This window comes from Carettochelys insculpta, chromosome 32, assembly GCF_033958435.1.
Source record: "Carettochelys insculpta isolate YL-2023 chromosome 32, ASM3395843v1, whole genome shotgun sequence".
NCBI lineage: Eukaryota > Metazoa > Chordata > Testudines > Carettochelyidae > Carettochelys > Carettochelys insculpta.
In genome coordinates, this window is record NC_134168.1 from 5,190,103 (window position 1) to 5,260,700 (window position 70,598).

At 52.3% G+C, this 70,598-nt stretch overlaps 1 protein-coding gene and 1 long non-coding RNA gene across 2 annotated transcripts; both read right to left on the reverse strand.

Annotated features, from left to right (window-relative positions):
• Positions 1-31,594: 31,594 nt before the first annotated feature.
• LOC142004600 (Fc receptor-like protein 5) lies at positions 31,595-39,947 on the reverse strand. Its single transcript, XM_074982219.1, has 6 exons — positions 39,925-39,947; positions 39,139-39,320; positions 38,077-38,382; positions 36,215-36,520; positions 34,300-34,629; positions 31,595-32,450 (listed from the first exon to the last, which is right to left on the reverse strand). Exons 1-6 carry the CDS (start codon positions 39,945-39,947, stop codon positions 32,326-32,328), a joined length of 1,272 nt encoding a protein of 423 aa, XP_074838320.1. The 3' UTR covers positions 31,595-32,325.
• A 475-nt stretch (positions 39,948-40,422) lies between these two features.
• LOC142005112 (uncharacterized) lies at positions 40,423-46,157 on the reverse strand. Its single transcript, XR_012643074.1, has 3 exons — positions 46,132-46,157; positions 43,931-43,969; positions 40,423-40,507 (listed from the first exon to the last, which is right to left on the reverse strand). It is a non-coding gene; the product is annotated as an uncharacterized LOC142005112 (long non-coding RNA).
• Positions 46,158-70,598: the final 24,441 nt, after the last annotated feature.

A 70,598-nucleotide genomic window follows, 5' to 3' on the forward strand; every position in this document is an offset into this window, starting at 1 on the left:
AGGGCCCATCCAGTCCTCGTTCTTGCTGCAGGTGCTTTAAAAGAGGGGCTGCCAGGTGCCCATAGGGATGAAGCATCTTCTGCCCTATGGCCTGGGCTGAGACGCACTGAGGGGCCATCGGCCGGGGGCACATTTTCACCCTCTGGACTGGAGCTGCTGGTGCTTGGGCAGGTTCACAAGAGATGCCTGTGAATGGAGCAGCCTGGTCTAGTGACGGCTGGACATGGGGCCACCCAGTGACCCCACATTCCCTGCATTTCAACCCCCCACACTGTGAGAGAATCGGATGCTCACACAAACAGCCAGAACTCCCCCTCCCTGAGAACAGTGACCATCTCACCGAGCACAGGAGACATCGTTACCTTGAGGGGACACCGGCTTGAGGAGGATCTGGAGAGACACTGGAAGAGAAGAGAGAAGAGGGTGAGAACTCTGGGTGGGGCTGGAGGGGATGGAAGGATTCGGGCGGCTTTCTGGACGGACACACAGACGCTTGGGAACTGAGGGAGGTCACTTACCCAGCAGAGGCAGAAGGTGAGTTACCGCCATGCTTAACTGGTTGCTTTGGACAGGAGGAGAGTTAATGCCACGCTCAGCCGGTGGCTGTGGACTGGGAGCTGGTTTCTCAGCTCAGCCGCTGGCTGCATGTGAGCACAGGGAGAGGAACAGGTCCCTCCGCTTTGACGGAGACAGAGGAAGTCACTGACTCGTGCGTGGTCACCGTTTAGAAGCAACATGCCTGGTGCCCACGGCAGGAGGAGGGGACTGACCATTTCCTCCTCCCCACAGCTGTGCTGCAAGGATCAGACCCTTTGCTGCAACTGTATTGGAAGGTCTATAGCCTCAGATCTTATTTTGCAGCCAGACTGAAAGAGTGACAGCCAGCAGCTGAAAAGCCCCGAGACACAGACTTCCATGACGGCTAAACGGCATTTAAATTTGCAGTCCCAGGCTGCTCCTTACAGCCCCCCGATATCACCAGGGAGAGGAACAGATCTCTGGTACTTCACGAGAACTTAGTGCGACAACTTTTCTTTTGGACAGAAATCCCTTCTCAGTGGTTTGGGTTCTCATTCCTCTGTTCTGTCATTACGGGGCCCACTTTTCTGTGTTGTTCATCTGTCTGATCCCTCTCTGGTTTTAATCATTTCTGTCAGCGGGATAATTAATTCTTCTCCCTGGAGCCCAGGGAAGTCTGTGGGGTCTGATTACTTAGATAAGTCTGTTACACCACATTTGGACTGATTTGGAAAATTTTTGTCCAGGACTTCGGTGAAGGACAACTAGGGAGGGGTTGAGATTCAGTAGATAAACCTTGGACCCATAAATGTCCGAGGGGAACCATCTCTAGCACAACACGAAAGCAGACTGGCAAGGACTTCAAAAAGATCTCAGCGAACTGAGTGACTCGGCACCATAATGTCTAACAAAATTTCATGTAGATAATTGTAAAGTCATGAACATCGGAATAAATAACGGCAAGTATACATTCAATATGATGGGGGTAATTTAGCTGCAACTAATCAGGAAAGACATCTTGGGGTTATCATCAGCAGTTCTCTGAAAACATCCACGCAGTGTGCAGCAGTAGGGAAAAAAGCAAATAGGATGTTAGGTAGTGTTGAAAAAGGGCCTGCCCCTTCCCCTGAGGCCTCCCCGCCTTACCCAGGGGCAATTTTCACGTCTCTTGAGTGAACCAATCTGACACTTTTAGATCTCTGTGAAACTGCCACCAGCCTTGTACTTACTGCGGCTTTGGTTTCCTGTTCCCTCTTCTGAGCACTGAGAGTTTCGATCCTTCCCAGCAGTCAATGATTTCCATGAACTCCGTGACATGGAGCTTTTTTGGATTTACGTTCGCTTCCCTTAAACCACCCATAAATGCCGAGCCGGCCATCTCCCAAACGCTGCAGCCGCCGTACTGTAGCGTGGGGGGGATGTACGTCCCTTACACTGGAGATGACTTCCTGAAGTGGGGGGGGTTTAAAGGAGATCAGAAAGGCTGTTGGAAGTAACGACAGATGACAGAAGAAGGAGCCATGTTCTCAAGTTACAGTGGGGGAGGTCTAGGTTGGAAGTTAGGAAAAACTCTTTCTCCAGGCGGGTGGTGAAGCACTGGAATGTGTTACCTGGAGAGGTGGTGGAATCTCCATGCCTGGGGGATTTCGAGTCCTGGCTTGCCAAAGCCCTGGCTGGGAGGGTTTCGTTGGGGATGGTTCTGCTTTGGGCAGGATGATGGACTTGATGACCTCCTCAAGTCCCTACCAACGCTCGGTCTCCATGACCACAGAGAGGTATCTTACCTCCCAGGGCACAAAGAGGTTCAGGTTCCAGACCCACATGGGTGCAAGCCCCTCTCCTCAGACACCAACAGAGACGTTTACAACCTCATTTGAAATCACCACTCAGTGCAGTGGCTGGACCAGCACCACCATCTCAGGTTCGAAGGGGCTGAGGACGGTTGAGCACTTTCACGATTTCTGAATGTTTTGCTCTCACTCTTAACTCTAAGCGAGGTAGTTGTGAGGGGCTGGAGTCTTATCTGGTGTAAAGCAACCTCTCTGGATATACTGACATTTCAACTCTGGCCCCGTTGAGTGCAGGTGTTCTATCATCCTTTGACTCCTTCTGGTCTGTCCCTTTAACACCAGTGGGGTGATGGCCCATAGACCTTGCTGGAAATCTTGCTCATTCATGCCAAAGATGCTGTACCGAGCTCCCTAGTTCAGCTTTGTCCTTGTTCTTAATTTTAAATTTAAATGTTTGTAAGTTCTCTTATCTTCCCTGGAGATTTTGAGCAGAAAATGCTGCAGACAAAGGAAAAAAGAGAATTCCGATAGAGAACTGAATTGTATTTAGCAGCTCTAGGTGCAGAGGAGAAAAAAAATGTTGAGTGGGAAGCCTTAAATATTTATCATCACTTCAACTATGGGGAAGTAGAAGACATAGTTGTTTCCTGCACAGTAGAACTTGGACTATGATCTTGGTGCAAGATTCCAGCAATGTCAGAGAGAGGGGTTCATTTCCCAGTTCTGGTGAGGGCTGGTCTGTGACCTTAGGCAAGCCGCTGGGTCTCAGCTGATCAGAGTGGCACGGTGTCTCTCTGGAATGGTGCTAGGTTGAATTTGATGACATATATATATCTATCCCCCTGCTTCAAGAAGTAGAGTTACGTTTTGACTACATTTGAAGAAAACAGCATGTCGAAAAGGAATGAGCCCTTTGAGACATGATTCTTTATGTACATGCAAAGAAAAGATGAGACAACAGAGGAACATGTCACAGACTGAAGGAAAGGTTGCCAAACTGTGGCTTTGATGTGCTGATGTTGCCTCCAATTAAAGATTGCATCAGAGACATTGTGGTAAGGGAAACTGTGAAGGGATCATCAACTTAGAAAGAAAATATCTCCAGAGCTGCAGGGCAGCACAAACTGTGCAATCACAAGCAGAGGAGTTGAATTCTCCAGAAATCTTCTTTTGCATGTGTGACGTACAAGGGAATACAGCCAGAAGGGATCAAATCCAAAGGGGAACCACAAGCTCTGGAAGTGGTTGGTCAAAGGCTCTACATGACCCAAGTTGAGCTCAAGGATGACTTGTCTGACTAGAGATGAGCTTGCCTTCCTTTGTTGGACGCCAAAGATGAACTGCCTGCCTGGAGTGGGAGCCCAGCTGCACCAAAGCCCATGAGGGTGGTGGAACTTCTTGCAGAATTGTTAAAACTGGTTTAACTGTCTCACAAGTTGTTTTAGTTAAACCTCCTCCTCCTCCTTGTGGTCTCCATGCATTCTGTAAATCCACTTTATTCTACCTTACTTCGTACCCTGGCCCCTCCTCTTGTTACAAGGTCTGCTCCTTTGTTCACAAAGAACTGGCCAGCTAGCGGTAGCTGGTCTGATGAGATGCATGTCGTATGGAACCAGTAGAGAAAGATGTGGATTATGGATTTGTCCTCAGAAATAGCTGTTTGTGCAGCCCTCCCCAATGCATTGCTCATAAACCTGCTTCCTGTTATCCTTGTGGCTGGCTTCCGGGGAAAGAATTCCTTCGATTAACATGGGAGAGGGGGTACCACCAGGCGTGTGAAGCAGCATCTGGCCCTCAGACTCTTCCCTCTGAGATAGTCGATCATAAATATTGGGGAAAATATTTTGCAAAGTACGGCCGATCCCACCCACAGAAAAGTCCAATACACGCGGGGAAAGATGACCTGGTGGCTGAGTTTCTCACAGAAGCTGGATGAGAGGAATTGGACGGTGCCTTGGACAGTGAGTGGATCATAAATGGTATTGGATCCGGACCCAGGACCTCTGGTTAACTTTAGATTCAAGTGAGATTACTGGGAAACTGAAAGCGAAACTCAAACAGGGCCCAAGAGAAGAAGAGGAAGTGGATTTCCTGGGAGAGAGAGACTGCTGAGCAGAGGTGCAGTGTTAGCTAGCATCAGGGCTGGGGTTAGATTTTGCAAATCCCTTGCCAATGTGAGAGGGGAGCTCAGGTCGGGGGTGTAAGAGTGCGTATGAGCTCAGGATGAAGGGATGGAGCTTGGGGTGCTGCACAGGCTATACTGCCTTTTCCCTCAGTAGCCCCTCAGTACTGCCCTGATTACATCACGTGGGACTCTCATGGTGATTCAAAGGTCCCCAGGTCCCAGGGCCTTTTCAATCATCATTCGTGGTGCAACTGTCCTTCCCCGGTGCATGGTCCTGACTAGCAAGAGGCAAAAAAGCCTCAGAGCAGCCCACCTAAAAAAGGTCAGATACTCCCAACGGATGGTAGGTCTTGTTGTAGTTTTTTCCACAAGACAGTGTGAAATGTGAACCCTTGATCCACTCTACCAGCACAGCCATGGAGTCACTGCCAATCCCGTGAGTGCCTGCTCTTCATGAGTAGGGGACAGAGCTGTCCCAAGTGGGGCAGGGCGTTTGGCCAACCAGAGTGACCCCGGTGTGTGACCCAGGGCCAACTCTCCACTGCAGGACTCCTCCTTCTTGCCCAAAACCCACCCACGCTCTGCCCCACCCTTTTTCCATTCACCCTAGCAATTCTGCAGGGGGGAATTCTGGGTAGCCGGATGTGAGGTCAATACATTCCCTTCAAAGTGCAAGAAAAACAGGGACTCACCTCTCTCGTTGATGGAAACAGAGCTCCTGTTCCCAGGTGAGATGTCTGGAGAGATTCCCACCTCCAGTCCAGACAGGTGCATGCTCCATCTTCTCCCTTCTCAGCTGTGAGCACCAAGCGGGGTCCTGCATTTGGGTGTGCGACCCTGCTGGGGTCCTGCCGTCCTTTGTGAAAAAAGAAGCTGCATCCAGAGATCCTTTTACTCCAAGGGTCTGAACACAAACAGGAGACCCTCTCCTCTAAGGGCTAGAGCTGGGAGGTGGGGTCCAGACAGTGCGTGTGGGGTAGGCAGGTTACCTAGAACACAGGCATGGGGGGGAATGCAGATGGAGAGGCCATGATGGAAGTAGAAGAAGGGAGAAGGGACAACAAAGGAGAACACCATCTAATCTCATTGTACTTTTCTGACCACACCCCCATACACCATGTCATATAACACCTCCCCCACCTCTCTCTCATATTCTGGGATCTTTCCCTAGCTCCTTGGCTAAAAGGGACCATTATTGTCAGAGCCTGAGTTCCTAAAACACTCAGGTCCTTGGGCCTCCTGGAGCTAATTCTTCTGTGACCGACAGCAGGTCTCTGAGAAACACATTCAGGGTTGATTCAGAAATCACCAGCACTGGAGAATCTGCACTGACCCGGGAGGAATCTTCCCAGGACTTATTTCCCCCCACTTCTAAAATGTGGTAAAATTTCCAGGCCAGATTTGTCCCAGTCCAGCCCCAGGCCCTGGCTCATGGCTGATCTTGGCTCAAGTCAAGAGCTGCCTTCATACAAGTCCCACAACCACCTTCTCTTTCTTATGCTAAAGACCTCAGCCTCCTGGCACCTCTCCCTATAAGATGGACCCGCTCTTTGGGGTGGCTCTGCAAATTGCAGTGCAACCCATCTGTGCAACTTCACAACCACATTCCCAGCCTCATCCCCCACCCCAATTAAATGCCTGTGAACCTTCAGTCTGCTGATCCCCACCCCCTCCAAGAACATTGCTGGATGGAGAGGACCCAGACTGGGCCAAGTGGCAATGCACACACAAGAGCAGAGGCCTGCCCCATGGGGCATGAGGGCACCAGTAGCAAAGCTAGTGCAGGAATGATTCTCCATGTGCTGGGGGAAGCAGTTTGCGAAATGCAGTGGGGGCTTTTGTGGCATATAGGTCAGCCGGAAGAAGCCCATTCCCACCAGGGAATTCCGCCCACAGGCTCCATCCAAGACTAAGCTTACCACAAAACATGCCCAGCTGCAAACTGAAGACATTTAAGAGAAATGAAGAAAATCAGGTGGACATCTTGACAGAAGAGGGAAGATTTTTCACCCACCACATTTCCTCTGGTATTTCTTCAGAACCTCCTCTTAATGTGTTGATGATACTTGTAGGGCTGATGATTCCTCTGTGGGAATCTGCTCTGCTTCAGTGGGGAGTGGGGCAAGTTTTTAGTGTCGTGTTTTTTGGTTTAATACAAAACCACCTTCCCTGATACCTCCAAATACCTGTCTCCTGCAGCTCTCTGTCTGGGCACTTCCAGCCCATAGAGAAGCAGGTGCTCGTGTGTGTCTGATTAACAGCCATGAATTAACCACAGCCAGTCCAGGACCGTGCTTGGTGTCTCCCACCATGTTGTGGTACCTTCAGTCTTGGTCACTGTTAGCAAAGGGACCGCAGCACTACCCTGGTTCCAGTTTGTCCAAGAGTATCTGTGCGGAAACATCCCTCCTTATCTTGCTACTTCCAAAGAAATGATGGGAGGCATTTGCTCCTTTGAAGAGACCATCAACAATTAACACCAAGCCCTGGGTTGTTTAACATTAAAATTAAGCAAGTTTATTAATAACGAGCCCTCCACTAAGTGTTGCAAAATGAAACCAAACCAAGACATCGACGATTCCTAGTCAAAGCTGAAATACAGAATGGAAAGGTTGAAGCTTAAGGCAGAATGGAACACTCTGTGTTTGAGAAGATTTTGGTCAGATTATTCTTGCTCCAGTGTGGCCACTTTTCTATCAGTCAGGTTCTTCTTTAGTAGATGGTGGTGGTGGTTTCCATTGTGATCTTTTGGGGATGCTGGTTGAGCATTCGCTTCACATCTCTGTCATACTAGAAAGCATCTCTCTTAAAGGTCATTGATGACACTTCAAGACATAGGAAGGTCTTCTGGGGATGGTGTCCTATATTTTGTTAGCTTAGTTCAGAGTTCTTTTCATCACACTGATGTTTGGTATGTTGTTGTCCAGGGACGACATCTAGAATTAGAGTTTCGTTGGGACCTGTGCTTTGCATATACTTCTGTATGTGGTTTTTGGGCAGTAATTACTAAATTAATTAAACAGTGCTTTAATTAGTATGTTCAGCAAGGTCAAAAAGACACCAACCTAGCAAGGTCAATAGAGATAACACAGAAAGTCCATCCGAGCATCCATATTCATACATCGATGGTCTTGCATCACGCCTTGCAGAACGCCTGACATTAGCTACTCTCTTCCTCATCACCATCGCCTTCCTCCTCCTCGCCAGTTTCCACCATCTTGTCACCTCCCAAGGGCTACGTCTCTCTCTCCTCCAGGCCACAGGCCTCCCTCTCAACTGTTCTAATGATAAGAGTTATTGATTCGCTTTGAACCACTTCCTGCTCTTGGGGTTCCTGCTTCCCCAGAACCTGACACAGAGCAGAGAGAGGACGTCTGGGATTTGGTTCATTAGACCTCCTTAGATTTTCAAATGTTACTTCTGGCTGGAATCCCCCAAACCTCAAAGCAGCATCAACGTCCACCCTAAAGCCCAGAAGAGCCCCAAGAAGTGATGCTGACCCAGGGGGTGACCCTCTGGAGCTGAGTGACTGACCTGCATCTCTCTGCGTCCCTGGAGGAGAGAGACCCTGCTCCTGAGGGAGCAGACTGCACGAGAGAGGAGGATTCGACTTTCACTGCTGTGGAGATGGGTCGGCTTCTTTCTGTTTCTCTCTCACGCCCAGCCACTCTCTTCCAGGATCCACAGGTAAACACTCGGCCTTGCAGCCCACGCCTCACTGACAGTGGAACGGTGTCCATGCAATTGTATTGAGAAAACAACTCTTCTTTCGAGAGGATTTCTGGCTGTCCGTGTAGAACCAGATCCCGACCATGGGAGGTGCCTCACCAATGGAGTACTTTAGGGTCACGGATTCTCCAGGGATGTAGATGAGCTGCTGTGAGGACTCAGTGAGCTGGCATCTGATGTGGAAAGAGGAGGTGGTGGTGGTGATGTTCCTATTTGAAAGGGCAGAGAATAGAGAGAGAGAGGAGCCTGAGTAGATCTAGAGAGCATCACATAACACCTGGGATCTCCCCTATTGAGTCAAGTGGAGTTACAGCCCACTGACCCCAGCTGGGATGTGCACCACTGACCCAAAGGAGACACAGATCATTGCATGGGTCTACCGTAGAGCTGGGCAGTAATCCCGATTAGGGGACACTGCAAGAATTTGATAAGTGCTCAGGGCTGCCCAAATTCATGCTATTAAAAGAGGAGGTGCCATGACTGGGATGGGGGCTAGTTACATGAGTGAGGCTGTTATAAAAGACTGGGGTGCAGGAGGAAGTACGGGATCTGGGAGGGAGTTTGGTTGAATGAGGGGGCTGTGACCTAGGCCAGGCCACTGGAGTACAAGAGGGGTGCAGAGGCCAAGAGGACTATGAACACAGGGCTCTGACACGTGGGTTACATGTACAATATTACAGATGTAGCAAACCAGAACTGGAAGGAACCTCAGGATGTCAGTCGGTCCAGTCCCCTGCCCTCACAGCAAGGCCAAGCAATGTCTAAATCCCCACTGTCCCATACACGGTGTGGGGTCGGAGTGGGTTAGCATGGCTGGTGAGGCAGCTTGGGTGGAGACAGAGCAGCTTGCGGGTTTACATCGCACCTTCTGGGGTACCACACAGCGGTGCTCGCTAGGAAGCTCGGGTGCTGTGTGGCTGGCTTGGCCCTGTCACAGTAGGATGGCCCTTACACAGGACCAGGATGCTGTCCACATTCTCCACCATGCGAGAGCCGTTCCCACAGATGGTAGGATGGGCTAGTGTCAAGGCCCCCCCATTGGCGGAGCCTGGGAGCCTGAGGTGTGGACCTTTAGCCCCCACCTTAAAAGCTGAAGGATAAATTTGGGGCATGGCCCCAAGAATCTAGTTTTGCCCCCCTCAGGAGGATAGGGGTTCCCTGGTGGGGGAGCTCCCCCTTCGGGCCTGGGGGAGGGTTCTGAGATTCCGCCCTTCAGTGGCTGACCCAGTTGCTGCTCTGAGTCTGGCCCTACTTGCCTCAAAGCCAGCTCCGGCCCCTTGGCTGGTCACCTCTGAACTGGGCTGGCTTCCCTCCTTTTATCCTCCTCCAGGCCTGACACTGGGCAGGGTTGGGGCTGATTCAGCAAACAGGCTCTCTTTAACGCCTGCCCTCCCTGGACTTCCTCTCACACTCTTCCGTATGGAAAATCATATTTCACACTTGCTCATGTTTTGCTCTGGCCTTTGTGGGTATTGACACAGGAAATGCTGCAATATCGCTGTACTCCATGGAATATGGACATTATGAATGAGATTCTTGCAGGCAGCAACCTACATGTATTTTGCAAACTCTAAGCACAAAAGACAGTCTTATGAATCTGAAACCGTGTCTACGCTACACCTATCTGTCACCAAAAGGCAACGGTACTCTAGTTTAGGCAGGAGGGAAAAATGTGCACAGTTGGACTGAGGTGGAGACAGACATAAGAGACTAGTTGAGAGTCCCTGGGGGTTAGGTTAAAAGGGATAAAAAGTAGAAGTGATATCATGATAGGCGTCTACTACAGACCCTACATCAAATGGAAGGAGAGGTAGATAAGTTCTTTTTTTTTTTTTTTTTTATAAACAACTAAGAAACAACTCCAAAGCACAGAACTTGGTTTTGTCGTGGGACTTCATCTATCCAGACATCTATATGAAAAAGGATCAAATTATCAAGAAAGTTCCTGGAAGACATTGGAGACGTTTTTGTTTATTAGAAAAGTTGGAGAAAGAGAATGGGGGAAGCGGTTTCATATTTTACTTTCAGAAATAGGGAGGAACCGGTTGAATATTGGAAAGTGGCAGGCAGCTGGAGTGAAAGTGGTCATGAAATGACAGAGTTCATGACTCTCAGGAGTGGTGGAAGTGAAACGGTAAACAAAAGACAATAGAATTGAGGAAGGCCAATCTCAGTAAGCTCAGAGAGTTGGTAGGTTACGTTCCATGGAAAGCAGGATTCGGAGAGAACACAGTTGTCAATTTTACAACTGTCTTTGCACTGGTCACCTGCCTATATAGGGCATGAGCCCCGGGCCGACCTGGTTCCCCTCTGTTCACGTACAGACCTTCAAACAGACCAAGGGAGGACAGCCATAACTCCTCCTGGGGTGGTCTCATGTGTACACCACTGTTGTATTCATGACCAGTGCTTTGGGAGGTTTGACATAATACCCCAGAAATGAATGTGTGGAATGCGTTTTTGCAGCTTTGTGGAAGGTATGGACACCAGGCTGCCAGGGTTTGCACTGAGGAAACACACTCTATGCACAAGATTTGAAGAGCTGAGAAACATCAGCTGTGCCCGACTCCAAATGCGTCTGTATTCCAGTTCGTGGCTGAAACGTCCATGGCACCTGAAGCCATTTGAGAAATGGTGAATGTATCTAAGGGTTTTCTCCTTGATATTTCACCAGAACTTCTCCCTCCAGCGTGAAATTTAAGGCAAGCATCTGCAGCCCAAACACCAACTCATAGGGAAAAGACATGGGACACAGTGGAGGGTCTTCTTCACAGAAGAAGTCAGTTATCCAGGTCTAGAGTAGCAGCAGTTGAAGAGAAGGAAGATGAGGCCATTGACAAGGAAGAAGGAGCCACCAACCACCAGCCGCCGGACCCAGAAGAAGCCGAGAGTTGCAGAGAGATGAGAATCTGAAATGGAACCACAATGTTCATGTCAGTGCTGAGTGTTATGCACAGGAGGTAAACGTGTTGGTGTCTCTAGGACTTGTGACCAACTCTCTTGGATCTCAGGAGCCATCAACCTGAGATATGAAGCCCATCCGCTGCCCTTCTCTCTTCCTCTTCTTGACACTGGCTCCTGAAGCTTCTTTCTGTGTGTCTATCCCTCTCCTCTCTGCGTGTCCTGTAACACCACTGTATCTGACCTGTCCTTTTCTCTCCATCGGTAGAGCAGAGTAGGAGTGTGTCATCTGGGGACACCAGCTGGCAGGAACTGACTCACCTGACCCTGTGGCGTTCTCAGTGAAAGTCGCAGCCTGGCTCTGAGAGGACAGGATCCATCTCCCACTCATGTTCTCCTCGTACCCACAGGTGAAATTCCCTGTGTTTTGGAGACCAGCCTGCGGGATGCTGAGCAGTGGGGGTTTAGGGTTGCAGTACTAGAGGTTGGGGGTTCGGGGATGGGGTGCAGGGATGTGGGGTGTGTGGCATGAGTTTGCGGGTGCAGGGGCTTTGGAGGTGTTCATCTCAGACCCTCGATCCCCAGGAATGATCTTGATGCCATCCCTTGTAGAAGGGAAACCCCCTGTTCACTGGCATCCCTAGGGGCTGTGCAGGTGCTGAGCAGGGGGAGCCTTCTCTCAGTGCTCCTCATAGTACGGGTTCTGCGTGAGGGTGTCCATAAAAGAGAAGGGAGGGCAAACGAAAACAAGCAGGGAAGCCTGGGAAAAGCTCCGAGACTCAGAGAGTAATCTGCTCTTGCAACAAATTTGCTGTGGCGACCGCTCGCTCCAGTGCTGTTGTATATTTTGCCTGTGGGAGTTTGCTCCCCTCTCCTACGAGGGGAAGGATGATCCAGTGGTGATGGGGATGGCCCATGACATGGGCTTTGGAGATTCAACTCCCTGGTGTGCCACAAGTCCCCTGAGGGTCTTCTCCCCTCTTTGCCTCCATTTTACATCTTCGAAATGGAGCTAAATCTGCTAATCATGGAATCAGAGAACACAAGAACCGGAAGGGACCTCAAGCGATCATCATACCCTGTTCTGTGGTCTCATGGCATGACCAAGTACTGTCTAGGTCATCCCTGTTAGATATTCATCTTACTTGTTCTGAAGTATCACCAAGGATGGAGATTCTGCAAGCACATTAGGCAACTTATTGCACTAATTAAGCACCCTGATAGGAAGCTTTTCTTAATGTCCAACCTAAACCTCCTATTCTACAATTCAAGTCCATTGCTTCTTCTCCTATCATCAGAGGTTAAAGAGAATAATTTTTCTAATTAGAGGAACACTCATTATTATTATTATCAACCTCCACATGCTCAGCACCTGTTTGTGTCTGATATCAGCCTCATTATTTCCTTCCATTTTCCCTGTCCAGTGCGGAGTTGCTTAGTTTCTGCAGACTAGCTCTGCACCACTCTACTATATCATCTACCCATTCTCTGTGGGGTCTGCCTCTCGAATTCGAACCATCCATTATGCCGAATACCAGGGTCTTGACTTTTTGCTCATCATTCATTCTGCAGCTATGCCTGAATAGCTGTAATTAGCATTGGATAACTTCTGCAGCAGGATTTCTTTCAGCTGAGGTGCTCATATTCTAGCCCTCTGATTTATCATTGCTAGAAAGGGATGGATGGTGAAGTGATAAGGGGTTTTCATCTCCTCTTTGTTTTCCATCACCATGTCCGTCAGCTCATCCAACCACACTTTTCACCTCATCCAACCAATCTTTCCCAGAAAAGAACCCGGGGCTGGGTCTCTTCCACCCAAACAACAAGGAGATTTGGATAAGAAATTAGGGATATCTCACCTGTAACAGGAACAGTCACAGGCTGGCTGCTGAGGGACAGGAGCCATCTCCCGTTCACTTTCTCCTCGTATTCACAGGTGAATGTCCCGGTGTCATTGAGAGCGGCTTGTGGGATTCTGAGCACAGAAACATTCCTAGAGCTGGTGCTGGGCTCTGCAGTGCTGGTCTCAGACAACAAGTCCCTGGGGATGAATTTGGCTCTATCCTTGTAGAAGTGAAACCTTCGCTCACCGGTGTGTCTGGGGGCCACACAGGTGATGAGCAGAGGGACCCCTTCACTCACCACTCCAGAAGGTGGATCCAGGCTCAGCTCTGGCGGGGGAGGGTGATCTGTGGGGAGCAGGAAAGAGGAGGGGTTATCAGGGAAAGGACAGGGGAGATGTGGAGCCTGGGTCCTGAACCTGACATGACCTGTACTATCTTCGGAATCTGTTTTTTCACCTCAAGGTGCTAAAGGGACCCTCACAGAAATGCGTGAGCCCTGGGGTAGGGGTGGGGCTGGGTTGTGAGGTTAGGGGTGGAAAGGTTCAACAGGATGTTAATGTATCTTTGTCACCGCTCCTTTGCTAATGCTCCTTCCTCTGGCATTTATTGATCCCTGTATAGGTAGGAGGGACACTGGGCATCTGGGCTTCCCACACCAGAGTAGAAGCTGGATGGATCTGCTGGGATTCTACCATCCCCGATGACAGAGAAGCCAGGAGGACATAGCAGAGGCCTAGATCAATGTGCATTTGGGAGCCATCTGGAGCCATCTCTCTGAAGGTGGCCCTATTGGAAATCAGGCAGCCATGTCGCTGAGATGTGCCCTTGGCTGTGTCTGGGCTGATGTCTGTTCAGTCCCCACATTGGGCCTGAACATTGTGACATGAGGCTCATCAGGAGTATAAGGGAGCAAAGAGGGAGCAGAAGAGGAGGGAACAGAAGGAACCAATGTGAATTCACTGACCATATCCCCACCCAGAAGAGGGGACAGGGAATGAGCAGAAGGGATGTGCTGGTGAATGAGCACAGGGCAGCTCAGGTTGTTTCTCTTCCAATTCTCTGGCCTTGGAAATGGAGGAGTTTCAATTAGAAGAACACGGGTTATTTTTGGACCTGGCAATTTGAGTTGTGTGATCTGTGGTCCATTGATTGGCTGGGTTCTCTGCAGAGTTATCCAGGTGCAGGGCCCTGGTTTCTGCATCTCAGCTCTAAAAAGTATCTGGCCCCTTCTGGTGGAGGTGGTGACGTTGGCAAAGTGTGTGTGTGTGTGTGTGTGTGTGTGTGTGTGTGTGTGTGTGTGTGTGTGTGTGTGTGTGTGTGTGTGTGTGTGTGTGCGCCTTTGCCTGAAAAAGGATCTGGGGAAGGGCAAAGCAGAGGCTGCAAACTAGTCTATAGAGCAGAGGGAGGATTTCTGTTGAAGCATCTGTAGGCAGCCAGGCTGGGGGCACAGCTGGGGAGATGGTCCCTGGCTGGAGATCCTGGAGGAAATGGGCCCACTTACACAGGGACCTGAGTCCTCTTTGAAAGTTAGAAGCAGCTGGACAGATTCCCAACAATCTAGGGCTCATGTTCACGAGCTGACAGTGCTGTGAGCTCCCTCCTTGCAGTGGCCACGGCTGGGACCTTTCCCCACAGCCGTGCTCCTTAGCGAGCATCTTTGATGATCGGCTGGGATCCTCTTGCCCACAGTGTCTGACCCCAAGGCCTGAGACTGATGGCAGAGGGAGATTTGAGATTTGCTTTATTGAATTTCTGCACTTTTTCAAATGCTAGTGCCAGAGACAGGGGTTGAAAGGGACCCAGGATGGACCCTGTGCAGAGCTGGGTGAGCAGGTGGTCCATCACCCTGAGGTGTGGGAGAGATACACTGCCCCAGGGCCAGCAGACAGCAGGAGACAGGGGAACTCACCTCTCACTTCTATGGGGACGGTTCGGCTCCTCTCCGATGGGATCTCTCGTTTAGAATCTATCTTCCAGGTCTCACAGATGTAATTTACAGACTGTGATCCACTGACTCCTGACAGTGAAAGTGACTCATTGTAACTGGATGAAGATGAGGAGAGCGGCTCGCGGTGGATTTTCTGTCCATCTCTGAAGAACCAGAATCCAGACACAGTGTTTCCCCCATGTGCTGAGCACGTCAGCCTCACACTTTCTCCAGCAATATAGACAGGATGTTGTGGGGACACAGTGAGGTTTGGAGCTTTGAGGCGAGCTGGAAAAGAGGAGGGTTTGGGGGAGGAGACGGTTCCTACTTCTGAGGCTGCTGACACAGAGGCAGAGCCAGTGAGGGGCAGAGGAGGGAGGGATCCTGCACACAGACCCCAGCCAGCACCAGCTCTGTGATGAGAAATCACATTCCCACCAGGCCAGTCGAACACAGAGCCCCAGAGATCTCCCTGCTGGGACCCCAGTTGCACCAGTGCCCCCTGCCTGGCAGCTGAGGGGGCTGCTCCTGCCCAGGGCCAGCTCAGCTGGCACAGGCTGGGGTGGAGGTGGGGGATTTGGAGGGCTGAGGCTGCATTGTTATGGCGTTGCCCCAGCAGACACCGAGCGGCTTTCCCATGCTAAAGGTGGGAGAAAGAAGGGGAGAAGATGCAGGGCAGCTTCCCTACACTCCCTGGCCCTTGTCTACCTGAGTGACAGTGCTGTGAGCTCCCTCCTTGCAGTGCCCAGGGCTTGTTAGCTCTCCTCACAGCTGTGCCTCTTTAGTGAGCATCTTTCCCGATCTGCTGGGATCCTCTCCCCACAGTGTCTGAGCCCAGGGCCTGACACTGACCCCAGAGGGAGATTGGAGGTTTGCTTGATTAAACTACTACATGTTTTCAGATGTTCCTGCCAGAGACAGGGGTTGAAAGGGACCCAGGGGTGACCCTGTTCAGAGCTGGGTGAGCAGGTGGTCCATCACCCTGAGGTGTGGGAGAGATACACTGCCCCAGGGCCAGCAAACAGCAGGAGACAGGGGAACTCACCTCTCACTTTTATGGAGGTGGGTGGGCTCCTCTCCGATGGGATCTCTCGCCCAGACTCTGTTTGCCAGGACTCACAGGTGTACTTTACAGGCTGTGATCCACTGACTCCTGACAGCGTTAGCGACTCAGTGTAACTGTAGTGAGAGGAGTAGAGCAGCTCACGGTGGATTTCCTGTTTGTCCCTAAAGAACCGGAATCCAGACACAGCGGTTGCCCCAGGAGATGAGCACGTCAGGCTCAAACGTTCCCCAGCAATGTAGACAGGATATTGAGGGGTCACAGAGAGCTCGGGAGCTGGGAGTCGAGCTGGAAAAGAGGAGGGTTTGGGAGAGGAGACGGTTCCTACTTCTGAGGCTGCGGACTCAGAGGCAGAGCCAGTGAAGGGCAGAGGAGGGAGGGATCCTGCACACAGACCCCAGCCAGCACCAGCTCTGTGCTGAGAAACCCCATTCCCACCAGGCCAGTCAAACACAGAGCCCCAGAGATCTCCCTGCTGGGACCCCAGTGGGACCAGTGCCCCTGCCTGGCAGCTGAGGGGGCTGCTCCTGGCCAGGGCCAGCTCAGCTGGCATAGGCTGGGGTGGAGGTGGGGGATTTGCAGGGCTGAGGCTGCATTGTTATGGCGTTGCCCCAGCAGACACAGAGCGGCTTTCCCATGCTAAAGGTGGGAGAAAGAAGGGGAGAAGATGCAGGGCAGCTTCCCTACACTCCCTGGCCCTTGTCCACCTGAGTGACAGTGCTGTGAGCTCCCTCCTTGCAGTGCCCAGGGCTTGTTAGCTCCCCTCACAGCTGTGCCTCTTTCGTGAGCATCTTTCCTGATCTGCTGGGATCCTCTCCCCACAGTGTCTGAGCCCAGGGCCTGACACTGACCCCAGAGGGAGATTGGAGGTTTGCTTGTTTAAACTTCTCCATGTTTTCAGATGTTCCTGCCAGAGACAGGGGTTGAAAGAGACCCGGGGGTGACCCTGTTCAGAGCTGGGTGAGCAGGTGGTCCATCACCCTGAGGTGTGGGAGAGATACACTGCCCCAGGGCCAGCAAACAGCAGGAGACAGGGGAACTCACCTCTCACTTCTATGGAGATGGCTCGGCTCCTCTCCGATGGGATCTGTCGCTGAGGATGTGTCTGCCAGTACTCACAGGTGTACGCTCCAGTGTGTGATACAGTGACTCCTGACAGCGTTAGCAACTCAGTGTAACTGTAGTGAGAGGAGTAGAGCAGCTTGCGGTGGATTTCCTGTTTGTCCCTGAAGAACTGGACTCCAGACACAGCGGTTGCCCCAGGAGATGAGCACGTCAGGCTCACACGTTCCCCAGCAATGTAGACAGGATATTGAGGGGACACAGTGAGCCGGGGAACTGGGAGTCGAGCTGGAAAAGAGGAGGGTTTGGGAGAGGAGATGGTTCCTACTTCTGAGGCTGCTGACACAGAGGCAGAGCCAGTGAAGGGCAGAGGAGGGAGGGATCCTGCACACAGACCCCAGCCAGCACCAGCTCTCTGCTGAGAAACCACATTCCCACCAGGCCAGTCCAACACAAAGCCCCAGAGATCTCCCTGTTGGGACCTCAGTGGGACCAGAGCTCCTGCCTGGCAGCTGAGGGGGCTGCTCCTGTCCAGGGCCAACTCAGCTGGCACAGGCTGGGGGTGGAGGTGGGGGATTTGGAGGGCTGAGGCTGCATTGTTATGGCGTTGCCCCAGCAGACACAGAGCGGCTTTCCCATGCTAAAGGTGGGAGAAAGAAGGGGAGAAGATGCAGGGCAGCTTCCCTACACTCCCTGGCTCTTGTCCACCTGAGTGACAGTGCTGTGAGCTCCCTCCTTGCAGTGCCCAGGGCTTGTTAGCTCCCCTCACAGCTTTGTCTCCTTAGTGAGCATCTTTCCTGATCTGCTGGGATCCTCCCCCCACAGTGTCTGAGCCCAGGGCCTGACACTGACCCCAGAGGGAGATTGGAGGTTTGCTTGTTTAAACTTCTCCATGTTTTCAGATGTTCCTGCCAGAGACAGGGGTTGAAAGGGACCCAGGGGTGACCGTGTCCAGAGCTGGGTGAGCAGGTGGTCCATCACCCTGAGGTGTGGGAGAGATACACTGCCCCAGGGCCAGCGAACACCAGGAGACAGGGGAACTCACCTCTCACTTCTATGGTGACTGCTTGGCTCCTCTCTGATGGGATCTGTCGCCCAGACTCTGTTTGCCAGGACTCACAGGTGTACTTTACAGACTGTGATCCACTGACTGCTGACAGCGTTAGCGACTCAGTGTAACTGTAGTGAGAGGAGGAGAGCGGCTCGTGGTGGATTTCCCGTTCATCCCTGAAGAACCGGAATCCAAACACAGCGGTTGCCCCAGGCGCTGAACACGTCAGGTTTACACTTTCTCCAGCAATGTAGACAGGATATTGAGGGGTCACAGTGAGCTGGGGAGTTGGGAGTCGAGCTGGAAAAGAGGAGGGTTTGGGGGAGGAGACGGTTCCTACTTCTAAGGCTGCTGTCACAGAGGCAGAGCCAGTGAGGGGCAGAGGAGGGAGGGATCCTGCACACAGACCCCAGCCAGACCCAACTCAGTGTACAGGAATCACTTCCTCACTGGGCCTTTCACACACTGAGCAGCAGGGATGTCACTGATCAGAGCCCCAGTGGGACCAGCCTCCCATCCTTGGTACCCAGCCAGGTCAGGCTGCAGGGGCTGGGAGGAGACTGCTTGATTGGCTGAGGATGATGATGAGGAATCTGTGTCCCAACAACTTAACCCTCTTGTGGGCTGAGCACCTGAGGATGACTGGCTGCCGTCGGCTGTAGATGTGCAGGAGAACAAAAGAGATCTACGTGGTGGTGGTGGGGCACCTGGAAGGCCACAGAACTGGGGCCATCAGGAATTGGTCTAGATGAGCAAAGAGCTGAGACACAAACCACCCCATCACCCTGCCCGGTACCACCTCCCTCAGACCGATGGAATGCAACAGCCTCTTTCCTTCATGGAGCGCTTGGGTGGATGGGGACGTCTGGTACATGCTTTCGTTCTTTTTTTTTAAGGCAGTTCTATGGAGGATTCAGAGGTGTAATTTCCTGTTTACTATCCAGAATCCCCAGATAACTGAATCACGTCTTCAGAACTTTTCAGATCAGAAGGGAGTTGCTTGAAAGGTTTTTTTTTTTTCTGTGTCTCCTTGAAGAACCAAACCCAAGACATGGTGGGTGGCCCAGCAGCTGAGCATGTCAGGTTCAGGGATTCTCTAGCACTGTAGAGAGGAGGTGATGGGAACAGGGTGAGCTGAGGAGCTGGGAGGGGATCTGGAAAACACCAGGGGGTTGGAGAAGGAGACGTTTCCCATTTGGGGAGAGCAGGGAAAGTGTGTGGGAAAGGGCAGGGTCAGGAGTTAGGGATCCTGTACACAGCTCCCATCCAGCCCCACTCTGGGGGTCTATTGTGGAAGATATGGAGTAGAGAGATGGGGAGTGATGGGGAGGGCACGCGGGGGAGAAAAGGAGGAGGAGTTGCAGTGTATGTGAGAGTTGTTATGATTGCTCAGAGCTCCGGTATCAGGAGGGAGAAAAGCCAGTTGAGAGTCTTTGGGTCAAGCTTAGAGGTGAAAGCAACAGCGGTGATGTCGTGGTTGGTGTCTCCTCTAGACCGCCAGGGCAGGGAGATGGGGTAGATGAGGAATTCTTTAGACAACTAAGAGAATCTGTCAGATCAGAGACCTGGTTCCCCTGGGAGATGATAATCAGCAGGACCTTTGTTGGGAGACCAATACAGCAGCACTCAGCGAATCCAGGAAGATTTTGGAGACTGTTGGGGATAACTTCCTAGTAGAAGTGCTGAAGAAACCATCCATGAGTCATGCAGAACTTGACCTGCTGCTCAGAAACAGAGAGAAACTGGTAGGAGAAATAGAAGTGGGTGGCAACCTGGGCTGCACAGATCATGAGATAGTCGATTTCAGAATCCGGACACAAGGAAGAGAGGTGAGCAGTAACATTCAGACCCTTGATTTCAGAAGAGCCGACTTCGACTCCCTGAGAGAACTGCTGGGCAGGATCCCCTGGGAAGCTGGTATGAAGGAAGAGGAGTTCAGCAGAACTGGCCGTATTTCAGAGAAGTTGTATGGAAGGCACATGAACAAACCACCCCGATGAGCAGTAAGAAAAACAAATATGGTAGGCAACCAGCTTAGCTTAAAGGGAAACCCTTGGAGAGCTTAAACTCCACAACGATGCGTGCAAGAAGTGGAAGGTCGGGCAGATGACTGCGGAGGAGCATAAATATAGGGCTGGAGAACGCCGGGCAATGATCAGCAAAGTGAAAGCATGATTGGAACTTCAGACACAAGGAACGTGAAGGACAAGAAGGGTTTCTACAGGCAGGTAAACAATAAGAGGGTCCCTTTGAGCCACATGATTCTTTCATTCTGTGGTGCGATGGGTAGTTTGTGCCCCACAGTTCCATGTTACACTGACAGGAAGAGGGATAACTACAGCTGGAGAACTCTGCCCATCAGCAGCCTGAAAGTTTGAGACCCCAGATGCAGCCAGCTATGGAAATGTAACTGAGAGAGGTTGGACAAGGCCCTGAGGTCCATTGTTGGAGGCTTTATTCTCCTGTCACACACTGCTCTAGGAAAGGCAGTAGAGAGGTCCTCTGAGCAGGATCCAGGGCCTGCCAGGGAGGCAACCAATCAAGTGTCATTTTAGCCCTTTGTCCGTTAAAATGAAGCGGTGACAATTAGGAAGTTTCTGTGCTCTCTATTGGACCTGTCAGACTGTGCTCATCTGAACACCCGTCCATGAGCTGCTCCCCCGCCCGTGCTTGGTTAACCACAAATGTTCTGATGAACAATTCAGGCACGAGGGCAAAAGCCCAGGACACAACCTGCCTTTCCCAATGGGAGCAAGAGACATTGGGACTGGGGCTGGGGTGGGAAGGGCACTTCATGTGATTGGGAAGCTCCAGCAGCCTCCTGTGCGTGTCCCAGGGGAACGGGTGAGGGCGTGTTGCTCATGGAACGGTCCTCCATCCCCCTGGGATATCCCCAAATCCTCACCCTCTCCTTTGGGGGGGTGAAGTGAGGTAGAAAAAGGGAGGAGATTTACTGGTGCAAATGATTCAACCCCTCCAAGCAAAACTATTTGCCTGAGGGTGTTCACCCCACACTCTCCAACTGGGGGAGGAGGAGGAGGAAGTGGGGGGAGAACCCCTCAGCCGACCATCAGCCCTGCCCAGCTGTAGCTAGAAGGCCCTAAAAGGAAAGAGAAATGAGGAAGCTCAGGCGGATGTGGGGACGGGAGGGGGGAGGTTTTCCACCCACGGTGCTTCCTCTGGGGTCGCTGCAGAACCTGCTTTTACAGTCTTGCTGAATGAGGCTGGGGCTGTTCCACCAACCCTGAGTCCTTGCTGAGAGCCCAGAGCTGGGGCAGAAACACCCCCCTCCCCACTCAGAGCCCCACCCAAAGGGGCTCTGCCCAAGGGGACTCAGCGCAAAGGGGAGGTGGTTGCTTGCTCTGCAGGGCCCATCCAGTCCTCGTTCTTGCTGCAGGTGCTTTAAAAGAGGGGCTGCCAGGTGCCCATAGGGATGAAGCATCTTCTGCCCTATGGCCTGGGCTGAGACGCACTGAGGGGCCATCGGCCGGGGGCACATTTTCACCTTCTGGACTGGAGCTGCTGCTGCTCGGGCAGGTTCACAAGAGATGCCTGTGAATGGAGCAGCCTGGTCTAGTGACGGCTGGACATGGGGCACCCAGTGACCCCACATTCCCTGCATTTCAACCCCCCACACTGTGAGAGGATGGGGATGCTCACACAAACAGCCAGAACTCCCCCTCCCTGAGAACAGTGACCATCTCACCGAGCACAGGAGACATCGTTACCTTGAGGGGACACCGGCCTGAGGAGGATCTGGAGAGACACTGGAAGAGAAGAGAGAAGAGGGTGAGAACTCTGGGTCGGGCTGGAGGGGATGGAAGGATTCGGGCGGCTTTCTGGACAGACACACAGACGGTTGGGAACTGAGGGAGGTCACTTACCCAGCAGAGGCAGAAGGTGAGTTACCGCCATGCTTAACTGGTTGCTTTGGACAGGAGGAGAGTTAATGCCACGCTCAGCCGCTGGCTGTGGCCTGGGAGCTGGTTTCTCAGCTCAGCCGCTGGCTGCATGTGAGCACAGGGAGAGGAACAGGTCCCTCCGCTTTGACGGAGACAGAGGAAGTCACTGACTCGTGCGTGGTCACCGTTTAGAAGCAACATGCTTGGTGCCCACGGCAGGAGGAGGGGACTGACCATTTCCTCCTCCCCACAGCTGTGCTGCAAGGATAAGACCCTTTTCTGCAACTGTATTGGAAGGTCTATAGCCTCAGATCTTATTCTGCAGCCAGACTGAAAGAGTGACAGCCAGCAGCTGAAAAGCCCCGAGACACAGACTTCCATGACGGCTAAACGGCATTTAAATTTGCAGTCCGAGGCTGCTCCTTACAGCCCCCCGATATCACCAGGGAGAGGAACAGATCTCTGGGTACTTCACGAGAACTTAGTGTGACAACTTTTCTTTTGGACAGAAATCCCTTCTCAGTGGTTTGGTTTCTCATTCCTCTGTTCTGTCATTACGGGGCCCACTTTTCTGTGTTGTTCATCTGTCTGATCCCTCTCTGGTTTTAATCATTTCTGTCTGTGGGATAATTAATTCTTCTCCCTGGAGCCCAGGGAAGTCTGTGGGGTCTGATTAGTTAGATAAGTCTGTTACACTACATTTGGACTGCTTAGGAAAATTTTTGTCCAGGACTTAGGTGAAGGACAACTAGGCACGGCTTGAGATTCAGTATATAACCTTGGACCCAAAAATGTCCGAGGGGAACCATCTCTAGCACAAGACGAAAGCAGACTGGGAAGGACTTCAAAAAGATCTCAGCGAACTGAGTGACTGGGCACCATAATGTCTAATAAAATTTCATGTAGATAATTGTAAAGTCATGAACATCGGAATAAATAACGGCAAGTACACATTTAATATGATGGGGGTAATTTAGCTGCAACTAATCAGGAAAGACATCTTGGGGTTATCATGAGCAGTTCTCTGAAAACATCCACGCAGTGTGCAGCAGTAGGGAAAAAAGCAAATAGGATGTTAGGAAGTGTTGAAAAAGGGCCTGCCCCTTCCCCTGAGGCCTCCCCGCCTTGCCCAGGGGCAATTTTCACGTCTCGAGTGAACCAATCTGACACTTTTAGATCTCTGTGAAACTGCCACCAGCGTTGTACTTACTGCGGCTTTGGTTTCCTGTTCCCTTTTCTGAGCACTGAGAGTTTCGATCCTTCCCAGCAGTCAATGATTTCCATGAACTCCGTGACATGGAGCTTTTTTGGATTTACGTTCGCTTCCCTTAAACCACCCATAAATGTCGAGCCGGCCATCTCCCAAACGCTGCAGCCGCCGTACTGTAGCGTGGGGGGATGTACGTCCCTGACACTGGAGATGACTTCCTGAAGGGGGGGGGTTTAAAGGAGATCAGAAAGGCTGTTGGAAGTAGCGACAGATGACAGAAGAAGGAGCCATGTTCTCAAGTTACAGTGGGGGAGGTCTAGGTTGGAAGTTAGGAAAAACTCTTTCTCCAGGCGGGTGGTGAAGCACTGGAGTGTGTTACCTGGAGAGGTGGTGGAATCTCCATGCCTGGGGGATTTCGAGTCCTGGTTTGCCAAAGCCCTGGCTGGGAGGGTTTCGTTGGGGATGGTTCTGCTTTGGGCAGGATGATGGACTTGATGACCTCCTCAAGTCCCTACCAACGCTCGGTCTCCATGACCACAGAGAGGTATCTTACCTCCCAGGGCAGAAAGAGGTTCAGGTTCCAGACCCACATGGGTGCAAGCCCCTCTCCTCAGACACCAACAGAGACGTTTACAACCTCATTTGAAATCACCACTCAGTGCAGTGGCTGGACCAGCACCACCATCTCAGGTTCGAAGGGGCTGAGGACGGTTGAGCACTTTCACGATTTCTGAATGTTTTGCTCTCACTCTTAACTCTAAGCGAGGTAGTTGTGAGGGGCTGGAGTCTTATCTGGTGTAAAGCAACCTCTCTGGATATACTGACATTTCAACTCTGGCCCCGTTGAGTGCAGGTGTTCTATCATCCTTTGACTCCTTCTGGTCTGTCCCTTTAACACCAGTGGGGTGATGGCCCATAGACCTTGCTGGAAATCTTGCTCATTCATGCCAAAGATGCTGTACCGAGCTCCCTAGTTCAGCTTTGTCCTTGTTCTTAATTTTAAATTTAAATGTTTGTAAGTTCTCTTATCTTCCCTGGAGATTTTGAGCAGAAAATGCTGCAGACAAAGGAAAAAAGAGAATTCCGATAGAGAACTGAATTGTATTTAGCAGCTCTAGGTGCAGAGGAGAAAAAAAATGTTGAGTGGGAAGCCTTAAATATTTATCATCACTTCAACTATGGGGAAGTAGAAGACATAGTTGTTTCCTGCACAGTAGAACTTGGACTATGATCTTGGTGCAAGATTCCAGCAATGTCAGAGAGAGGGGTTCATTTCCCAGTTCTGGTGAGGGCTGGTCTGTGACCTTAGGCAAGCCGCTGGGTCTCAGCTGATCAGAGTGGCACGGTGTCTCTCTGGAATGGTGCTAGGTTGAATTTGATGACATATATATATCTATCCCCCTGCTTCAAGAAGTAGAGTTACGTTTTGACTACATTTGAAGAAAACAGCATGTCGAAAAGGAATGAGCCCTTTGAGACATGATTCTTTATGTACATGCAAAGAAAAGATGAGACAACAGAGGAACATGTCACAGACTGAAGGAAAGGTTGCCAAACTGTGGCTTTGATGTGCTGATGTTGCCTCCAATTAAAGATTGCATCAGAGACATTGTGGTAAGGGAAACTGTGAAGGGATCATCAACTTAGAAAGAAAATATCTCCAGAGCTGCAGGGCAGCACAAACTGTGCAATCACAAGCAGAGGAGTTGAATTCTCCAGAAATCTTCTTTTGCATGTGTGACGTACAAGGGAATACAGCCAGAAGGGATCAAATCCAAAGGGGAACCACAAGCTCTGGAAGTGGTTGGTCAAAGGCTCTACATGACCCAAGTTGAGCTCAAGGATGACTTGTCTGACTAGAGATGAGCTTGCCTTCCTTTGTTGGACGCCAAAGATGAACTGCCTGCCTGGAGTGGGAGCCCAGCTGCACCAAAGCCCATGAGGGTGGTGGAACTTCTTGCAGAATTGTTAAAACTGGTTTAACTGTCTCACAAGTTGTTTTAGTTAAACCTCCTCCTCCTCCTTGTGGTCTCCATGCATTCTGTAAATCCACTTTATTCTACCTTACTTCGTACCCTGGCCCCTCCTCTTGTTACAAGGTCTGCTCCTTTGTTCACAAAGAACTGGCCAGCTAGCGGTAGCTGGTCTGATGAGATGCATGTCGTATGGAACCAGTAGAGAAAGATGTGGATTATGGATTTGTCCTCAGAAATAGCTGTTTGTGCAGCCCTCCCCAATGCATTGCTCATAAACCTGCTTCCTGTTATCCTTGTGGCTGGCTTCCGGGGAAAGAATTCCTTCGATTAACATGGGAGAGGGGGTACCACCAGGCGTGTGAAGCAGCATCTGGCCCTCAGACTCTTCCCTCTGAGATAGTCGATCATAAATATTGGGGAAAATATTTTGCAAAGTACGGCCGATCCCACCCACAGAAAAGTCCAATACACGCGGGGAAAGATGACCTGGTGGCTGAGTTTCTCACAGAAGCCGGATGAGAGGAATTGGACGGTGCCTTGGACAGTGAGTGGATCATAAATGGTATTGGATCCGGACCCAGGACCTCTGGTTAACTTTAGATTCAAGTGAGATTACTGGGAAACTGAAAGCGAAACTCAAACAGGGCCCAAGAGAAGAAGAGGAAGTGGATTTCCTGGGAGAGAGAGACTGCTGAGCAGAGGTGCAGTGTTAGCTAGCATCAGGGCTGGGGTTAGATTTTGCAAATCCCTTGCCAATGTGAGAGGGGAGCTCAGGTCGGGGGTGTAAGAGTGCGTATGAGCTCAGGATGAAGGGATGGAGCTTGGGGTGCTGCACAGGCTATACTGCCTTTTCCCTCAGTAGCCCCTCAGTACTGCCCTGATTACATCACGTGGGACTCTCATGGTGATTCAAAGGTCCCCAGGTCCCAGGGCCTTTTCAATCATCATTCGTGGTGCAACTGTCCTTCCCCGGTGCATGGTCCTGACTAGCAAGAGGCAAAAAAGCCTCAGAGCAGCCCACCTAAAAAAGCTCAGATACTCCCAACGGATGGTAGGTCTTGTTGTAGTTTTTTCCACAAGACAGTGTGAAATGTGAACCCTTGATCCACTCTACCAGCACAGCCATGGAGTCACTGCCAATCCCGTGAGTGCCTGCTCTTCATGAGTAGGGGACAGAGCTGTCCCAAGTGGGGCAGGGCGTTTGGCCAACCAGAGTGACCCCGGTGTGTGACCCAGGGCCAACTCTCCACTGCAGGACTCATCCTTCTTGCCCAAAACCCACCCACGCTCTGCCCCACCCTTTTTCCATTCACCCTAGCAATTCTGCAGGGGGGAATTCTGGGTAGCCGGATGTGAGGTCAATACATTCCCTTCAAAGTGCAAGAAAAACAGGGACTCACCTCTCTCGTTGATGGAAACAGAGCTCCTGTTCCCAGGTGAGATGTCTGGAGAGATTCCCACCTCCAGTCCAGACAGGTGCATGCTCCATCTTCTCCCTTCTCAGCTGTGAGCACCAAGCGGGGTCCTGCATTTGGGTGTGCGACCCTGCTGGGGTCCTGCCGTCCTTTGTGAAAAAAGAAGCTGCATCCAGAGATCCTTTTACTCCAAGGGTCTGAACACAAACAGGAGACCCTCTCCTCTAAGGGCTAGAGCTGGGAGGTGGGGTCCAGACAGTGCGTGTGGGGTAGGCAGGTTACCTAGAACACAGGCATGGGGGGGAATGCAGATGGAGAGGCCATGATGGAAGTAGAAGAAGGGAGAAGGGACAACAAAGGAGAACACCATCTAATCTCATTGTACTTTTCTGACCACACCCCCATACACCATGTCATATAACACCTCCCCCACCTCTCTCTCATATTCTGGGATCTTTCCCTAGCTCCTTGGCTAAAAGGGACCATTATTGTCAGAGCCTGAGTTCCTAAAACACTCAGGTCCTTGGGCCTCCTGGAGCTAATTCTTCTGTGACCGACAGCAGGTCTCTGAGAAACACATTCAGGGTTGATTCAGAAATCACCAGCACTGGAGAATCTGCACTGACCCGGGAGGAATCTTCCCAGGACTTATTTCCCCCCACTTCTAAAATGTGGTAAAATTTCCAGGCCAGATTTGTCCCAGTCCAGCCCCAGGCCCTGGCTCATGGCTGATCTTGGCTCAAGTCAAGAGCTGCCTTCATACAAGTCCCACAACCACCTTCTCTTTCTTATGCTAAAGACCTCAGCCTCCTGGCACCTCTCCCTATAAGATGGACCCGCTCTTTGGGGTGGCTCTGCAAATTGCAGTGCAACCCATCTGTGCAACTTCACAACCACATTCCCAGCCTCATCCCCCACCCCAATTAAATGCCTGTGAACCTTCAGTCTGCTGATCCCCACCCCCTCCAAGAACATTGCTGGATGGAGAGGACCCAGACTGGGCCAAGTGGCAATGCACACACAAGAGCAGAGGCCTGCCCCATGGGGCATGAGGGCACCAGTAGCAAAGCTAGTGCAGGAATGATTCTCCATGTGCTGGGGGAAGCAGTTTGCGAAATGCAGTGGGGGCTTTTGTGGCATATAGGTCAGCCGGAAGAAGCCCATTCCCACCAGGGAATTCCGCCCACAGGCTCCATCCAAGACTAAGCTTACCACAAAACATGCCCAGCTGCAAACTGAAGACATTTAAGAGAAATGAAGAAAATCAGGTGGACATCTTGACAGAAGAGGGAAGATTTTTCACCCACCACATTTCCTCTGGTATTTCTTCAGAACCTCCTCTTAATGTGTTGATGATACTTGTAGGGCTGATGATTCCTCTGTGGGAATCTGCTCTGCTTCAGTGGGGAGTGGGGCAAGTTTTTAGTGTCGTGTTTTTTGGTTTAATACAAAACCACCTTCCCTGATACCTCCAAATACCTGTCTCCTGCAGCTCTCTGTCTGGGCACTTCCAGCCCATAGAGAAGCAGGTGCTCGTGTGTGTCTGATTAACAGCCATGAATTAACCACAGCCAGTCCAGGACCGTGCTTGGTGTCTCCCACCATGTTGTGGTACCTTCAGTCTTGGTCACTGTTAGCAAAGGGACCGCAGCACTACCCTGGTTCCAGTTTGTCCAAGAGTATCTGTGCGGAAACATCCCTCCTTATCTTGCTACTTCCAAAGAAATGATGGGAGGCATTTGCTCCTTTGAAGAGACCATCAACAATTAACACCAAGCCCTGGGTTGTTTAACATTAAAATTAAGCAAGTTTATTAATAACGAGCCCTCCACTAAGTGTTGCAAAATGAAACCAAACCAAGACATCGACGATTCCTAGTCAAAGCTCAAATACAGAATGGAAAGGTTGAAGCTTAAGGCAGAATGGAACACTCTGTGTTTGAGAAGATTTTGGTCAGATTATTCTTGCTCCAGTGTGGCCACTTTTCTATCAGTCACGTTCTTCTTTAGTAGATGGTGGTGGTGGTTTCCATTGTGATCTTTTGGGGATGCTGGTTGAGCATTCGCTTCACATCTCTGTCATACTAGAAAGCATCTCTCTTAAAGGTCATTGATGACACTTCAAGACATAGGAAGGTCTTCTGGGGATGGTGTCCTATATTTTGTTAGCTTAGTTCAGAGTTCTTTTCATCACACTGATGTTTGGTATGTTGTTGTCCAGGGACGACATCTAGAATTAGAGTTTCGTTGGGACCTGTGCTTTGCATATACTTCTGTATGTGGTTTTTGGGCAGTAATTACTAAATTAATTAAACAGTGCTTTAATTAGTATGTTCAGCAAGGTCAAAAAGACACCAACCTAGCAAGGTCAATAGAGATAACACAGAAAGTCCATCCGAGCATCCATATTCATACATCGATGGTCTTGCATCACGCCTTGCAGAACGCCTGACATTAGCTACTCTCTTCCTCATCACCATCGCCTTCCTCCTCCTCGCCAGTTTCCACCATCTTGTCACCTCCCAAGGGCTACGTCTCTCTCTCCTCCAGGCCACAGGCCTCCCTCTCAACTGTTCTAATGATAAGAGTTATTGATTCGCTTTGAACCACTTCCTGCTCTTGGGGTTCCTGCTTCCCCAGGACCTGACACAGAGCAGAGAGAGGACGTCTGGGATTTGGTTCATTAGACCTCCTTAGATTTTCAAATGTTACTTCTGGCTGGAATCCCCCAAACCTCAAAGCAGCATCAACGTCCACCCTAAAGCCCAGAAGAGCCCCAAGAAGTGATGCTGACCCAGGGGGTGACCCTCTCTGGAGCTGAGTGACTGACCTGCATCTCTCTGCGTCCCTGGAGGAGAGAGACCCTGCTCCTGAGGGAGCAGACTGCACGAGAGAGGAGGATTCGACTTTCACTGCTGTGGAGATGGGTCGGCTTCTTTCTGTTTCTCTCTCACGCCCAGCCACTCTCTTCCAGGATCCACAGGTAAACACTCGGCCTTGCAGCCCACGCCTCACTGACAGTGGAACGGTGTCCATGCAATTGTATTGAGAAAACAACTCTTCTTTCGAGAGGATTTCTGGCTGTCCGTGTAGAACCAGATCCCGACCATGGGAGGTGCCTCACCAATGGAGTACTTTAGGGTCACGGATTCTCCAGGGATGTAGATGAGCTGCTGTGAGGACTCAGTGAGCTGGCATCTGATGTGGAAAGAGGAGGTGGTGGTGGTGATGTTCCTATTTGAAAGGGCAGAGAATAGAGAGAGAGAGGAGCCTGAGTAGATCTAGAGAGCATCACATAACACCTGGGATCTCCCCTATTGAGTCAAGTGGAGTTACAGCCCACTGACCCCAGCTGGGATTTGCACCACTGACCCAAAGGAGACACAGATCATTGCATGGGTCTACCGTAGAGCTGGGCAGTAATCCCGATTAGGGGACACTGCAAGAATTTGATAAGTGCTCAGGGCTGCCCAAATTCATGCTATTAAAAGAGGAGGTGCCATGACTGGGATGGGGGCTAGTTACATGAGTGAGGCTGTTATAAAAGACTTGGGTGCAGGAGGAAGTACGGGATCTGGGAGGGAGTTTGGTTGAATGAGGGGGCTGTGACCTAGGCCAGGCCACTGGAGTACAAGAGGGGTGCAGAGGCCAAGAGGACTATGAACACAGGGCTCTGACACGTGGGTTACATGTACAATATTACAGATGTAGCAAACCAGAACTGGAAGGAACCTCAGGATGTCAGTCGGTCCAGTCCCCTGCCCTCACAGCAAGGCCAAGCAATGTCTAAATCCCCACTGTCTCATACACGGTGTGGGGTCGGAGTGGGTTAGCATGGCTGGTGAGGCAGCTTGGGTGGAGACAGAGCAGCTTGCGGGTTTACATCGCACCTTCTGGGGTACCACACAGCGGTGCTCGCTAGGAAGCTCGGGTGCTGTGTGGCTGGCTTGGCCCTGTCACAGTAGGATGGCCCTTACACAGGACCAGGATGCTGTCCACATTCTCCACCATGCGAGAGCCGTTCCCACAGATGGTAGGATGGGCTAGTGTCAAGGCCCCCCCATTGGCGGAGCCTGGGAGCCTGAGGTGTGGACCTTTAGCCCCCACCTTAAAAGCTGAAGGATAAATTTGGGGCATGGCCCCAAGAATCTAGTTTTGCCCCCCTCAGGAGGATAGGGGTTCCCTGGTGGGGGAGCTCCCCCTTCGGGCCTGGGGGAGGGTTCTGAGATTCCGCCCTTCAGTGGCTGACCCAGTTGCTGCTCTGAGTCTGGCCCTACTTGCCTCAAAGCCAGCTCCGGCCCCTTGGCTGGTCACCTCTGAACTGGGCTGGCTTCCCTCCTTTTATCCTCCTCCAGGCCTGACACTGGGCAGGGTTGGGGCTGATTCAGCAAACAGGCTCTCTTTAACGCCTGCCCTCCCTGGACTTCCTCTCACACTCTTCCGTATGGAAAATCATATTTCACACTTGCTCATGTTTTGCTCTGGCCTTTGTGGGTATTGACACAGGAAATGCTGCAATATCGCTGTTCTCCATGGAATATGGACATTATGAATGAGATTCTTGCAGGCAGCAACCTACATGTATTTTGCAAACTCTAAACACAAAAGACAGTCTTATGAATCTGAAACCGTGTCTACGCTACACCTATCTGTCACCAAAAGGCAACGGTACTCTAGTTTAGGCGGGAGGGAAAAATGTGCACACTTGGACTGAGGTGGAGACAGACATAAGAGACTAGTTGAGAGTCCCTGGGTTAGGTTAAAAGGGATAAAAAGTAGAAGTGATATCATGATAGGCGTCTACTACAGACCCTACATCAAATGGAAGGAGAGGTAGATAAGTTTTTTTTTTTTTTTTTTTTTTTTTTATAAACAACTAAGAAACAACTCCAAAGCACAGAACTTGGTTTTGTCGGGGGACTTCATCTATCCAGACATCTGTATGAAAAAGGATCAAATTATCAAGAAAGTTCCTGGAAGACATTGGAGACGTTTTTGTTTATTAGAAAAGTTGGAGAAAGAGAATGGGGGAAGCGGTTTCATATTTTACTTTCAGAAATAGGGAGGAACCGGTTGAGAATTGGAAAGTGGCAGGCAGCTGGAGTGAAAGTGGTCATGAAATGACAGAGTTCATGACTCTCAGGAGTGGTGGAAGTGAAACGGTAAACAAAAGACAATAGAATTGAGGAAGGCCAATCTCAGTAAGCTCAGAGAGTTGGTAGGTTACGTTCCATGGAAAGCAGGATTCGGAGAGAACACAGTTGTCAATTTTACAGCTGTCTTTGCACTGGTCACCTGCCTATATAGGGCATGAGCCTCGGGCCGACCTGGTTCCCCTCTGTTCACGTACAGACCTTCAAACAGACCAAGGGAGGACAGCCATAACTCCTCCTGGGATGGTCTCATGTGTACACCACTGTTGTATTCATGACCAGTGCTTTGGAAGGTTTGACATAATACCCCAGAAATGAATGTGTGGAATGCATTTTTGCAGCTTTGTGGAAGGTATGGACACCAGGCTGCCAGGGTTTGCACTGAGGAAACACACTTTATGCACAAGATTTGAAGAGCTGAGAAACATCAGCTGTGCCCAACTCCAAATGCATCTGTATTCCAGTTCGTGGCTGAAACGTCCATGGCAACTTAAGCCATCTGAGAAATGGTGAATGTATCTAAGGGTTTTCTCCTTGATATTTCACCAGAACTTCTCCCTCCAGCGTGAAATTTAAGGCAAGCATCTGCAGCCCAAACACCAACTCATAGGGAAAAGCCATGGGACACAATGGAGGGTCTTCTTCACAGAAGAAGTCAGTTATCCAGGTCTAGAGTAGCAGCAGTTGAAGAGAAGGAAGATGAGGCCATTGACAAGGAAGAAGGAGCCACCAACCACCAGCCGCCGGACCCAGAAGAAGCCGAGAGTTGCAGAGAGATGAGAATCTGAAATGGAACCACAATGTTCATGTCAGTGCTGAGTGTTATGCACAGGAGGTCAACGTGTTGGTGTCTCTAGGACTTGTGACCAACTCCCTTGGACCTCAGGAGCCATCAACCTGAGATATGAAGCCCATCCGCTGCCCTTCTCTCTTCCTCTGCTTGACACTGCCTCCTGAAGCTTCTGTCTGTGTGTCTATCCCTCTCCTCTCTGCGTGTCCTGTAACACCACTGTATCTGACCTGTCCTTTTCTGTCCATCAGTAGAGCAGAGTAGGAGTGTGTCACCTGGGGACACCAGCTGGCAGGAACTGACTCACCTGACCCTGTGGCGTTCTCAGTGAAAGTCGCAGCCTGGCTCTGAGAGGACAGGATGCATCTCCCACTCATGTTCTCCTCGCACCCACAGGTGAAATTCCCTGTGTTTTGGAGACCAGCCTGTGCGATGCTGAGCAGTGGGGGTTTAGGGTTGCAGCACTGGAGGTTGGGGGTTCGGGGATGGGGTGCAGGGGTGTGGGGTGTGTGGCATGAGTTTGCGGGTGCAGGGGCTTTGGAGGTGTTCATCTCAGACCCTCGATCCCCAGGAAGGAGCTTGATGCCATCCCTTGTAGAAGGGAAACCCCCTGCTCACTGGCATCCCTAGGGGCTGTGCAGGTGATGAGCAGGGGGAGCCTTCTCTCAGTGCTCCTCACAGTAAGGGTTCTGTGTGAGGGTGTCCATAAAAGAGAAGGGAGGGCAAACGAAAACAAGCAGGGAAGCCTGGGAAAAGCTCCGAGACCCAGAGAGGAATCTGCTCTTGCAACAAATTTGCTGTGGCGACCACTCACTCCAGTACTCTTGTATATTTTGCCTGTGAGAGTTTGCTCCCCTCTCCTAAGAGGGGAAGGATGATCCAGTGGTGATGGGGATGGCCCATGACATGGGCTTTGGAGATTCAATTCCCTGATGTGCCACAAGTCCCCTGAGGGTCTTCTCCCCTCTTTGCCTCCATTTTACATCTTCGAAATGGAGCTAAATCTGCTAATCATGGAATCAGAGAACACAAGAACCGGAAGGGACCTCAAGCGATCATCATACCCTGTTCTGTGGTCTCATGGCATGGCCAAGCACTGTCTAGGTCATCCCTGTTAGATATTCATCTTACTTGTTCTGAAGTATCACCAATGATGAAGATTCTGCAAGCACATTAGGCAACTTATTGCAGTAATTAAGCACCCTGATAGGAAGCTTTTCTTAATGTCCAACCTAAACCTCTTATTCTGCAATTCAAGTCCATTGTTTCTTCTCCTATCATCAGAGGTTAAGGAGAATAATTTTTCTAATTAGAGGAACACTCATTATTATTGTCAACCTCCACATGCTCAGCACCTGTTTGTGTCTGATATCAGCCTCATTATTTCCTTCCATCTTTCCCTGTCCAGTGCGGAGTTGCTTAGTTTGGGCAGACTAGCTCTGCACAACTCTACTATATCATCTACCCATTCTCTGTGGGGTCTGCCTCTCCAATTCGAACCGTCCATTATGCCGAACACCAAGGTCTCAACTTTTTGCTCATCATTCATTCTGCAGCTATGCCCAAATAGCTGTAATTAGCATTGGATAACTTCTGCAGTAGGATTTCTTTCAGCTGAGGTGCTCATATTCTCGCCCTCTGATTTATCATTGCTAGAAAGGGATGGATGGTGAAGTGATAAGGGGTTTTCATCTCCTCTTTGTTTTCCATCACCATGTCCGCCAGCTCATCCAACCACACTTTTCACCTCATCCAACCAATCTTTCCCAGAAAAGAACCCGGGGTTGGGTCTCCTCCACCCAAACAACAAGGAGATTTGGATAAGAAATTAGGGATATCTCACCTGTAACAGGAACAGTCACAGGCTGGCTGCTGAGGGACAGGAGCCATCTCCCGTTCACTTTCTCCTCGTATTCACAGGTGAATGTCCCGGTGTCATTGAGAGCGGCTCGTGGGATTCTGAGCACAGAAACATTCCTAGAGCTGGTGCTGGGCTCTGCAGTGCTGGTCTCAGACAACAAGTCCCTGGGGATGAATTTGGCTCCATCCTTGTAGAAGTGAAACCTTTGCTCACCAGTGTGTCTGGGGGCCACACAGGTGATGAGCAGAGGGACCCCTTCACTCACCACTCCAGAAGGTGGATCCAGGCTCAGCTCTGGTGGGGGAGGGTGATCTGTGGGGAGCAGGAAAGAGGAGGGGTTATCAGGGAAAGGACAGAGGGGATGTGGAGCCTGGGTCCTGAACCAGAGCTGACCTGTACTATCTTCGGAATCTGTTTTTCCACCTCAAGGTGCGAAAGGGACCCTCACAGAAATGCGTGAGCCCTGGGGTAGGGGTGGGGCTGGGTTGTGAGGTTAGGGGTGAAAAGGTTCTACAGGATGTTAATGTATCTTTGTCACCGCTCCTTTGCTAATGCTCCTTCCTCTGGCATTTATTGATCCCTGTATACGTAGGAGGGACACTGGGCATCTGGGCTTCCCACACCAGAGTAGAAGCTGGATGGATCTGCTGGGATTCTACCATCCCCGATGACAGAGAAGCCAGGAGGACATAGCAGAGGCCTAGATCAATGTGCATTTGGGAGCCATTTGGAGCCATCTCTCTGAAGGTGGCCCTACTGGAAATCAGGCAGCCATGTCGCTGAGATGTGCCCTTGGCTGTGTCTGGGCTGATGTCTGTTCAGTCCCCACATTGGGCCTGAACATTGTGACATGAGGCTCATCAGGAGTATAAGGGAGCAAAGAGGGGGCAGAAGAGGACGGAACGGAAGGAACCAACGTGAATTCACTGACCGTATCCCCACCCAGAAGAGGGGACAGGGAATGAGCAGAAGGGATGTGCTGGTGAATGAGCACAGGGCAGCTCAGGTTGTTTCTCTTCCAATTCTCTGGCCTTGGAAATGCAGGAGTTTCAATTAGGAGGACACGGGGTATTTTTGGACCTGGCACTTTGAGTTGTGTGATCTGTGGTCCATTGACTGGCTGGGTTATCTGCAGAGTTATCCAGGTGCAGGGCCCTGGTTTCTGCATCTCAGCTCTAAAACGTATCTGGCCCCTTCTGGTGGAGGTGGTGACGTTGGCAAAGTGTGTGTGTGTGTGTGTGTGTGTGTGTGTGTGTGTGTGTGTGTGTGTGTGTGTGTGTGTGTGTGTGTGTGTGTGTGTGTGTGCGCGCGCGCGCCTTTGCCTGAAGAAGGATCTGGAGAAGGGCAAAGCAGAGGCTGGGAACTAGTCTTTAGATCAGGGGGAGGGTTTCTGAATTCTGTTGAAGCATCTGTAGCAGCCAGGCTGGGGGCAGAGCTTGGGAGACGGACCCTGGCTGGAGATCCTGGAGGAGATGGGTCCACCTACACTAGGGACCTGGGTCCTCTTTGAAAGTTAGAAGCAGCTGGGCAGATTCCCAACGATCTACGGCTCTTGTTCACGAGCTGACAGTGCCGTGACCTCCCTCCTTGCAGTGGCCACGGCTGGGACCTTCTCCCACAGCTGTGCCTCTTTAGTGAGCATCTTTGCTGATGGGCTGGGATCCTCTCCCCCACAGTATCTGACCCCAGGGACTGACACTGACCCGAGAGGGAGATTTGAGTTTTGCTGCTTTAAACTTCTACATGTTTTCAGATGTTCCTGCCAGAGACAGGGGTTGAAAGGGACCCAGGGGGTGACCCTGTCCAGAGCTGGGTGAGCAGGTGGTCCATCACCCTGAGGTGTGGGAGAGATACACTGCCCCAGGGCCAGCAAACAGCAGGAGACAGGGGAACTCACCTCTCACTTCTATGGAGATGGCTCGGCTCCTCTCCGATGGGATCTGTCGCCCAGACTCTGACTTCCAGTACTCACAGGTGTATGCTCCAGTGTGTGATCCACTGACTCCTGACAGCACAATTGACTCTTCGTCACTGTACCAAGGGGAGGAGATCTGCTTGGGGTAGATTTCCTGTCTGTCCCTGAAGAACCGGAAGCCAGACACAGCGTTTCCCCCAGTAGCGGCACATCTCAGGGTCACACTTTCTCCAGTAAGGTAGACACGATATGGTGGGGACACAGTGAGCTGGGTAGCTGGGGGACGAGCTGGAAAAGAGGAGGGTTTGGGGGATGAGACAGTTCCTACTTGTGAGGCTGCTGACGCAGAGGCAGAGCCAGTGAAGAGCAGAGGAGGGAGGGATCCTGCACACAGACCCCAGCCAGACCCAGCTCAGTGCTCAGGAATCACTGGGCCCTTCACACACTGAGCAGCAGGGATGTCACTGGTTAGAGCCACAGTGGGACCAGCCTCCCCTCCCTGGTACCCAGGCCAGCTCAGGCTCCATAGGCTGGGAGGAGACTGCTTGAGTGGCTGAGGATGATGATGAGGAATCTGTCTCCAACACCTTCACTGTCTTGCGGGCTGAGCACCTGAGGGTGACTGGCTGCCGTTGGCTGTAGATGTGCAGGAGAACAAGGGAGATCTGTGCGGTGGCGGTGGGGCGCCTGGGGGGGTACAGAGCGGAAGGGAGCAGGAAGTGGGCTGGATGAGCCAAGTCCCTGACACACAAACCACCCCATCTCCCTGCCCAGTACTGCCCCTCTCAGGCTGACTGAGCGCAACAGCCGCTTTCCACTTGGAACTCTTGGGTGGATGGGGACATCCGCTACAGCCGTTTGTTCTTTTTTTTAGGCACTTCTATCGAGGACTGAGAGGTGTAATTTCCTGCTTCCAATCCAGAATCCCCTGAGAGCTGAGTTACGTCATCAGCCCTATTCTGATCTGACGGGAGTTGCTTGAAAGGCTTTTTCTGTGTATCCTTGCAGAAGAGAGCCCTGGACATGGTGGGTGGCCCAGCAGCTGAGCATGTCAGGGGCAGGGATTCTCCAGCAATGTAGAGTGGATGTGATGGGGAGAGGAGGAGCTGGGAGGGGATCTAGGAAACACGAGAGGTTGGAGGAGGAGATAAAGAGTGTGGGAGAGGGCAGAGGAGGGAGGGATCCTGCACACAGACCCCAGCCAGCACCAGCTCTGTGCTGAGAAACCCCATTCCCACCAGGCCAGTCAAACACAGAGCCCCGGAGATCTCCCTGCTGGGACCGCAGTGGGACCAGTGCCCCTGCCTGGCAGCTGAGGGGGCTGCTCCGGCCCAGGGCCAGCTCAGCTGGCATAGCCTGGGGTGGAGGTGGGGGATTTGGAGGGCTGAGGCTGCATTGTTGTGGCGTTGCCTCAGCAGACACAGAGCGGGTTTCCCATGCTAAAGGTGGGAGAAAGAAGGGGAGAAGATGCAGGGCAGCTTCCCTACACTCCCTGGCCCTTGTCCACCTGAGTGACAGTGCTGTGAGCTCCCTCCTTGCAGTGCCCAGGGCTTGTTAGCTCCCCTCACAGCTGTGCCTCTTTAGTGAGCATCTTTCCTGATCTGCTGGGATCCTTTCCCCACAGTGTCTGAGCCCAGGGCCTCACACTGACCCCAGAGGGAGATTGGAGGTTTGCTTGTTTAAACTTCTATATGTTTTCAGATGTTCCTGCCAGAGACAGGGGTTGAAAGGGACCCAGGGGTGACCCTGTCCAGAGCTGGGTGAACAGGTGGTCCAGCACCCTGAGGTGTGGGAGAGATACACTGCCCCAGGGCCAGCAAACAGCAGGAGACAGGGGAACTCACCTCTCACTTTTATGGTGACTGCTCGGCTCCTCTGCGATGGGATCTCTCGCCCAGACTGTGTCTGCCAGTACTCACAGGTGTACGCTCCAGTGTGTGATCCACTGACTCCTGACAGCACAATCAACTCAGCGTCACTGTACCAAGATGAGGAGACCTGCTTGGGGTTGATTTTCTGTCCGTCCCTGAAGAACCGGAATCCAGACACAGCGGTTCCCCCAGGAGCGGCACATCTCAGGGTCACACTTTCTCCAGTTAGGTAGACACGATATGATGGGGACACAGTGAGCTGGGGAGCTGGGAGTCGAGCTGGAAAAGAGGAGGGTTTGGGAGAGGAGACGGTTCCTACTTCTGAGGCTGCTGACTCAGAGGCAGAGCCAGTGAAGGGCAGAGGAGGGAGGGATCCTGCACACAGACCCCAGCCAGCACCAGCTCTGTGCTGAGAAACCACATTCCCACCAGGCCAGTCAAACACAGAGCCCCAGAGATCTCCCTGCTGGGACCCCAGTGGAACCAGTGCCCCTGCCTGGCAGCTGAGGGGGCTGCTCCTGCCCAGGGCCAGCTCAGCTGGCATAGCCTGGGGTGGAGGTGGGGGATTTGGAGGGCTGAGGCTGCATTGTTATGGCGTTGCCCCAGCAGACACAGAGCGGCTTTCCCATGCTAAAGGTGGGAGAAAGAAGGGGAGAAGATGCAGGACAGCTTCCCTACACTCCCTGGCCCTTGTCCACCTGAGTGACAGTGCTGTGAGCTCCCTCCTTGCAGTGCCCAGGGCTTGTTAGCTCCCCTCACAGCTGTGCCTCTTTAGTGAGCATCTTTCCCGATCTGCTGGGATCCTCTCCCCACAGTGTCTGAGCCCAGGGCCTGACACTGACCCCAGAGGGAGATTGGAGGTTTGCTTGTTTAAACTTCTCCATGTTTTCAGATGTTCCTGCCAGAGACAGGGGTTGAAAGGGACCCAGGGGTGACCGTGTCCAGAGCTGGGTGAGCAGGTGGTCCATCACCTTGAAGTGTGGGAGAGATACACTGCCCCAGGGCCAGCGAACAGCAGGAGACAGGGGAACTCACCTCTCACTTCTATGGAGATGGCTCGGCTCCTCTCCGATGGGATCTCTCGCCTGGACTCTGTTTGCCAGGACACACAGGTGTAGTTTACAGACTGTGATCCACTGACTCCTGACAGCGTTAGCAACTCAGTGTAACTGTAGTGAGATGAGTAGGGTGGCTCGCGGAGGATTTCCTGTTTGTCCCTGAAGAATCGGAATCCAGACACAGCGGTTCCCCCGGGAGATGAGCACGTCAGGCTCACACGTTCCCCAGCAATGTAGACAGGATATTGAGGGGTCACAGAGAGCTCGGGAGCTGGGAGTCGAGCTGGAAAAGAGGAGGGTTTGAGGGAGGAGACGGTTCCTACTTCTGAGGCTGCTGTCACAGAGGCAGAGCCAGAGAAGGGCAGAGGAGGGAGGGATCCTGCACACAGACCCCAGCCAGCACCAGCTCTGTGCTGAGAAACCCCATTCCCACCAGGCCAGTCAAACACAGAGCCCCAGAGATCTCCCTGCTGGGACCCCAGTTGCACCAGTGCCCCTGCCTGGCAGCTGAGGGGGCTGCTCCTGGCCAGGGCGAGCTCAGCTGGCATAGGCTGGGGTGGAGGTGGGGGATTTGGAGGGCTGAGGCTGCATTGTTATGGCGTTGCCCCAGCAGACACCGAGCGGCTTTCCCATGCTAAAGGTGGGAGAAAGAAGGGGAGAAGATGCACGGCAGCTTCCCTACACTCCCTGGCCCTTGTCCACCTGAGTGACAGTGCTGTGAGCTCCCTCCTTGCAGTGCCCAGGGCTTGTTAGCTCCCCTCACAGCTGTGCCTCTTTAGTGAGCATCTTTCCCGATCTGCTGGGATCCTCTCCCCACAATGTCTGAGCCCAGGGCCTGACACTGACCCCAGAGGGAGATTGGAGGTTTGCTTGTTTAAACTGCTCCATGTTTTCAGATGTTCCTGCCAGAGACAGGGGTTGAAAGGGTCCCAGGGGGTGACCCTGTCCAGAGCTGGGTGAGCAGGTGATCCAGCACCCTGAGGTGTGGGAGAGATACACTGCCCCAGGGCCAGCAAACAGCAGGAGACAGGGGAACTCACCTCTCACTTCTATGGAGATGGGTGGGCTCCTCTGCGACGTGATCTGTTGCCCAAAGTCTGTTTGCCAGGACTCACAGGTGTAGTTTACAGACTGTGATCCACTGACTCCTGGCAACACAATCGACTCAGTGTAACTGTAGTGAGAAGAGGAGAGCGGCTCGCGGTGGATTTCCTGTTTGTCCCTGAAGAACCGGAATCCAGACACAGCGGTTCCCCCAGGCGCTGAACACGTCAGATTTACACTTTCCCCAGCATTGTAGACAGGATACTGAGGGGTCACAGTAAGCTGGGGAGTTGGGGGACGAGCTGGAAAAGAGGAGGGTTTGGGGGAGGAGACGGTTCCTACTTGTGAGGCTGCTGTCACTGAGGCAGAGCCAGTGAGGGGCAGAGGAGGGAGGGATCCTGCACACAGACCCCAGCCAGACCCAACTCAGCGTGCAGGAATCATTTTTACTCTCAGTCTTTCACACACTGAGCAGCAGGGATGTCACTGATCAGAGCCCCAGTGGGACCAGCCTCCGCTCCTTGGTACCCGGTCAGGTCAGGATTCAGGGGCTGGGAGGAGACTGCTTGATTGGCTGAGGATGATGATGAGGAATCTGTGTCCCAACAACTTCACCCTCTTGTGGGCTGAGCACCTGAGGGTGACTGGCTGCCGTCGGCTCTAGATGTGCAGGAGAACAAAAGAGATCTACGTGGTGGTGGTGGGGCACCTGGAAGGCCACAGAACTGGGGCCAGCAGGAATTGGTCTAGATGAGCAAAGAGCTGAGACACAAACCACCCCATCACCCTGCCCGGTACCACCTCCCTCAGACCGATGGAATGCAACAGCCTCTTTCCTTCTTGGAGCGCTTGGGTGGATGGGGACATCTGGTACATGCTTTTGTTCTTCTTTTTAAGGCAGTTCTATGGAGGATTCAGAGGTGTAATTTCCTGTTTACTATCCAGAATCCCCAGATAACTGAATCACGTCTTCAGAACTTTTCAGATCTGAAGGGAGTTGCTTGAAAGGTTTTTTTTTTTTTCCTGTGTCTCCTTGAAGAACCAAGCCCAAGACATGGTGGGTGGCCCAGCAGCTGAGCATGTCAGGTTCAGGGATTCTCTAGCACTGTAGAGAGGATGTGATGGGGACAGGGTGAGCTGAGGAGCTGGGAGGAGATCTGGAAAACACCAGGGGGTTGGAGAAGGAGACGTTTCCCATTTGGGGAGAGCAGAGGAAGTGTGTGGGAAAGGGCAGGGGCAGGAGTTAGGGATCCTGTACACAGCCCCCATCCAGCCCCACTCTGGGGGTCTATTGTGGAAGATATGGAGTAGAGAGATGGGGAGTGATGGGAAGGACACGCAGAGGAGAAAAGGAGGAGGAGTTGCAGTGTATGTGAGAGTTGTTATGATTGCTCAGAGCTCCGGTATCAGGAGGGAGAAAAGCCATTTGAGAGTCTTTGGGTCAGGCTTAGAGGTGAAAGCAACAGCGGTGATGTCATGGTTGGTGTCTCCTCTAGACCGCCAGGTCAGGGAGATGGGGCAGATGAGGAATTCTTTAGACAACTTAGAGAATGTGTCAGATCAGAGACCTGGTTCTCCTGGGAGAGGATAATCACCAGGACCTTTGTTGGGAGACCAATACAGCAGCAAACAGCGAATCCAGGAAGATTTTGGAGACTGTTAGGGATAACTTCCTAGTAGAAGGGCTGAAGAAACCATCCATGAGTCTTGCAGAACTTGACCTGCTGCTCAGAAACAGAGAGAAACTGGTAGGAGAAACAGAAGTGGGTGGCAACCTGGGCTGCACCGATCATGAGATAGTCGATTTCAGAATCCGGACACGAGGAAGAAAGGTGAGCAGTAACATACAGTCCCTTGATTTCAGAAGAGCCGACTTCGACTCCCTGAGAGAACTGCTGGGCAGGATCCCCTGGGAAGCTGGTATGAAGGAAGAGGAGTTCAGCAGAATTGGCCGTATTTCAGAGAAGTTGTATGGAAGGCACATGAACAAACCACCCCGATGAGCAGTAAGAAAAACAAATATGGTAGGCAACCAGCTCAGCTTACAAGGGAAACCCTTGGAGAGCTTAAACTGCAAAAAGATGCGTGCAAAAAGTGGAAGGTCGGGCAGATGACTGTGGAGGGGCATAAATATAGGGCTGGAGAACGCCGGGCAATGATCAGCAAAGTGAAAGCACAATTGGAACTTCAGACACAAGGAACGTGAAGGACAAGAAGGGTTTCTACAGGCAGGTAAACAATAAGAGGGTCCCTTTGAGCCACATGATTCTTTCATTCTGTGGTGCGATGGGTAGTTTGTGCCCCACAGTTCCATGTTACACTGACAGGAAGAGGGATAACTACAGCTGGAGAACTCTGCCCATCAGCAGCCTGAAAGTTTGAGACCCCAGATGCAGCCAGCTATGGAAATGTAACTAAGAATGGTCGGACAAGGCCCAGAGGCCCATTGTTGGAGGCTTTATTCTCCTGTCACACACTGCTTTAGGAAAGGCAGCAGAGAGGTCCTCTGAGCAGGATCCAGGGGCTGCCAGGGAGGCAACCAATCAAGTGTCATTTTAGCCCTTTGTCCGTTAAAATGAAGCGGTGACAATTAGGAAGTTTCTGTGCTCTCTATTGGACCTGTCAGACCGTGCTCATCTGAACACCCGTCCATGAGCTGCTCCCCCGCCCGTGCTTGGTTAACCACAAATGTTCTGATGAACAATTCAGGCACGAGGGCAAAAGCCCAGGACACAACCTGCCTTTCCCAATGGGAGCAAGAGACATTGGGACTGGGGCTGGGGAGGGAAGGGCACTTCATGTGATTGGGGAGCTCCAGCATCCTCATGTCCGTGTCCCAGGGGAACGGGTGAGGGCGTGTTGCTCATGGAAGGGTCCTCCATCCCCCTGGGATATCTCCAAATCCTCACCCTCTCCTGCGGGGGTGAAGTGAGGTAGACAAAGGAGGAGATTTACTGGTGCAAATGATTCAATCCCCCCAGCAAACTTATTTGCCTGAGGGTGTTCACCCCACACTCTCCAACGGGGGGAGGAGGAGGAAGTGGGGGCAGAACCCCTCAGCCGACCCTCAGCCCTGCCCAGCTGTAGCTAGAAGGCCCTAAAAGGAAAGAGAAATGAGGAAGCTCAGGCGGATGTGGGGAAGGGAGGGGGGAGGTTTTCCACCCACGGTGCTTCCTCTGGGGTCGCTGCAGAACCTGCTTTTACAGTCTTGCTGAATGGGGCTGGGGCTGTTCCACCAACCCTGAGTCCTTGCTGAGAGCCCAGAGCTGGGGCAGAAACACCCCCCTCCCCACTCAGAGCCCCACGCAAACGGGCTCTGCCCAAGGGGACTCAACGCAAGTGGGAGGTGGTTGCTTGCGCTGCAGGGCCCATCCAGTCCTCGTTCTTGCTGCAGGTGCTTTAAAAGAGGGGCTGCCAGGTGCCCATAGGGATGAAGCTTCTTCTGCCCTATGGCCTGGGCTGAGACGAACAGAGGGGCCATCGGCCAGGGGCACGTTTTCACCCTCTGGACTGGAGCTGCTGCTGCTCGGGCAGGTTCACAAGAGATGCCTGTGAATGGAGCAGCCTGGTCTAGTGATGGCTGGACATGGGGCACCCAGTGACCCCACATTCCCTGAATTTCAACCCCCCACAGTGTGAGAGAATGGGGATGCTCACACAAACAGCCAGAACTCCCCCTCCCTGAGAACAGTGACCATCTCAGCGAGAACAGGAGACATCATTACCTTGAGGGGACACCGGCCTGAGGAGGATCTGGAGAGACACTGGAAGAGAAGAGAGAAGAGGGTGAGAACTCTGGGTGGGGCTGGAGCGGATGGAAGGATTCGGGCGGCTTTCTGGACAGACACACAGACGCTTGGGAACTGAGGGAGGTCACTTACCCAGCAGAGGCAGAAGGTGAGTTACCGCCATGCTTAACTGGTTGCTTTGGACAGGAGGAGAGTTAATGCCACGCTCAGCCGGTGGCTGTGGACTGGGAGCTGGTTTCTCAGCTCAGCCGCTGGCTGCATGTGAGCACAGGGAGAGGAACAGGTCCCTCCGCTTTGACGGAGACAGAGGAAGTCACTGACTCGTGCGTGGTCACCGTTTAGAAGCAACATGCCTGGTGCCCACGGCAGGAGGAGGGGACTGACCATTTCCTCCTCCCCACAGCTGTGCTGCAAGGATAAGACCCTTTTCTGCAACTGTATTGGAAGGTCTATAGCCTCAGATCTTATTCTGCAGCCAGACTGAAAGAGTGACAGCCAGCAGCTGAAAAGCCCCGAGACACAGACTTCCATGGCGGCTAAACGGCATTTAAATTTGCAGTCCCAGGCTGCTCCTTACAGCCCCCCGATATCACCAGGTAGAGGAACAGATCTCTGGGTACTTCACGAGAACTTAGTGTGACAACTTTTCTTTTGGACAGAAATCCCTTCTCAGTGGTTTGGGTTCTCATTCCTCTGTTCTGTCATTACGGGGCCCACTTTTCCGTCTTGTTCATCTGTCTGATCCCTCTCTGGTTTTAATCATTTCTGTCTGTGGGATAATTAATTCTGCTCCCTGGAGCCCAGGGAAGTCTGTGGGGTCTGATTAGTTAGATAAGTCTGTTACACCACATTTGGACTGATTTGGAAAATTTTTGTCCAGGACTTTGGTGAAGGACAACTAGGGAGGGGTTGAGATTCAGTAGATAAACCTTGGACCCATAAATGTCCGAGGGGAACCATCTCTAGCACAACACGAAAGCAGACTGGGAAGGACTTCAAAAAGATCTCAGTGAACTGGCACCATAATGTCTAATGATATTTAATGTCGATAATTGTAAAGTCACGCACATCGGAATAAATAACGGCAAGTATACATTCAATATGATGGGGGTAATTTAGCTGCAACTAATCAGGAAAGACATCTTGGGGTTATCATCAGCAGTTCTCTGAAAACATCCACGCAGTGTGCAGCAGTAGGGAAAAAAGCAAATAGGATGTTCGGAAGTGTTGAAAAAGGGCCTGCCCCTTCCCCTGAGGCCTCCCCGCCTTACCCAGGCGCAATTTTCACGTCTCTTGAGTGAACCAATCTGACACTTTTAGATCTCTGTGAAACTGCCACCAGCCTTGTACTTACTGCGGCTTTGGTTTCCTGTTCGCTCTTCTGAGCACTGAGAGTTTCGATCCTTCCCAGCAGTCAATGATTTCCATTAACTCCGTGACATGGAGCTTTTTTGGATTTACTTTTGTTTCCCTTAAACCACCCATAAATGCCGAGCCGGCCATCTCCCAAACACTGCAGCCGCCGTACTGTAGCATGGGGGGGATGTACGTCCCTTACACTGGAGATGACTTCCTGAAGGGGGGTTTTGAAGGAGATCAGAAAGGCTGTTGGAAGTAGCGACAGATGACAGAACAAGCAGCCATGTTCACAAGTTACAGTGGGGGAGGTCTAGGTTGGAAATTAGGAAAAACTCTTTCTCCAGGCGGGTGGTGAAGCACTGGAATGTGTTACCTGGAGAGGTGGTGGAATCTCCATGCCTGGGGGATTTCAAGTCCTGGCTTGCCAAAGCCCTGGCTGGGATGATTTAGTTGGGGTTGGTTCTGCTTTGGGCAGGATGATGGACTTGATGACCTCCTCAAGTCCCTACCACACTCGGTCTCCATGACCACAGAGAGGTATCTTACCTCCCAGGGCAGAAAGAGGTTCAGTTTCCAGACCCACATGGGTGCAAGCCCCTCTCCTCAGACACCAACAGAGACGTTTACAACCTCATTTGAAATCACCACTCAGTGCAGTGGCTGGACCAGCACCACCATCTCAGGTTTGAAGGGGCTGAGGACGGTTGAGAACTTTCACCATTTCTGAATGTTTTGCTCTCACTTTTAACTCTAAGCGAGGTAGTTGTGAGGGGCTGGAGTCTTATCTGGTGAAAAGCAACCTCTCTGGATATACTCACATTTCAACTCTGGCCCCATTGAGTGCAGGTGTTCTATCATCCTTTGACTCCTTCTGGGTTCTGTCCCTTTAACACCAGTGGGGTGATGGCCCATAGACCTTGCTGGAAATCTTGCTCATTCATGCCAAAGATGCTGTACCGAGCTCCCTAGTTCAGCTTTGTCCTTGTTCTGAATTTTAAACTTAAATGTTTGTAAGTTCTCTTATCTTCCCTGGAGATTTTGAGCAGAAAATGCTGCAGACAAAGGAAAAAAGAGAATTCCGATAGAGAACTGAATTGTATTTAGCAGCTCTAGGTGCAGAGGAGAAAAAACATGTTGAGTGGGAAGCCTTAAATATTTATCGTCACTTGAACTATGGGGAAGTAGAAGACATAGTTGTTTCCTGCACAGTAGAACTTGGACTATGACCTTGGTGCAAGATTCCAGCAATGTCAGAGAGAGGGGTTCATTTCCCAGTTCTGGTTAGGGCTGGTCTATCCCCCTGCTTCAAGAAGTAGAGTTACGTTTTGACTACATTTGAAGACAACAGCATGTCAAAAAGGAATGAGCCCTTTGAGACATGATTCTTTATGTACATGCAAAGAAAAGATGAGACAACAGAGGAACATGTCACAGAATGAAGGAAAGGTTGCCAAACTGTGGCTTTGATGTGCTGATGTTGCCTCCAATTAAAGATTGTGGTAAGAGAAACTGTGAAGGGAGCATCAACTTAGAAAGAAAATATCTCCAGAGCTGCAGGGCAGCACAAACTGTGCAATCACAAGCAGAGGGGCTGAATTCTCCAGAAATCTTCTTTTGCATGTGTGACGTACAAGGGAATACAGCCAGAAGGGATCAAACCCAAAGGGGAACCACAAGCTCTGGAAGTGGTTGGTGAAAGGTTCTACGTGACCCAAGTTGAGCTCAAGGATGACTTGCCTGACTAGAGATGAGCTTGCCTTCCTTTGTTGGACCCCAAAGATGAACTGCCTGCCTGGAGTGGGAGCCCAGCTGCACCAAAGCCCATGAGGATGGTGGAAATTCTTGCAGAATTGTTAAAACTGGTTTAACTGTCTCACAAGTTGTTTTAGTTAAACCTCCTCCTCCTCATTGTGGTCTCCATGCATTCTCTAAATCCACTTTATTCTACCTTACTTCGTACCCTGGCCCCTCCTCTTGTTACAAGGTCTGCTCCTTTGCACACAAAGAACTGGCCAACTAGCGGTAGCTGGTCTGATGAGATGCATGTCGTATTGAACCAGTAGAGAAAGATGTGGATTATGGATCTGTCCCCAGAAATAGCTGTTTGCGCAGCCCTCCCCAATGCATTGCTCATAAACCTGCTTCGTGTTATCCTTGTGGCTGGCTTCCGGGGAAAGAATTCCTTCGATTAACATGGGAGAGGGGGTACCACCAGGCGTGTGAAGGTGTGGAGCAGCGCCTGGCCCTCAAACTCTTCCCTCTGAGAGAGCTGATCATAAATATTGGGGAAAATGTTTTGCAAAGTACGGTCGATCCCACCCACAGAAAAGTCCAATACACTCAGGGAAAGGTGACCTGGTGGCTGAGTTTCTCACAGAAGCCGGATGAGAGGAATTGGACGGTGCCTTGGACAGTGAGTGGATCATTTATGGTATTGGATCCGGACCCAGGACCTCTGGTTAACTTTGGATTCAAGTGAGATTACTGGGAAACTGAAAGTGAAACTCAAACAGGGCCCAAGAGAAGAAGAGGAAGTGGATTTCCTGGGAGAGAGACTGCTGAAGGGAGGTGCAGTGTTAGCTAGCATCAGGGCTGGGGTTAGACTTTGCAAATCCCTTGCCAATGTGAGAGGGGAGCTCAGGTCGGGGGTGTAAGAGTGCGTATGAGCTCAGGATGAAGGGATGGAGCTTGGGGTGCTGCACAGGCTATACTGCCTTTTCCCTCAGTAGCCCCTCAGTACTGCCCTGATTACATCACGTGGGACTCTCATGGTGATTCAAAGGTCCCCAGGTCCCAGGACCTTTTCAATCATCATTCGTGGGGCAACTGTCCTTCCCCGGTGCATGGTCCTGACTAGCAAGAGGCAAAAAAGCCTCAGAGCAGCCCACCTAAAAAAGGTCAGATACTCCCAACGGATGGTAGGTCTTGTAGTTTTTTCCACAAGACAGTGTGAAATGTGAACCCTTGATCCACTCTACCAGCACGGCCATGGAGTCACTGCCAATCCCGTGAGCGCCTGCTCTTCATGAGTAGGGGACAGAGCTGTCCCAAGTGGGGCAGGGCGTTTGGCCAACCAGAGTGACCCCGGTGTGTGGCCCAGGGCCAACTCTCCACTGCAGGACTCCTCCTTCTTGCCCAAAACCCACCCACGCTCTGCCCCACCCTTTTTCCATTCACCCTAGCAATTCTGCAGGGGGGAATTCTGGGTAGCCGGATGTGAGGTCAATACATTCCCTTCAAAGTGCAAGAAAAACAGGGACTCACCTCTCTCGTTGATGGAAACAGAGCTCCTGTTCCCAGGTGAGATGTCTGGAGAGATTCCCACCTCCAGTCCAGACAGGTGCATGCTCCATCTTCTCCCTTCTCAGCTGTGAGCACCAAGCGGGGTCCTGCATTTGGGTGTGCGACCCTGCTGGGGTCCTGCCGTCCTTTGTGAAAAAAGAAGCTGCATCCAGAGATCCTTTTACTCCAAGGGTCTGAACACAAACAGGAGACCCTCTCCTCTAAGGGCTAGAGCTGGGAGGTGGGGTCCAGACAGTGCGTGTGGGGTAGGCAGGTTACCTAGAACACAGGCATGGGGGGGAATGCAGATGGAGAGGCCATGATGGAAGTAGAAGAAGGGAGAAGGGACAACAAAGGAGAACACCATCTAATCTCATTGTACTTTTCTGACCACACCCCCATACACCATGTCATATAACACCTCCCCCACCTCTCTCTCATATTCTGGGATCTTTCCCTAGCTCCTTGGCTAAAAGGGACCATTATTGTCAGAGCCTGAGTTCCTAAAACACTCAGGTCCTTGGGCCTCCTGGAGCTAATTCTTCTGTGACCGACAGCAGGTCTCTGAGAAACACATTCAGGGTTGATTCAGAAATCACCAGCACTGGAGAATCTGCACTGACCCGGGAGGAATCTTCCCAGGACTTATTTCCCCCCACTTCTAAAATGTGGTAAAATTTCCAGGCCAGATTTGTCCCAGTCCAGCCCCAGGCACTGGCTCATGGCTGATCTTGGCTCAAGTCAAGAGCTGCCTTCATACAAGTCCCACAACCACCTTCTCTTTCTTATGCTAAAGACCTCAGCCTCCTGGCACCTCTCCCTATAAGATGGACCCGCTCTTTGGGGTGGCTCTGCAAATTGCAGTGCAACCCATCTGTGCAACTTCACAACCACATTCCCAGCCTCATCCCCCACCCCAATTAAATGCCTGTGAACCTTCAGTCTGCTGATCCCCACCCCCTCCAAGAACATTGCTGGATGGAGAGGACCCAGACTGGGCCAAGTGGCAATGCACACACAAGAGCAGAGGCCTGCCCCATGGGGCATGAGGGCACCAGTAGCAAAGCTAGTGCAGGAATGATTCTCCATGTGCTGGGGGAAGCAGTTTGCGAAATGCAGTGGGGGCTTTTGTGGCATATAGGTCAGCCGGAAGAAGCCCATTCCCACCAGGGAATTCCGCCCACAGGCTCCATCCAAGACTAAGCTTACCACAAAACATGCCCAGCTGCAAACTGAAGACATTTAAGAGAAATGAAGAAAATCAGGTGGACATCTTGACAGAAGAGGGAAGATTTTTCACCCACCACATTTCCTCTGGTATTTCTTCAGAACCTCCTCTTAATGTGTTGATGATACTTGTAGGGCTGATGATTCCTCTGTGGGAATCTGCTCTGCTTCAGTGGGGAGTGGGGCAAGTTTTTAGTGTCGTGTTTTTTGGTTTAATACAAAACCACCTTCCCTGATACCTCCAAATACCTGTCTCCTGCAGCTCTCTGTCTGGGCACTTCCAGCCCATAGAGAAGCAGGTGCTCGTGTGTGTCTGATTAACAGCCATGAATTAACCACAGCCAGTCCAGGACCGTGCTTGGTGTCTCCCACCATGTTGTGGTACCTTCAGTCTTGGTCACTGTTAGCAAAGGGACCGCAGCACTACCCTGGTTCCAGTTTGTCCAAGAGTATCTGTGCGGAAACATCCCTCCTTATCTTGCTACTTCCAAAGAAATGATGGGAGGCATTTGCTCCTTTGAAGAGACCATCAACAATTAACACCAAGCCCTGGGTTGTTTAACATTAAAATTAAGCAAGTTTATTAATAACGAGCCCTCCACTAAGTGTTGCAAAATGAAACCAAACCAAGACATCGACGATTCCTAGTCAAAGCTGAAATACAGAATGGAAAGGTTGAAGCTTAAGGCAGAATGGAACACTCTGTGTTTGAGAAGATTTTGGTCAGATTATTCTTGCTCCAGTGTGGCCACTTTTCTATCAGTCACGTTCTTCTTTAGTAGATGGTGGTGGTGGTTTCCATTGTGATCTTTTGGGGATGCTGGTTGAGCATTCGCTTCACATCTCTGTCATACTAGAAAGCATCTCTCTTAAAGGTCATTGATGACACTTCAAGACATAGGAAGGTCTTCTGGGGATGGTGTCCTATATTTTGTTAGCTTAGTTCAGAGTTCTTTTCATCACACTGATGTTTGGTATGTTGTTGTCCAGGGACGACATCTAGAATTAGAGTTTCGTTGGGACCTGTGCTTTGCATATACTTCTGTATGTGGTTTTTGGGCAGTAATTACTAAATTAATTAAACAGTGCTTTAATTAGTATGTTCAGCAAGGTCAAAAAGACACCAACCTAGCAAGGTCAATAGAGATAACACAGAAAGTCCATCCGAGCATCCATATTCATACATCGATGGTCTTGCATCACGCCTTGCAGAACGCCTGACATTAGCTACTCTCTTCCTCATCACCATCGCCTTCCTCCTCCTCGCCAGTTTCCACCATCTTGTCACCTCCCAAGGGCTACGTCTCTCTCTCCTCCAGGCCACAGGCCTCCCTCTCAACTGTTCTAATGATAAGAGTTATTGATTCGCTTTGAACCACTTCCTGCTCTTGGGGTTCCTGCTTCCCCAGGACCTGACACAGAGCAGAGAGAGGACGTCTGGGATTTGGTTCATTAGACCTCCTTAGATTTTCAAATGTTACTTCTGGCTGGAATCCCCCAAACCTCAAAGCAGCATCAACGTCCACCCTAAAGCCCAGAAGAGCCCCAAGAAGTGATGCTGACCCAGGGGGTGACCCTCTCTGGAGCTGAGTGACTGACCTGCATCTCTCTGCGTCCCTGGAGGAGAGAGACCCTGCTCCTGAGGGAGCAGACTGCACGAGAGAGGAGGATTCGACTTTCACTGCTGTGGAGATGGGTCGGCTTCTTTCTGTTTCTCTCTCACGCCCAGCCACTCTCTTCCAGGATCCACAGGTAAACACTCGGCCTTGCAGCCCACGCCTCACTGACAGTGGAACGGTGTCCATGCAATTGTATTGAGAAAACAACTCTTCTTTCGAGAGGATTTCTGGCTGTCCGTGTAGAACCAGATCCCGACCATGGGAGGTGCCTCACCAATGGAGTACTTTAGGGTCACGGATTCTCCAGGGATGTAGATGAGCTGCTGTGAGGACTCAGTGAGCTGGCATCTGATGTGGAAAGAGGAGGTGGTGGTGGTGATGTTCCTATTTGAAAGGGCAGAGAATAGAGAGAGAGAGGAGCCTGAGTAGATCTAGAGAGCATCACATAACACCTGGGATCTCCCCTATTGAGTCAAGTGGAGTTACAGCCCACTGACCCCAGCTGGGATGTGCACCACTGACCCAAAGGAGACACAGATCATTGCATGGGTCTACCGTAGAGCTGGGCAGTAATCCCGATTAGGGGACACTGCAAGAATTTGATAAGTGCTCAGGGCTGCCCAAATTCATGCTATTAAAAGAGGAGGTGCCATGACTGGGATGGGGGCTAGTTACATGAGTGAGGCTGTTATAAAAGACTGGGGTGCAGGAGGAAGTACGGGATCTGGGAGGGAGTTTGGTTGAATGAGGGGGCTGTGACCTAGGCCAGGCCACTGGAGTACAAGAGGGGTGCAGAGGCCAAGAGGACTATGAACACAGGGCTCTGACACGTGGGTTACATGTACAATATTACAGATGTAGCAAACCAGAACTGGAAGGAACCTCAGGATGTCAGTCGGTCCAGTCCCCTGCCCTCACAGCAAGGCCAAGCAATGTCTAAATCCCCACTGTCCCATACACGGTGTGGGGTCGGAGTGGGTTAGCATGGCTGGTGAGGCAGCTTGGGTGGAGACAGAGCAGCTTGCGGGTTTACATCGCACCTTCTGGGGTACCACACAGCGGTGCTCGCTAGGAAGCTCGGGTGCTGTGTGGCTGGCTTGGCCCTGTCACAGTAGGATGGCCCTTACACAGGACCAGGATGCTGTCCACATTCTCCACCATGCGAGAGCCGTTCCCACAGATGGTAGGATGGGCTAGTGTCAAGGCCCCCCCATTGGCGGAGCCTGGGAGCCTGAGGTGTGGACCTTTAGCCCCCACCTTAAAAGCTGAAGGATAAATTTGGGGCATGGCCCCAAGAATCTAGTTTTGCCCCCCTCAGGAGGATAGGGGTTCCCTGGTGGGGGAGCTCCCCCTTGGGGCCTGGGGGAGGGTTCTGAGATTCCGCCCTTCAGTGGCTGACCCAGTTGCTGCTCTGAGTCTGGCCCTACTTGCCTCAAAGCCAGCTCCGGCCCCTTGGCTGGTCACCTCTGAACTGGGCTGGCTTCCCTCCTTTTATCCTCCTCCAGGCCTGACACTGGGCAGGGTTGGGGCTGATTCAGCAAACAGGCTCTCTTTAACGCCTGCCCTCCCTGGACTTCCTCTCACACTCTTCCGTATGGAAAATCATATTTCACACTTGCTCATGTTTTGCTCTGGCCTTTGTGGGTATTGACACAGGAAATGCTGCAATATCGCTGTACTCCATGGAATATGGACATTATGAATGAGATTCTTGCAGGCAGCAACCTACATGTATTTTGCAAACTCTAAGCACAAAAGACAGTCTTATGAATCTGAAACCGTGTCTACGCTACACCTATCTGTCACCAAAAGGCAACGGTACTCTAGTTTAGGCAGGAGGGAAAAATGTGCACAGTTGGACTGAGGTGGAGACAGACATAAGAGACTAGTTGAGAGTCCCTGGGGGTTAGGTTAAAAGGGATAAAAAGTAGAAGTGATATCATGATAGGCGTCTACTACAGACCCTACATCAAATGGAAGGAGAGGTAGATAAGTTCTTTTTTTTTTTTTTTTTTTATAAACAACTAAGAAACAACTCCAAAGCACAGAACTTGGTTTTGTCGTGGGACTTCATCTATCCAGACATCTATATGAAAAAGGATCAAATTATCAAGAAAGTTCCTGGAAGACATTGGAGACGTTTTTGTTTATTAGAAAAGTTGGAGAAAGAGAATGGGGGAAGCGGTTTCATATTTTCCTTTCAGAAATAGGGAGGAACCGGTTGAGAATTGGAAAGTGGCAGGCAGCTGGAGTGAAAGTGGTCATGAAATGACAGAGTTCATGACTCTCAGGAGTGGTGGAAGTGAAACGGTAAACAAAAGACAATAGAATTGAGGAAGGCCAATCTCAGTAAGCTCAGAGAGTTGGTAGGTTACGTTCCATGGAAAGCAGGATTCGGAGAGAACACAGATGTCAATTTTACAACTGTCTTTGCACTGGTCACCTGCCTATATAGGGCATGAGCCCCGGGCCGACCTGGTTCCTCTCTGTTCACGTACAGACCTTCAAACAGACCAAGGGAGGACAGCCATAACTCCTCCTGGGATGGTCTCATGTGTACACCACTGTTGTATTCATGACCAGTGCTTTGGGAGGTTTGACATAATACCCCAGAAATGAATGTGTGGAATGCGTTTTTGCAGCTTTGTGGAAGGTATGGACACCAGGCTGCCAGGGTTTGCACTGAGGAAACACAATCTATGCACAAGATTTGAAGAGCTGAGAAACATCAGCTGTGCCCAACTCCAAATGCATCTGTATACCAGTTCATGGCTGAAACGTCCATGGCACCTAAAGCCATTTGAGAAATGGTGAATGTATCTAAGGGTTTTCTCCTTGATATTTCACCAGAACTTCTCCCTCCAGCGTGAAATTTAAGGCAAGCATCTGCAGCCCAAACACCAACTCGTAGGGAAAAGCCATGGGACACAATGGAGGTTCTTCTTCACAGAAGAAGCCAGTTATCCAGGTCTAGAGTAGCAGCAGTTGAAGAGAAGGAAGATGAGGCCATTGACAAGGAAGAAGGAGCCACCAACCACCAGCCGCCGGACCCAGAAGAAGCCGAGAGTTGCAGAGAGATGAGAATCTGAAATGGAACCACAATGTTCATGTCAGTGCTGAGTGTTATGCACAGGAGGTAAACGTGTTGGTGTCTCTAGGACTTGTGACCAACTCTCTTGGATCTCAGGAGCCATCAACCTGAGATATGAAGCCCATCCGCTGCCCTTCTCTCTTCCTCTTCTTGACACTGGCTCCTGAAGCTTCTTTCTGTGTGTCTATCCCTCTCCTCTCTGCGTGTCCTGTAACACCACTGTATCTGACCTGTCCTTTTCTCTCCATCGGTAGAGCAGAGTAGGAGTGTGTCATCTGGGGACACCAGCTGGCAGGAACTGACTCACCTGACCCTGTGGCGTTCTCAGTGAAAGTCGCAGCCTGGCTCTGAGAGGACAGGATCCATCTCCCACTCATGTTCTCCTCGTACCCACAGGTGAAATTCCCTGTGTTTTGGAGACCAGCCTGCGGGATGCTGAGCAGTGGGGGTTTAGGGTTGCAGTACTAGAGGTTGGGGGTTCGGGGATGGGGTGCAGGGATGTGGGGTGTGTGGCATGAGTTTGCGGGTGCAGGGGCTTTGGAGGTGTTCATCTCAGACCCTCGATTCCCAGGAATGATCTTGATGCCATCCCTTGTAGAAGGGAAACCCCCTGTTCACTGGCATCCCTAGGGGCTGTGCAGGTGCTGAGCAGGGGGAGCCTTCTCTCAGTGCTCCTCATAGTACGGGTTCTGCGTGAGGGTGTCCATAAAAGAGAAGGGAGGGCAAACGAAAACAAGCAGGGAAGCCTGGGAAAAGCTCCGAGACTCAGAGAGTAATCTGCTCTTGCAACAAATTTGCTGTGGCGACCGCTCGCTCCAGTGCTGTTGTATATTTTGCCTGTGGGAGTTTGCTCCCCTCTCCTACGAGGGGAAGGATGATCCAGTGGTGATGGGGATGGCCCATGACATGGGCTTTGGAGATTCAACTCCCTGGTGTGCCACAAGTCCCCTGAGGGTCTTCTCCCCTCTTTGCCTCCATTTTACATCTTCGAAATGGAGCTAAATCTGCTAATCATGGAATCAGAGAACACAAGAACCGGAAGGGACCTCAAGCGATCATCATACCCTGTTCTGTGGTCTCATGGCATGACCAAGTACTGTCTAGGTCATCCCTGTTAGATATTCATCTTACTTGTTCTGAAGTATCACCAAGGATGGAGATTCTGCAAGCACATTAGGCAACTTATTGCACTAATTAAGCACCCTGATAGGAAGCTTTTCTTAATGTCCAACCTAAACCTCCTATTCTACAATTCAAGTCCATTGCTTCTTCTCCTATCATCAGAGGTTAAAGAGAATAATTTTTCTAATTAGAGGAACACTCATTATTATTATTATCAACCTCCACATGCTCAGCACCTGTTTGTGTCTGATATCAGCCTCATTATTTCCTTCCATTTTCCCTGTCCAGTGCGGAGTTGCTTAGTTTCTGCAGACTAGCTCTGCACCACTCTACTATATCATCTACCCATTCTCTGTGGGGTCTGCCTCTCGAATTCGAACCATCCATTATGCCGAATACCAGGGTCTTGACTTTTTGCTCATCATTCATTCTGCAGCTATGCCTGAATAGCTGTAATTAGCATTGGATAACTTCTGCAGCAGGATTTCTTTCAGCTGAGGTGCTCATATTCTAGCCCTCTGATTTATCATTGCTAGAAAGGGATGGATGGTGAAGTGATAAGGGGTTTTCATCTCCTCTTTGTTTTCCATCACCATGTCCGTCAGCTCATCCAACCACACTTTTCACCTCATCCAACCAATCTTTCCCAGAAAAGAACCCGGGGTTGGGTCTCCTCCACCCAAACAACAAGAAGATTTGGATAAGAAATTAGGGATATCTCACCTGTAACAGGAACAGTCACAGGCTGGCTGCTGAGGGACAGGAGCCATCTCCCGTTCACTTTCTCCTCGTATTCACAGGTGAATGTCCCGGTGTCATTGAGAGCGGCTTGTGGGATTCTGAGCACAGAAACATTCCTAGAGCTGGTGCTGGGCTCTGCAGTGCTGGTCTCAGACAACAAGTCCCTGGGGATGAATTTGGCTCTATCCTTGTAGAAGTGAAACCTTCGCTCACCGGTGTGTCTGGGGGCCACACAGGTGATGAGCAGAGGGACCCCTTCACTCACCACTCCAGAAGGTGGATCCAGGCTCAGCTCTGGTGGGGGAGGGTGATCTGTGGGGAGCAGGAAAGAGGAGGGGTTATCAGGGAAAGGACAGGGGAGATGTGGAGCCTGGGTCCTGAACCTGACATGACCTGTACTATCTTCGGAATCTGTTTTTCCACCTCAAGGTGCTAAAGGGACCCTCACAGAAATGCGTGAGCCCTGGGGTAGGGGTGGGGCTGGGTTGTGAGGTTAGGGGTGGAAAGGTTCAACAGGATGTTAATGTATCTTTGTCACCGCTCCTTTGTTAATGCTCCTTCCTCTGGCATTTATTGATCCCTGTATAGGTAGGAAGGACACTGGGCATCTGGGCTTCCCACACCAGAGTAGAAGCTGGATGGATCTGCTGGGATTCTACCATCCCCGATGACAGAGAAGCCAGGAGGACATAGCAGAGGCCTAGATCAATGTGCATTTGGGAGCCATCTGGAGCCATCTCTCTGAAGGTGGCCCTATTGGAAATCAGGCAGCCATGTCGCTGAGATGTGCCCTTGGCTGTGTCTGGGCTGATGTCTGTTCAGTCCCCACATTGGGCCTGAACATTGTGACATGAGGCTCATCAGGAGTATAAGGGAGCAAAGAGGGGGCAGAAGAGGAGGGAACAGAAGGAACCAATGTGAATTCACTGACCGTATCCCCACCCAGAAGAGGGGACAGGGAATGAGCAGAAGGGATGTGCTGGTGAATGAGCACAGGGCAGCTGAGGTTGTTTCTCTTCCAATTCTCTGGCCTTGGAAATGCAGGAGTTTCAATTAGAAGGACACGGGGTATTTTTGGACCTGGCAATTTGAGTTGTGTGATCTGTGGTCCATTGACTTGCTGGGTTATCTGCAGAGTTATCCAGGTGCAGGGCCCTGGTTTCTGCATCTCAGCTCTAAAAAGTATCTGGCCCTTTCTGGTGGTGGTAACGTTGGCAAAGTGTGTGTGTGCGTGTGTGTGTGTGCGCGCGCGCCTTTGCCTGAAGAAGGATCTGGAGAAGGGCAAAGCAGAGGCTGGAAACTAGTCTATAGAGCAGGGGGAGGGTTTCTGAATTCTGTTGAAGCATCTGTAGCAGCCAGGCTGGGGGCAGAGCTTGGGAGACGGACCCTGGCTGGAGATCCTGGAGGAGATGGGTCCACCTACACTAGGGACCTGGGTCCTCTTTGAAAGTTGGAAGCAGCTGGGCAGATTCCCAACGATCTATGGCTCTTGTTCACGAGCTGACAGTGCCGTGACCTCCCTCCTTGCAGTGGCCACGGCTGGGACCTTCTCCCACAGCTGTGCCTCTTTAGTGAGCATCTTTGCTGATGGGCTGGGATCCTCTCCCCCACAGTATCTGACCCCAGGGACTGACACTGACCCCAGAGGGAGATTTGAGTTTTGCTGCTTTAAACTTCTACATGTTTTCAGATGTTCCTGCCAGAGACAGGGGTTGAAAGGGGCCCAGGGGGGACCCTGTCCAGAGCTGGGTGAGCAGGTGGTCCATCACCCTGAGGTGTGGGAGAGATACACTGCCCCAGGGCCAGCAAACAGCAGGAGACAGGGGAACTCACCTCTCACTTCTATGGAGATGGGTGGGCTCCTCTCCGATGGGATCTGTCGCCCAGACTCTGACTTCCAGTACTCACAGATGTACGCTCCAGTGTGTGCTCCACTGACTCCTGACAGCACAATCGACTCAGCGTCACTGTACCGAGGGGAGGAGACCTGCTTGGGGTTGATTTCCTGTCTGTCCCTGAAGAACCGGAAGCCAGACACAGCGTTTCCCCCAGTAGCGGCGCATCTCAGGCTCACACTTTCTCCAGTTAGGTAGACACGATATGATGGGGACACAGAGAGCTGGGGAGCTGGGGGACGAGCTGGAAAAGAGGAGGGTTTGGGGGACAAGACGGTTCCTACTTGTGAGGCTGCTGACGCAGAGGCAGAGCCAGTGAAGAGCAGAGGAGGGAGGGATTTGAAGGGCCCTTCACACACTGAGCAGCAGGGATGTCACTGGTCAGAGCCCCAGTGGGACCAGCCTCCCCTCCTTGGTACCCGCCCCAGCTCAGGCTGCATAGGCTGGGAGGAGACTGCTTGAGTGGCTGAGGATGATGATGAGGAATCTGTCTCCAACACCTTCACTGTCTTGCGGGCTGAGCACCTGAGGGTGACTGGCTGCCGTTGGCTGTAGATGTGCAGGAGAACAAGGGAGATCTGTGCGGTGGCGGTGGGGCGCCTGGGGGGGTACAGAGCGGAAGGGAGCAGGAAGTGGGCTGGATGAGCCAAGTCCCTGACACACCAACCACCCCATCTCCCTGCCCAGTACTGCCCCTCTCAGGCTGACTGAGAGCAACAGCCGCTTTCCACTTGGAACTCTTGGGTGGATGGGGACATCTGCTACAGCCGTTTGTTCTTTTTTATAGGCACTTCTATCAAGGACTGAGAGGTGTAATTTCCTGCTTGCAATCCAGAATCCCCTGAGAGCTGAGTTACGTCATCAGCACTATTCTGATCTGACGGGAGTTGCTTGAAAGGCTTTTTCTGTGTCTCCTGCAGAAGAGAGCCCTGGACATGGTGGGTGGCCCAGCAGCTGAGCATGTTAGGGGCAGGGATTCTCCAGCAATGTAGAGTGGATGTGATGGGGAGAGGAGGAGCTGGGAGGGGATCTAGGAAACACGAGAGGTTGGAGGAGGAGATGAAGAGTGTGGGAGAGGGGAGAGGAGGGAGGGATCCTGCACACAGACCCCAGCCAGCACCAGCTCTGTGCTGAGAAAACACATTCCCACCAGGCCAGTCAAACACAGAGCCCCGGAGATCTCCCTGCTGGGACCCCAGTGGGACCAGTGCCCCTGCCTGGCAGCTGAGGGGGCTGCTCCGGCCCAGGGCCAGCTCAGCTGGCATAGGCTGGGGTGGAGGTGGGGGATTTGGAGGGCTGAGGCTGCATTGTTGTGGCGTTGCCCCAGCAGACACAGAGCGGCTTTCCCATGCTAAAGGTGGGAGAAAGAAGGGGAGAAGATGCAGGGCAGCTTCCCTACACTCCCTGGCCCTTGTCCACCTGAGTGACAGTGCTGTGAGCTCCCTCCTTGCAGTGCCCAGGGCTTGTTAGCTCCCTTCACAGCTGTGCCTCCTTAGTGAGCATCTTTCCTGATCTGCTGGGATCCTTTCCCCACAGTGTCTGAGCCCAGGGCCTCACACTGACCCCAGAGGGAGATTGGAGGTTTGCTTGTTTAAACTTCTATATGTTTTCAGATGTTCCTGCCAGAGACAGGGGTTGAAAGGGACCCAGGGGTGACCCTGTCCAGAGCTGGGTGAACAGGTGGTCCAGCACCCTGAGGTGTGGGAGAGATACACTGCCCCAGGGCCAGCAAACAGCAGGAGACAGGGGAACTCACCTCTCACTTTTATGGTGACTGCTCGGCTCCTCTTCGATGGGATCTCTCGCCCAGACTCTGTTTGCCAGTACCCACAGGTGTACGCTCCAGTGTGTGATCCACTGACTGCTGAGAGCGTTAGCGACTCAGTGTAACTGGATGAAGATGAGGAGAGCGGCTCGTGGTCGATTTTCTGTCCGTCCCTGAAGAACCGGAATCCAGACACACTGGTTGCCCCAGTAGCTGAGCACGTCAGGCTCACACTTTCTCCATCAATGTAGAAAGGATGTGATGGGGACACAGAGAGCTCGGGAGCTTTGAGGCGAGCTGGAAAAGAGGAGGGTTTGGGAGAGGAGACGGTTCCTACTTCTGAGGCTGCTGACTCAGAGGCAGAGCCAGTGAAGGGCAGAGGAGGGAGGGATCCTGCACACAGACCCCAGCCAGCACCAGCTCTGTGCCGAGAAACCCCATTCCCACCAGGCCAGTCGAACACAAAGCCCCAGAGATCTCCCTGCTGGGACCCCAGTTGCACCAGTGCCCCTGCCTGGCAGCTGAGGGGGCTGCTCCTCCCCGGGGCCAGCTCAGCTGGCATAGGCTGGGGTGGAGGTGGGGGATTTCGAGGGCTGAGGCTGCATTGTTATGGCGTTGCCCCAGCAGACACAGAGCGGCTTTCCCATGCTAAAGGTGGGAGAAAGAAGGGGAGAAGATGCAGGGCAGCTTCCCTACACTCCCTGGCCCTTGTCCACCTGAGTGACAGTGCTGTGAGCTCCCTCCTTGCAGTGCCCAGGGCTTGTTAGCTCCCCTCACAGCTGTGCCTCCTTAGTGAGCATCTTTCCTGATCTGCTGGGATCCTCTCCCCACAGTGTCTGAGCCCAGGGCCTGACACTGACCCCAGAGGGAGATTTTAGGGTTCATTTATTAAATTTTTGGACATTTTCAAATGCTAGTGCCAGAGACAGGGGTTGAAAGGGACCTAGGGGGCGACCCCGTCCAGAAGTGGGTGACCAGGTGATCTATCACCCTGAGGTGTGGGAGAGATACACTGCCCCGGGGCCAGGAAACTGCAGGAGACAGGGGAACTCACCTGTCACTTTTATGGGGATGGGTGGGCTCCTCTCCGATGGGATCGGTCGCCCAGACTGTGTTTGCCAGGACTCACAGGTGTACTCTACAGCGTGTGAGCCACTGACTTTTGACAGAAGAATTGACGCAGTGTAACTGTACCAAGATGAGGAGATCTGCTTGGGGTAGATTTCCTGTCCATCCCTGAAGAACCGGAATCCAGACACCTTGGTTTCCCCAGTAGCTGAGCACGTCAGGCTCACATTTTCTCCAGTAAGGTAGACACGATATGATGTGGACACAGTGAGCTGGGGAGCTGGGAGTCGAGCTGGAAAAGAGGCGGCTTTTGGGGAGGAGACGGTTCCTACTTGTGAGGCTGCTGACGGAGAGAAAGAGCCAGTGAAGGGCAGAGGAGGGAGGGATCCTGCACACAGACCCCAGCCAGCACCAGCTCTCTGCCCAGAAACCACATTCCCACCAGGCCAGTCAAACACAGAGCCCCAGAGATCTCCCTGCTGGGACCCCAGTTGCACCAGTGCCCCCTGCCTGGCAGCTGTGGGGGCTGCTCCTGCCCAGGGCCAGCTCAGCTGGCACAGGCTGGGGTGGAGGTGGGGGATTTGGAGGGCTGAGGCTGCATTGTTATGGCGTTGCCCCAGCAGACACAGAGCGGCTTTCCCATGCTAAAGGTGGGAGAAAGAAGGGGAGAAGATGTAGGGCAGCTTCCCTACACTCCCTGGCCCTTGTCCACCTGAGTGACAGTGCTGTGAGCTCCCTCCTTGCAGTGCCCAGGGCTTGTTAGCTCCCCTCACAGCTGTGCCTCCTTAGTGAGCATCTTTCCCGATCTCCTGGGATCCTCTCCCCACAGTGTCTGAGCCCAGGGCCTGACACTGACCCTAGAGGGAGATTGGAGGTTTGCTTGTTTAAACTTCTCCATGTTTTCAGATGTTCCTGCCAGAGACAGGGGTTGAAAGGGACCCAGGGGGTGACCCTGTGCAGAGCTGGGTGAGCAGGTGGTCCATCACCCTGAGGTGTGGGAGAGATACACTGCCCCGGGGCCAGGAAACTGCAGAAGACAGGGGAACTCACCTCTCACTTCTATGGAGGTGGGTGGGCTCCTCTCCGATGGGATCTCTCGCCCAGACTCTGACTTCCAGTACTCACAGGTGTACGCTCCAGTGTGTGCTCCACTGACTCCTGACAGCACAATCGACTCAGCGTCACTGTACCGAGGGGAGGAGACCTGTTTGGGGTTGATTTCCTCTCCGTCCCTGAAGAACCGGAATCCAGACACAGCGGTTCCCCCAGGAGCGGCGCATCTCAGGGTCACAATTTCTCCAGCAATATAGACACGATATGGTGAGGACACAGTGAGCTGGGGAGCTGGGAGTCGAGCTGGAAAAGAGGAGGGTTTGGGAGAGGAGAAGGTTCCTACTTCTGAGGCTGCTGAATCAGAGGCAGAGGCAGTGAAGGGCAGAGGAGGGAGGGATCCTGCACACAGACCCCAGCCAGCACCAGCTCTGTGCTGAGAAACCCCATTCCCACCAGGCCAGTCAAACACAAAGCCCCAGAGATCTCCCTGCTGGGACGCCAGTGGGACCAGTACCCCTGCCTGGCAGCTGAGGGGGCTGCTCCTGGCCAGGGCCAGCTCAGCTGGCATAGGCTGGGGTGGAGGTGGGGGATTTGGAGGGCTGAGGCTGCATTGTTATGGCGTTGCCCCAGCAGACACAGAGCGGCTTTCCCATGCTAAAGGTGGGAGAAAGAAGGGGAGAAGATGCAGGGCAGCTTCCCTACACTCCCTGGCTCTTGTCCACCTGAGTGACAGTGCTGTGAGCTCCGTCCTTGCAGTGCCCAGGGCTTGTTAGCTCCCCTCACAGCTGTGCCTCTTTAGTGAGCATCTTTCCTGATCTGCTGGGATCCTCTCCCCACAGTGTCTGAGCCCAGGGCCTGACACTGACCCCAGACATTGATTTGAGATTTGCTTGTTTAAGCTTCTACATGTTTTCAAATGTTCCTGCCAGAGACAGGGGTTGAAAGGGACCCAGGGGTGACCCTGTCCAGAGCTGGGTGAGCAGGTGGTCCATCACCCTGAGGTGTGGGAGAGAGACACTGCCCCAGGGCCAGCAAACAGCAGGAGACAGGGGAACTCACCTCTCACTTTTATGGTGACTGCTCGGCTCCTCTGCGATGGGATCTCTCGCCCAGACTGTGTCTGCCAGTACTCACAGGTGTACGCTCCAGTGTGTGATCCACTGACTCCTGACAGCACAATCAACTCAGCGTCACTGTACCAAGATGAGGAGACCTGCTTGGGGTAGATTTTCTGTCCGTCCCTGAAGAACCGGAATCCAGACACAGCGGTTCCCTCAGGAGCGGCACATCTCAGGCTCACACTTTCTCCAGCAATGGAGACACGATATGATGGGGACACAGTGAGCTGGGGAGCTGGGAGTCGAGCTGGAAAAGAGGAGGGTTTGGGAGAGGAGACGGCTCCTACTTCTGAGGCTGCTGACTCAGAGGCAGAGCCAGTGAAGGGCAGAGGAGGGAGGGATCCTGCACACAGACCCCAGCCAGCACCAGCTCTGTGCTGAGAAACCCCATTCCCACCAGGCCAGTCAAACACAGAGCCCCAGAGATCTCCCTGCTGGGACCCCAGTTGCACCAGTGCCCCTGCCTGGCAGCTGAGGGGGCTGCTCCTGGCCAGGGCCAGCTCAGCTGGCACAGGCTGGGGTGGAGGTGGGGGATTTCGAGGGCTGAGGCTGCATTGTTATGGCGTTGCCCCAGCAGACACAGAGCGGCTTTCCCATGCTAAAGGTGGGAGAAAGAAGGGGAGAAGATGCAGGGCAGCTTCCCTACACTCCCTGGCCCTTGTCCACCTGAGTGACAGTGCTGTGAGCTCCCTCCTTGCAGTGCCCAGGGCTTGTTAGCTCCCCTCACAGCTGTGCCTCCTTAGTGAGCATCTTTCCTGATCTGCTGGGATCCTCTCCCCACAGTGTCTGAGCCCAGGGCCTGACACTGACCCCAGAGGGAGATTTTAGGGTTCATTTATTAAATTTTTGGACATTTTCAAATGCTAGTGCCAGAGACAGGGGTTGAAAGGGACCTAGGGGGCGACCCCGTCCAGAAGTGGGTGACCAGGTGATCTATCACCCTGAGGTGTGGGAGAGATACACTGCCCCGGGGCCAGGAAACTGCAGGAGACAGGGGAACTCACCTGTCACTTTTATGGGGATGGGTGGGCTCCTCTCCGATGGGATCGGTCGCCCAGACTGTGTTTGCCAGGACTCACAGGTGTACTCTACAGCGTGTGAGCCACTGACTTTTGACAGAAGAATTGACGCAGTGTAACTGTACCAAGATGAGGAGATCTGCTTGGGGTAGATTTCCTGTCCATCCCTGAAGAACCGGAATCCAGACACCTTGGTTTCCCCAGTAGCTGAGCACGTCAGGCTCACATTTTCTCCAGTAAGGTAGACACGATATGATGTGGACACAGTGAGCTGGGGAGCTGGGAGTCGAGCTGGAAAAGAGGCGGCTTTTGGGGAGGAGACGGTTCCTACTTGTGAGGCTGCTGACGGAGAGAAAGAGCCAGTGAAGGGCAGAGGAGGGAGGGATCCTGCACACAGACCCCAGCCAGCACCAGCTCTCTGCCCAGAAACCACATTCCCACCAGGCCAGTCAAACACAGAGCCCCAGAGATCTCCCTGCTGGGACCCCAGTTGCACCAGTGCCCCCTGCCTGGCAGCTGTGGGGGCTGCTCCTGCCCAGGGCCAGCTCAGCTGGCACAGGCTGGGGTGGAGGTGGGGGATTTGGAGGGCTGAGGCTGCATTGTTATGGCGTTGCCCCAGCAGACACAGAGCGGCTTTCCCATGCTAAAGGTGGGAGAAAGAAGGGGAGAAGATGTAGGGCAGCTTCCCTACACTCCCTGGCCCTTGTCCACCTGAGTGACAGTGCTGTGAGCTCCCTCCTTGCAGTGCCCAGGGCTTGTTAGCTCCCCTCACAGCTGTGCCTCCTTAGTGAGCATCTTTCCCGATCTCCTGGGATCCTCTCCCCACAGTGTCTGAGCCCAGGGCCTGACACTGACCCTAGAGGGAGATTGGAGGTTTGCTTGTTTAAACTTCTCCATGTTTTCAGATGTTCCTGCCAGAGACAGGGGTTGAAAGGGACCCAGGGGGTGACCCTGTGCAGAGCTGGGTGAGCAGGTGGTCCATCACCCTGAGGTGTGGGAGAGATACACTGCCCCGGGGCCAGGAAACTGCAGAAGACAGGGGAACTCACCTCTCACTTCTATGGAGGTGGGTGGGCTCCTCTCCGATGGGATCTCTCGCCCAGACTCTGACTTCCAGTACTCACAGGTGTACGCTCCAGTGTGTGCTCCACTGACTCCTGACAGCACAATCGACTCAGCGTCACTGTACCGAGGGGAGGAGACCTGTTTGGGGTTGATTTCCTCTCCGTCCCTGAAGAACCGGAATCCAGACACAGCGGTTCCCCCAGGAGCGGCGCATCTCAGGGTCACAATTTCTCCAGCAATATAGACACGATATGGTGAGGACACAGTGAGCTGGGGAGCTGGGAGTCGAGCTGGAAAAGAGGAGGGTTTGGGAGAGGAGAAGGTTCCTACTTCTGAGGCTGCTGAATCAGAGGCAGAGGCAGTGAAGGGCAGAGGAGGGAGGGATCCTGCACACAGACCCCAGCCAGCACCAGCTCTGTGCTGAGAAACCCCATTCCCACCAGGCCAGTCAAACACAAAGCCCCAGAGATCTCCCTGCTGGGACGCCAGTGGGACCAGTACCCCTGCCTGGCAGCTGAGGGGGCTGCTCCTGGCCAGGGCCAGCTCAGCTGGCATAGGCTGGGGTGGAGGTGGGGGATTTGGAGGGCTGAGGCTGCATTGTTATGGCGTTGCCCCAGCAGACACAGAGCGGCTTTCCCATGCTAAAGGTGGGAGAAAGAAGGGGAGAAGATGCAGGGCAGCTTCCCTACACTCCCTGGCTCTTGTCCACCTGAGTGACAGTGCTGTGAGCTCCGTCCTTGCAGTGCCCAGGGCTTGTTAGCTCCCCTCACAGCTGTGCCTCTTTAGTGAGCATCTTTCCTGATCTGCTGGGATCCTCTCCCCACAGTGTCTGAGCCCAGGGCCTGACACTGACCCCAGACATTGATTTGAGATTTGCTTGTTTAAGCTTCTACATGTTTTCAAATGTTCCTGCCAGAGACAGGGGTTGAAAGGGACCCAGGGGTGACCCTGTCCAGAGCTGGGTGAGCAGGTGGTCCATCACCCTGAGGTGTGGGAGAGAGACACTGCCCCAGGGCCAGCAAACAGCAGGAGACAGGGGAACTCACCTCTCACTTTTATGGTGACTGCTCGGCTCCTCTGCGATGGGATCTCTCGCCCAGACTGTGTCTGCCAGTACTCACAGGTGTACGCTCCAGTGTGTGATCCACTGACTCCTGACAGCACAATCAACTCAGCGTCACTGTACCAAGATGAGGAGACCTGCTTGGGGTAGATTTTCTGTCCGTCCCTGAAGAACCGGAATCCAGACACAGCGGTTCCCTCAGGAGCGGCACATCTCAGGCTCACACTTTCTCCAGCAATGGAGACACGATATGATGGGGACACAGTGAGCTGGGGAGCTGGGAGTCGAGCTGGAAAAGAGGAGGGTTTGGGAGAGGAGACGGCTCCTACTTCTGAGGCTGCTGACTCAGAGGCAGAGCCAGTGAAGGGCAGAGGAGGGAGGGATCCTGCACACAGACCCCAGCCAGCACCAGCTGTGTGCTGAGAAACCCCATTCCCACCAGGCCAGTCAAACACAGAGCCCCAGAGATCTCCCTGCTGGGACCCCAGTTGCACCAGTGCCCCTGCCTGGCAGCTGAGGGGGCTGCTCCTGGCCAGGGCCAGCTCAGCTGGCACAGGCTGGGGTGGAGGTGGGGGATTTGGAGGGCTGAGGCTGCATTGTTATGGCGTTGCCCCAGCAGACACAGAGCGGCTTTCCCATGCTAAAGGTGGGAGAAAGAATGGGAGAAGATGCAGGGCAGCTTCCCTACACTCCCTGGCCCTTGTCCACCTGAGTGACAGTGCTGTGAGCTCCCTCCTTGCAGTGCCCGGGGCTTGTTAGCTCCCCTCACAGCTGTGCCTCTTTAGTGAGCATCTTTCCTGATCTGCTGGGATCCTCCCCCCACAGTGTCTGAGCCCAGGGCCTGACACTGACCCCAGAGGGAGATTGGAGGTTTGCTTGTTTAAACTTCTCCATGTTTTCAGATGTTCCTGCCAGAGACAGGGGTTGAAAGGGTCCCAGGGGGTGACCCTGTCCAGAGCTGGGTGAGCAGGTGGTCCATCAGCCAGAGGTGTGGGAGAGATACACTGCCCCAGGGCCAGCAAACAGCAGGAGACAGGGGAACTCACCTCTCACTTCTATGGGGATGGGTGGGCTCCTCTCTGATGGGATCTCTCGCTCGGACTGTGTCTTCCAGTACCCACAGGTGTAGTTTACAGACTGTGATCCACTGACTCCTGGCAACACAATCGACTCAGTGTAACTGTAGTGAGAGGAGTAGAGCGGCTCGCGGTGGATTTCCTGTTCGTCCCTGAAGAACCGGAATCCAAACACAGCGGTTGCCCCAGGCGCTGAACACGTCAGGTTTACACTTTCCCCAGCAATGTAGACAGAATATTGAGGGGTCACAGTGAGCTGGGGAGTTGGGAGTCGAGCTGGAAAAGAGGAGGGTTTGAGGGAGGAGACGGTTCCTACTTCTGAGGCTGCTGTCACAGAGGCAGAGCCAGTGAGGGGCAGAGGAGGGAGGGATCCTGCACACAGACCCCAGCCAGACCCAACTCAGCGTGCAGGAATCACTTCCTCACTGGGCCTTTCACACACTGAGCAGCAGGGATGTCACTGATCAGAGCCCCAGTGGGACCAGCCTCCCATCCTTGGTACCCGGCCAGGTCAGGATTCAGAGGCTGGGAGGAGACTGCTTGATTGGCTGAGGATGATGATGAGGAATCTGTGTCCCAACAACTTCACCCTCTTGTGGGCTGAGCACCTGAGGGTGACTGGCTGCCGTCGGCTGTAGATGTGCAGGAGAACAAAAGAGATCTACGTGGTGGTGTTGGGGCACCTGGCGGGGCCACAGAACTGGGGCCAGCAGGAATTGGTCTAGATGTGCAAAGAGCTGAGACACAAACCACCCCATCACCCTGCCCGGTACCACCTCCCTCAGACCGATGGAATGCAACCGCCTCTTTCCTTCTTGGAGCGCTTGGGTGGATGGGGACATCTGGTACATGCTTTCGTTCTTCTTTTTAAGGCAGTTCTATTTAGGATTCAGAGGTGTAATTTCCTGTTTACTATCCAGAATCCCCAGATAACTGAATCACGTCTTCAGAACTTTTCAGATCTGAAGGGAGTTGCTTGAAAGGTTTTTTTTTTTCCTGTGTCTCCTTGAAGAACCAAGCCCAAGACATGGTGGGTGGCCCAGCAGCTGAGCATGTCAGGTTCAGGGATTCTCTAGCACTGTAGAGAGGAGGTGATGGGGACAGGGTGAGCTGAGGAGCTGGGAGGAGATCTGGAAAACACCAGGGGGTTGGAGAAGGAGACGTTTCCCATTTGGGGAGAGCAGAGGAAGTGTGTGGGAAAGGGCAGGGGCAGGAGTTAGGGATCCTGTACACAGCCCCCATCCAGCCCCACTCTGGGGGTCTATTGTGGAAGATATGGAGTAGAGAAATGGGGAGTGATGGGAAGGACACGCAGAGGAGAAAAGGAGGAGGAGTTGCAGTGTATGTGAGAGTTGTTATGATTGCTCAGAGCTCCGGTATCAGGAGGGAGAAAAGCCAGTTGAGAGTCTTTGGGTCAGGCTTAGAGGTGAAAGCAACAGCGGTGATGTCGTGGTTGGTGTCTCCTCTAGACCGCCAGGTCAGGGAGATGGGGCAGATGAGGAATTCTTTAGACAACTTAGAGAATGTGTCAGATCAGAGACCTGGTTCTCCTGGGAGAGGATAATCACCAGGACCTTTGTTGGGAGACCAATACAGCAGCAAACAGCGAATCCAGGAAGATTTTGGAGACTGTTAGGGATAACTTCCTAGTAGAAGGGCTGAAGAAACCATCCATGAGTCGTGCAGAACTTGACCTGCTGCTCAGAAACAGAGAGAAACTGGTAGGAGAAACAGAAGTGGGTGGCAACCTGGGCTGCACCGATCATGAGATAGTCGATTTCAGAATCCGGACACGAGGAAGAAAGGTGAGCAGTAACATACAGTCCCTTGATTTCAGAAGAGCCGACTTCGACTCCCTGAGAGAACTGCTGGGCAGGATCCCCTGGGAAGCTGGTATGAAGGAAGAGGAGTTCAGCAGAATTGGCCGTATTTCAGAGAAGTTGTATGGAAGGCACATGAACAAACCACCCCGATGAACAGTAAGAAAAACAAATATGGTAGGCAACCAGCTCAGCTTACAAGGGAAACCCTTGGAGAGCTTAAACTGCAAAAAGATGTGTGCAAGAAGTGGAAGGTCGGGCAGATGACTGTGGAGGGGCATAAATATAGGGCTGGAGAACGCCGGGCAATGATCAGCAAAGTGAAAGCACAATTGGAACTTCAGACACAAGGAACGTGAAGGACAAGAAGGGTTTCTACAGGCAGGTAAACAATAAGAGGGTCCCTTTGAGCCACATGATTCTTTCATTCTGTGGTGCGATGGGTCGTTTGTGCCCCACAGTTCCATGTTACACTGACAGGAAGAGGGATAACTACAGCTGGAGAACTCTGCCCATCAGCAGCCTGAAAGTTTGAGACCCCAGATGCAGCCAGTTATGGAAATGTAACTAAGAATGGTCGGACAAGGCCCAGAGGTCCATTGTTGGAGGCTTTATTCTCCTGTCACACACTGCTCTAGGAAAGGCAGTAGAGAGGTCCTCTGAGCAGGATCCAGGGCTGCCAGGGAGGCAACCAATAAAGTGTCATTTTAGCCCTTTGTCCGTTAAAATGAAGCGGTGACAATTAGGAAGTTTCTGTGCTCTCTATTGGACCTGTCTGACTGTGCTCATCTGAACACCCGTCCATGAGCTGCTCCCCCGCCCGTGCTTGGTTAACCACGAATGTTCTGATGAACAATTCAGGCACGAGGGCAAAAGCCCAGGACACAACCTGCCTTTCCCATAGGGGACAAGATATATTGGGACTGGGGCTGGGGAGGGAAGGGCACTTCATGTGATTGGGGAGCTCCAGCATCCTCATGTCCGTGTCCCAGGGGAACGGGTGAGGGCGTGTTGCTCATGGAAGGGTCCTCCATCCCCCTGGGATATCTCCAAATCCTCACCCTCTCCTGCGGGGGTGAAGTGAGGTAGACAAAGGGAGATTTACTGATGTAAATGATTCAACCCCCCCCAGCAAACTTATTTGCCTGAGGGTGTTCACCCCACACTCTCCAACGGGGGGGAGGAGGAGGAAGTGGGGGCAGAACCCCTCAGCCGACCATCAGCCCTGCCCATCTGTAGCTAGAAGGCCCTAAAAGGAAAG

Bases quoted from the DNA above. Each gene is read 5' to 3' on its own strand.
- LOC142004600 (XM_074982219.1), bottom strand. From the start codon at position 39,947: ATGCTCACTAAAGAGGCACAGCT. The intron at 39,321-39,924 runs GTGAGGGGAGCT...CCGATTCTTCAG, and splicing joins CTCACTAAAGAGGCACAGCT to GGACAAACAGGAAATCCTCC. The intron at 34,630-36,214 runs GTGAGTTCCCCT...TGCTCCCCACAG, and splicing joins CATCTCCATAGAAGTGAGAG to ATCACCCTCCCCCACCAGAG.